We start from the raw sequence: 52,751 nt of genomic DNA, 5'->3' as shown, positions 1-52,751 counted from the left end.
GATTTTAAATGCTCTGGACACGCCCTTCTGCCAGGCAGGGGTTTGCATGGCTCTGCATAGTCTTCATAAGTAACAGATCTCTGCCTTGAGGTGTGATATCTTTTAAACAAATGCCATATGGGGTTGAAGTTGAGGAATGAAATATGAGATCGGTAGCATTGGAAATATGGAATATTGGTCTTGCACTGGAAATCTGTGAAGAATGAGGGTGTGTGAATTTGTGCTTAGAAGATCAGGAAAGTTTCTCCAATGGTCTATGAAAAGGGCACCAAGCTAGAAGATGAAGGAAAGCATCAGCAGAGCTAAGGATGTGAGCATATCATTCATCACAAATTTGAGATATGAGGAGATGCACATGCTCTGTCAGCTAAAACCAAATTGTTGATGTGACTTCCTATCTGTCCTGTGTAACCTGACACAGGTAATGACCTCATAAAACATTCATGGACACAATCAGGCTTTATGGTACAAACTTGAGGAAGCATCACACCTATTAAAACTCCTTTGGTGCTGTGTTTTTCCATGGATCCTGTGTATGCCCCAAAACATAAGAGCAGATTGGGGAGTAGCAGGGAATCAGAAAGGAGGGATATCCTTCCTGGTGGTCTGCCTTCAGAACATCAGGATATGCTCCTTACATCCTGCCCAAACTTCCTGATGCAGTATTTAGAGCCCCAAAAACTTCTACTTGGAGAAGATTCCTTTCTGCTTTTAATGTTACACTCTTTTAGTCTGAGATATTCAGAGCAGACCTATAATGCTGCATCACACAGAGCAGTGTTCTGGATGCTTTATCTCAAAAAGCAACATCATGCTCTTTACCAACCATGATTTATTTTTCTGATCTTTTCCTCTCTGTGTTTGTGTGTGTCTCTGCCACAATTCAATCATTGTCCTTTGGACTACATTAGAAACCTGCCTGAAGCTGAATGGTCATTAATTTTGTACTAGTGAATACACCAACTTGGGTTATGTAGTTGTGTGTGTCTTGTACAGATTACTGGATTGGAAAGAAGTTAATAGCTGAGGTCTTCTTCGGGCAAGTGGAAATAGCCTTGTTTGATCAAAGTGATTTGGAATAGTCAGCATGGATTTATGAAAGGGAAATTGTGCTTATCCAAATTTGTGACCTTCTACAATGAGAAGAGTGGCTTGGTGGAGGAGTGGATGTTCTCTTTCTTGGCATTAGCCAGGGTTTCAAAACTGTCACCTGTAACATCCTCATAGACAAGCAGAGAAGTATGTGCATGACAAGTGGACAATGAGGTGGACTGACAACTGTGTGAATTGACAGGCTTAAAGGGTTGTGATCAGTGGCACAAAGTCCATCTGGAGGCCTGTTACTAGGAGTGTACCCAAAGGTGGATACTGAGACTGCTATTACTTAACATTTTCGTTAATAACTTTGGTGATGGGTCATGGGACAAACTCAGCAAGTTTGTTGATGGTTCCAAATTGTGATGAGTAGCTGATTCCATTCAGAGGGACTTGGACAGCCTGGGGAAAGGGGCAGAGAGGAATCTTATTGAGCTCACTAAAGAAAAATACAAAGTCCTACACCTGGGAAGGAATATCTCCATGCTCCTATTCAGACCAGGGGCCAACCAGCTGGAAAATAACATGGGAGAAAAAGGCCCTGAGTATGCTGGTGGACAAGCTGACCATGAGCCAGCAATTCTCCCTCATGGCAAAAAAGGCTAATAGTACCCTGGGCTGCATCAGGCAAAGTGTAGCCAGCATGCTGAGGGAAGTGACGCTTGCTCTCTGCTCAGCCCTGGCATGCTGTGCCAGTGCTGGGCTCTCCTGGATGAGACAGGTATGACCTCAATGGATTGGGTCTCATGAAGTATCTGAGAGTTGGTTAAGGGACAGAAGCAACTGTCACATGAGGAAAGGAAGAGAGAGCTGGGAATGTTTGGACTGGAGAAGAGAAAGCTCTCTTCTTTTTATTGAATATAAATACCTGATGGGACAATATGATGAAAGCAGAGCCTCTTCTCAGATACCAACAGGATAAGAGGCAATGGGCACATACTCAAGCACAGAAAATTCTACCTGAAATAAGAAAACTTATTTCTTGGGGATGGCCAAACACTGGCACAGGTTGCCGAGAGAGGCTGTGGAGTCTCCATCTGTGGAGATATTCAAAAGCCATGAGGACATGGTGTTGGGGGCAGTGTTCTAGCTGATCCTGCCTTAAGAAGGGTGGCGGGGCATGAACTAAATGATCTCTAGAGGTCCCTTCCAATCTCAACTGTTATGTGCTTCTGTTCCCTAATTTCCAAATTGCTATGCACTTGAACTGCACTTTCCTTTATCAGGAAAGCATCCTGCGTGCATTACAGGTAACAGGCAGTGATATTAGACCCCCTCCCTCCATGCATGAGAACCTCTCTCTCCTATTTCAGACACAAAGTGAGGATGTAGCTTTTAGATGTTTTAGAAAAAGTTGGACGTGAAGATAGTGTATATAAAAAAAACATTTGCTATATGAGACTCAAATGCTGCTTGACTTACACAAGGTTGAATCATAAATTTCTGAGGCTTTGCTATTGCCTGTAGCTGTGGTGCTTGACCAGCCTCCTCATCTGTGAAGGGCTCCTTTGGTCCTGGATAGTACATGATATGTCATCAAGTAGTGCTGGATAACATTCCTCTAGTTCTGTAGAGAGTCAGGTGACAAAACCAAGAAAATATTTGGGTACATGAAATTTAAGATGTCAGTATGTCTAATTTATAGATATAACCTGGTTTTGACAATCAAAGTTGGTGGGAGGCACGTAAGCTATATCTGTATTAGTAAATAAAATAGTCAGGGGGGCTGATTCACCTGCCAGCTTTAATTATGTCCATGTGCTGACTTTGGCTAGGGTAATTTTCTTTTCAGTGGCTGGTAGGGAGCTATGTTTTGGATCTGTGCTGAACAGGGGTTGATAATACAGAGATGTTTTTGTTATTGCTGAGCAGGGCTTACACAGAGCCAAGGCCTTTTCTGCTGTTTTCACTGCCACGCTGGCGAGGAGGCCGGGGGTGCATGGGGGGCTGGGAGGAGACACAGGTGACCCAAACTGACCAAAGGGGTATTCCAGACCATATGGCATCATGCTCACTATATAAAGTGGGGGGAAGAAAAAGGATGAGGGGGCATTTGGAGTGATGGCATCTGTTTTCCCAAGTCACTGTCACATGTGATGGGGCCCTGCTTTCCTGAAGATGGCTGACCACCTGCCATGGGTAGCAGTGAATTAATATAATAATAATTCCTTGTTTTGTTTTGCTTGCATGTGTGGCTTTTGCTTTTTCCATTAAACTGTCTTTATCCCAACCCACAGATTTTCTAGCTTCTACTTTTCTAACTCTCTCCCTGATCCCACTATTGAGGTAGTGAGAGAGCAGCTGTGTGGGGCTTGGCTGCTGGCTTGGGGTTAGACCACAATATCACAGAGCTAAATTCTACTTGCCTCTGAGCAGTGTGGCTTTATGCTGCCTGTGTGACTCGTGGGCCATGCCTGCAGGGTGCAGGGGAGCTTGAGCTAGGACCATGCAGGGAATAAGATAACCATATATTTTTGTACAAATATGTGACCAGACAGATCGTTTATGCTTTCCTTAGACTATATCTGAGCCCCAGATATTTTCTGCCTAATGGGTAGGGTTAGGTATCCATTCCATGATTCCAAGTAACAAGTAATTCTATCAAAGTCTCCAGTTAATATTAACAGGCTGTTAGAACAGTGTTGCCCAAGATGTGGCCTGTACCCATTATTCAGGTTATAAGACATCACTGGGAAAGTAGTCAGGGCATGAGAAAGAGCAACTAGAGGTAGTTTAATACATTACTTAAGTAGTTAGGGAGATGATGTGAATCACTTGCCTTCACCTAGAACAGGAACATGGAGCAGAACAGCTCAAAATGCTGCTGCATAGCAAAGTCAGCAGGAAACAACAGGGCTTTCTTTACATTCTGCATAGTCAAGGCTGCTAGACAGATATCCCTGTGAGAGGCCTCAGTCATCTCAGGAGAGGCACCTGCCTGTTTTGTGTGAGTGCTGAGAGGGCAGAACAGGCTTCACCCTGCTGCCAAGGAACACAAGTAACAGGGCTGCAGCTGGTCTGGCTGTCTCCTGTGCAATGCTATTGTGTTTGGAGGGCCCACCCAAAAAGCTGAAGACTTTAATTCAGTTGCATGCTCAGGTGCTAACTGAGCTCAGCCATCCCCATGGAGGAGCCCCAAGGCATGACAAGGCTCCCACTGGAGCAGGGAAAGTGCAGGCTGGTGACTGGGAGTTTACCTGCTAGGGGGCTTCTTCTAAGTTGCTGATTCTCTTCTCTACTCTACTCTACTCTACTCTACTCTACTCTACTCTACTCTACTCTACTCTACTCGTGACTGCTTGAATTCCAATCCAGCTTCCAACGCCTGCCTGATAGGCTGAGGTCTGTCCTGTCTACTATGCCTCCTTCCCAATTAACACTGAATTTTGTAAGAACATAATTTAATCAGATCAGAAAGCTAATGTTCTCTCCCTGGCAGATGTAGATGCTTAGGGAAAGAACACAAGGAGCAGCTGGTACAAAATGATCTTTCCCTGACTTATTTACCCTATTCCAGCATCCCATCGTTTTGGATTTCCGTGGCAATGGTAACCAGAACACTGAATATTAAGCCAGATAATAACAATAATAGCAATGACAATGATTCCATTATCTATGTACTAGCCACATCTTTTCCATTAATTTGGCTGATCATTTGGAAAACCCTTCTATATTTTCACCTCTTGCAGTGATCAGTTCCACAATTTACTTAGATGATTCAATCATGTTTATCCCCCAGACACCTATTTTTAGGAGAACAATTTGTAAATTATTTTGTCTGCATCATTATGAAAGACCTTCTATTTTTCTGAAAATTCCCCTTTGGCCTTGGCCATCTCTTGGTCTGTTTTATGTGTTTTGAGATTAGGCAGGGAGAACACTCACCACGCAATGTATATTACACAGAGGTTTACAAATATGCACTCTTTTGTTCTCTGTGGTAGCAAAGTCCAATAAAAAGACTGGAGAATTTCCATCCTTTCCTTTCTCTCCACCAGAGACTCTTTAAAAACTATGTTAAGGAATTGGTTTCAGTACTCTGTGTGGAGATTGTGAATATGCAAACCCTCAGAGGCAGCAGCATATCTCTGTTGGGTCTGACTGAGGCAGAGTTCACTTGTTCCTCACTGTGCTGTGCTTGGCATCGGTAGCTGGAAGGGTGTTGATAGCACAACAGTGTTTTGGCTACTGCTGAGCAGCACTGTCCTTGTAACATTCCTTCCCCTCCACCAAGAGGCTTCACCTGGAACCTGTGGCACAGGACCTTGGGAGAAACCCGAGGCCAACCATGAGGGTTTTGGAGTTTTGGAGCCGGAGTTATTGATGATCAGAGGCCCACTATACTCCAGCTGAAAGAGAAATGTTAGCAGCCTATAAGGGGGTTTGAGCTGCCTCAGAAGTTGTTGGGACAGAAGCTTGTCACCTCTTGGCACCTTGATTGCCTGTCTTACGCTGGATGTTTAAAGGAAACATCCCCCAACACATCACACAACCAGTGCTACATGGAGTAAGTGGGTAGCATTGATTACACAACAAGCTCAAATGGGAAAACCCTATTTCCCAGGAATCCTAGAAGAGTTTGGAACTGGCCAGAAGCCAGAGATTTTGGAGCATTGCCTGAGAAAGTGACTCATGCCCAAGAAGCACTGCCATATAACTTCCACTTTCTGAGAAGTGCCCTAACCACAAGGGTCTCATAATAACTTTGAAGCTAAGCCCTTCTTGAAAAACAGAAAGTGACCACTAATGCACTTGGTGGATAGCCTGTTTCTTTCATTCCAGACTGAGTCCCTCAGTCTGGAATGGGACTGGAGCATTGTAGATTTGGTCAGTGACTGGACCTGTACAGGTCTCTTGGTGCTCTCCTCTGTTTGGAGAGGTGTGTGCTGAGATGCCTGGGAAACTTGAGAGGTCAAAAGTGGGAGGAGTCTGGAGGTCAGACCCTTGTAGAGGACAATAAATGAGCAAGTGTCTGATGCCTCAATCCATCTTGGAAAAAAATGTCACCATAAATGGACTTTTATCACTCCCGATTTACACAAAACATGGCTGTAAGTCTGCAAAAACCTAAGTTCATCTTAGGATCAGTGGCACAAGCCACTGTGCCACTTACCAAAAGCTTCACCTGCTGTCCCATGGCTGACAGCCATCAGCACAGTGAGCATTTGTCATGTTGGACCCACCTGCTTTCCAGCCTCACCCTCTCTTCAGCACCAAGTCCTAACGTTTTGACTGAGGCCATTCCTGTTTTACCTCAGTGATGCTTCAGTCTTTTTTGGTTTCTATCTGCCACATAGAAAGAAGTAGGAGGATGGAACCTCCAGCTTTTCTTGGGAAGAAGGAATTGCTCAGCTTTCTTAGCCTAGAAAAGGGCTGCCAGCTGCATGTCCAAAACTGGTTCCACGGGAGCCAGACACAGAGCAGTTCCTGCCTGCCTTGCTGTCTGACAAAGCTAATGAGGTAAGAATATTAAAGCATTCCTTGGCAATCACTTGATGGAAGGAGAGGCTCAAAATTAGAGAAGTTTTTTTAATTGTTTTTTTTTTAAAGATAAAATTCTGCAAACACAAAAAGGCCTTCCATCCCAAATTACATGCCAGATTTATCTTGCCTGGACCATCAGGTTTTACAGACACTACTAAATTCTCCCTGCTATCTAAATCTCTGACTTTTTCCTGTTCTGCCCAATCTTAGGTTGCCTCCTGACTATCACTTCACTTTATTAGGTGGGTTATTCTCAGCTTCTCACCACTCCTGTATGTCCTGCTGGTCTCCATTTCAGCTGTCTATTCTCCTGTCTCTGAATAAATGCAGATTTTCCTTTGCCTGTCTCCTTGCAGACAATTTACAACTCGCTCTTTACACCAGACCTGTCTTCTTCTGCCCTGTCTTCTGAAATCTGAGCTGCTGGATAAACTGAACTTGGACAAACTGGAGCTCCTTAGCACCTCCCTCTTTTCCTTTTTTAAATTTTTTTTCCTTTTTTTTTTTTTTTCGGTTAACCAGAGACAAAAAAAAGCCACCCACAAGCTTGTAACTTGTGCACTCTGTCCTCAAGTCTAGGCTGCATAAGCCTTGCAGTCTTCCTTCATGATGTTAAGTAATGAGGCATTTTAAAAGGACTATTGTGTGGCTCATGCCCATGGCTTCCCAGGTTTTTTGTGTCTCTTCCACCGCCTGGGTAGTGGAAGCAGGCACAGTCTCCCATTTTGCATCTCATGGTTGTGGGGCTGCTGACATGGAGCTGCAGAGGGGCAGGCAGGTTAAATCGGGAGGCAGAGCTTACTCAGAAACAAAAGAAGCAGTCAGTCAGACAAGAGACTCAACCAGGGAGATGTGCTATCTGGGGAGAGGAGGGTGCAGGAAGGGTGTGGTCCTGAAGGAGAAGGTAAGGGGGGCAGAGAGGGAATGATGAAGCTAGCCTTTTCCCCTGGAAAACATCATTTGCAGTTTCTCTTGACTAGGTTTAGCTTTGCTTCTTGGAGCAGGCAGAGCTCCTGGGAACACTTGGACAGAGAAGCTGGGATATGCTGGGTATTTATGATTCAGATTTTTTTCCTTCCTATCCCCACAGAAAACATCAGGCAAATTCAAAACTGGGAACTTGGTGTTACGTCAGTGCTTCCTGGCCCATTGAAAGAGTTTTTGAAAGTAGCTGCTAAATCACCAGTTCCTGTTGTAGGGTCTGTCATAGCTGCTGATCTCCAGCTGGAGGTATGCCATGAAGACACAGCACTAGTGTTCAGTGATTTCTGAAGTGTCCATAACGCCCTCTTGGAGGCACATGCCACCTGTGGTGTCCCAGGACACAGCCCAGAGGTATTTTTTCATGACAGGTATTGGAGAATCTCCAATCTGGCTGATTTTGAGCCAGTGGGCTCCACCAGTAAAAGTTGTTTACAAGGAAGTAGCTAAGACAAACCAAGTTTATACACGCTCTGTATTTGTTGATGATAAAATATAGGAAATGGGTGGGCAAGGCTGTCACTATGTCATCTCTCTCAAACTCTTGGCACAGCCAAGGAAAAGTTGTAAAGACAGTGCAGTTTGATGATAAAATTTATCATAATGCTTTACACATTAATTGCAATTAGAACATCACACTCACCACCTCTCATCATTCTGTGGGCACTCCTAGACCCACGCTTGTGCCTTTGGTTGCCATATGTCAGCTGTCAGGTGTTGTAGCATGGCATTGCAACAGTAAATGCGCTTGGCACCAAAGTTTTGACACACTACAAAACTCTGTTGGCTGCATCAGGACAAAAGGAGATAACCCCCCCTTTGAGGATGGAAGCAGAGATGGAAACAGTTAACCATTTGGTGATGTCCTGACAGCTGGTGTGCCTAACAGATGATCCCCTCTGGACAGTGTGGTCCTAGAGGAAGTCTTCCTCTTCCCAGAGAGCAGCTTGCTGTGGAGTAATCTTGAAAACTAATACAGAGCTTTGTACAAACAAATGAGTACAGAAGGCACTCAGTGAGAAACACAACAGCCTGCTGGGATTTTCCCTGGATACTCTTGTAGCACAGTTGTAATCGTCGAAATTTCCTTTCTGTTCTGTGAATTCTGATTCTCTGAGGCAGGATGAGAAATGTTTTGTCCTAGCACTGTGTTGGGGCTCAGGGCAAGCATCACACTTTATCAGTGCAGCCCAATTGGCACACCTCCCACAGCTTCTTGTGGGGGAGGGATGCAGCTGTTTTCAGAGATGCATATGAAAAGCAGAGCTCCAGAAGGGAGTGCCCACAAGGCCAAACATGCCATGTTTCTGGAAGCCAGAGTCACAGCTGGAGGGACTGAAGTGGGAAGCCTGGCTACCTTCTCCCTTCCTAACCATGCCACCTCTTAGAGTCCCTGTGGCCTGAGTGGGAATGGCCACATACTGGTGACACCCCATGTGCTGTGATGTGTGGGAAGTGGAAAGCCAGAATGAATTTCCAGGAATATGTGTGCACTCCCTTCTGAAGCTCTGCTTTTCATATGCATCTCTAAAAACGGCTGCATCCCTCTCCCACAAGAAACTGTGGGATGTGTGCCAATTGGGCTGCACTGGAAGTAAAGGGAAAAAGACAAAAATCTGAAATATGTTGTTTTATGCCATTCTCTAAGGAGTCCTGGACAGATTTTTTTTAAAGAGCAAGTGAAGTTTGTTGTCTAGAAATGATTATTTTAAGAGCAAGAGCAAACTGCATTTAAAAAGGGAATTCACCTCTTCACCTCAGTTGTTCAGGATGTGTCATGTCCGGAAGCACTGGAATGTTACATGTTTTTATTTGGACCATGGCAGTTTTGCTCCTAGCAATTGTGTGGCTAAACCAAACGTTGGAAAGGGACACGCAGGTCGCAGGTCGGGATTGCTCTTTAAACACACACAGAGGTCTGCCCTGCTTATAGAGCATCTGCAAAGCACATCTGCCTGGAGGGCTCCCAGCTGGGGTGTCCCCAGGCAGCCCCACCACAGACTTCATCTGCCATTTGCCCCTTCCCAGAGGGAATGCAGCAGGGATGGAGAGGAATAACCACTGGTCTGCTGTGCAACTCCACCAAGAAGAGTTCATGGGTTAACCCGTGAGAAGCAACTTGGGCATAAATCCACAGAGGATTTGGACCTGGAATTCCGCTGTGGCTCTGGCTTCTTTTCCCCTTTATTTGGCTGAGAACAGCTGCTTTCTCTCCCAGCTCACTGCAGTGCCTCTTACCTTAGGAGGACACCTAGGGCTGGCTCTGGCCTTAGCAATGAGTTTTGTTCAGCCTCTTCGCCGTGGCTTGAGCACACCCCAGTGAGGACCCTGCCTGGTGTCTGCTCTCTGTGCCAAGGTTATTTCATTTTGCTGGCAGTGGTCACGCTGCCAAAGCCCAGGGATCTCATCAGAGTTTATATTGCATTGCTCTGGTTCACCCTGCCAGGATGAGAAGTTACAGGCAGAAGTGGTTTGTGTTCAGTGGTCCAGTTTGTGTCTGAGACAGAGTACAACAGCCCCATCTCCTGCTCTCCACAGTCTGGGGGGTCTGGAGAGCTGGCTGCCAGCTTGGCCTGCCTCCACTAACATCCCATGCCATCCTCTGTCCTACTGCTCTTTAGAATCAGATGCCTGTAGCTGATGCCAGTGGGATGAATAACACACAGAAACACTGCAGAGTGGGATGAAAGGTAGGAAATGTGAGTGATGCCAAGTCTTGCTTCCCCTCAGCAGAGAGGTATTTTTTTTGCTGGAAGGCTTTCCTGTTTTTCATTAGGCAGCTGTGTGACGGTCTCTGGGCAAGGAGTCCCAGTCCCTTGCGGTGCCAAGAAAAACACTCCAAGTTCTTGGCCTCTGAATGCCCATGTGGTGAGTAAGCTGGCAAGGATTAGATGTCCAGCTCTGCCTGTGCATGCACAGATGGGAACAGACGGGAAGGAATATAGTCCAAGCTAGAAAATGGTTGAAGGGAAAGAAGAAACGTAACTGAAAAATGCTGGAGAACTTGAGGTCGTCTTGGCACAGATACTTCCCCGGCACAAATCAAAGAGTAGAGAGAAAAATGGAACCTCTCAGGATGGTAATAGGCTTCTCCCCTTCATTCTTTCCTCTTCCCCGCCCCCAGCCACCTCTTCTGAACATGACCTGCCAGAGCAACACACAGCAAGCAACTCCTCACTGCCACACAGACTGGCTGTAGTTAAGGCACTGACAGTAAGGCACTCTTTAAGATCTTTCATTAAAATCTGTACCATTACCTTGTACCATCAGAAAAAAATCTGCTTACTTTTGATCTAATTGCATTTAATAGGAGCTTGGACTTTCTCCAGAGTAAGAACAATTGTTGTTACTTAAATATTTTATAAACTAGCATTTTTCTGGCCAGAACACAAACTCTTAGAAGTCAATGAAGAGGAGCCATCATGTACCAACACTTTTTTTTTTGTGCACAATGTGGCTCTGGGTATTATTTTAACTTTCCTTCACTGGGAAGTGAAGGAAAATTTACTTTTTACTTTCTCACAGCAAGATTTTAGTTTTCTCTTTGTGTCACGTCACAGGGGTGTAACTTTGGAGTAACTTTGCGATACATAACTAAATTCAATGGCTAAATTAACATTGTTTTCAAAATCTGAGAGAAGAATTTACAGCCATTTCTTGCTTATCATAAGCCATAGTATTTTGCCCAGTTGTTCAATTCATAAACCAGCATTTACAGTTACACTTTTCTTCAGGAAAGACATTGCTTTGTTCAAAGGGAGACACAGTGCTGTTACACAAGCTGCAGAAACTTGCATTTACTGCTCCCACTGCTGTACAGAGGAAATCCTCATACTTGAGAGGGAATGGGCAGAAAGTGTTGTAGCCTGCAAAGCCCTCCTGACTTTACCTGTCTAGGAGAACCTTACCAGGAGATTCCCATTTCTAAGGGAATCTTATTCCAGGGAACACTGTATTTGGTTTGCATGGTCCCGTTTTGGTATCGTGCAGGCTACAGCTTCTGTGAGAAGCTGCTGGAAGCTTCCCCCATGTGCAACAGTCAATGACAGAGGGCTCCAAGATGGACCTGCTGCTGGCCCAGGCTGAGCCCATCATCACCAGTGGTGGTACTTCTGGAATAGTATTTTTAAGAAAAAGGGAAAAACCTGCACATCAGCACTCAATTGGAGTGAGAATATGTGTGAGAAACAGCTCTGCAGACACCAAGGTCAGAGAAGGAGGAGGGGAAGGTGGTGCTCCAGGTGGCAGAGCTGAGATTCCCTGCAGACCATGGTGAGGAAGCTATGTCCCTGCAGCCCATGAAGGTCTATGGTGATGCAGAGATCCACCTGCAGCTCCTAGAAAAACCCCCAGCAAAGCAGATGAATGCCCAAAGAAGGCTGTGATTTTGTGGGAAATCCGCAATGGCATGGAGTCCTGGCAGGACCTGCAGCCCATGGACGGAGGAACCCAGGCTGGAGCAGGCTTGCACCACTGTGAGAAAGGCAAGCTGCTTGCAGAGCTTTGTGCACACACAAAAGGAGACACTTTAAGGATGTAGGCTATGACAAAAGCATGGCTATAATAATCCAGAAACAAAGACACTTGAACACAAATAGTCTGATGCAAGAGAAAACTGGAATCGGATTTCATAGCATCCAGACCTCTGGAGATCACAATGGCATCTCCTAGCTGAAAACAGAGTGGATGGCATGAAGTGTGTTACTAGGGCTGAACTGAGGCCAGCACAATGATCACTGAAAGTGCCACGACTGATGCACAGTTAGTCTTTGGGGAAGGAATCAAGCACAATTCACCTCAGGTGCCTGATACTTCTTTGTCTCCCTTTGCTCACATGATTGATGGAAAGGTCATTATTTCCATGAAAGCATTTCATGACTGCAGAACCAAAAGTCCTGTATGCATAGCCCAAAGAAGTTTCTCATGCTCTCTGCAAAAGGCCAGCTAGGGCTTGAGGCTTGGACTAGGATTTACTTCTCTATCTCAGAGTGGGCACAGATAGAACAGAGCCACCTCTAAGTTGTATTCAAAGATAGTGGCAAAGCACGCCCCCTGTCCCTGCAGCAACTCTGGTTTGTGCTGACAGCCTTCAGCACACTATAGAGAACAGGCTGGATCACATACCTGAACTCTTCATCTAGTGAATGTACAATGCTTAGACACTGCAACCATGCATGTCTCAAAAAACAGAAGCAGCTCTGTTTGATCTCACTCATCCCTTCTGGAAACACGCACACAAGAAATCAGGAGGGAAACTTCCAGCCACAACTTTTAAGGCATCATGACAAAATGTTCTCTATCTTACAGGACACATAGCTGGCCAGAAGGGTGATTCAATGTCAACTAAAAGGGAATAAGGACATGTATTGAAGCAGTACCAGCAGAAAAGCATTCCAACTATTTTTAAGGGTTTTCCAAGCATAGTGGCTCAGGCTGTGCAACCAGACAGATGCTACTACTTTAACAACAGCAAGGACTTTGCTGTAGGAGTGTCAGACCATTTGTCTGAGTCCTGAGAAGCTCCACTGTGAACAAAGTCTGGGTGAGTTGTACCTGCCAGGTATGCAACTCCTGCTTTTTTCAATCTAAAAGCGTGGGTTCAAGTCATGCAAGTGACCAACACATACTGCAAATTTTATTTTTATTTCCTTGTTACAGAAACTAAATTAGCATATGCCTACATCTTAATTAAAACAAATTTCACCACTGCAGAGAAAGAGTATTCTTTTTATTCTCTAAAGCACACCTGTGAACACAGAATGAAGTGTAATTCAGTACATAAAAGCTTCTCGGTGCACCTCTCACTGCAGTTTCTCCATTAGTTCTTTTAAAAAAATCATTAGATCTTAGGGATTTTAATATGCTTCCATAAGCTTTGCATCTTCTACCCCTAATGCAATTCACTTTTAGAAATCAGTTAAGAAGCTAAATCAAAAAGGCCCCTTAAGTTTGCTTTATTTACAGATGCAATGGCTGAATTGAAATAGATTACAGTCACTCCCAGCACCAGCTTCCAATTCAAAGGATTAGTGCATTCCAAAATTTCTCTTTAAACTGTTTTCTAGAAGGGATTAAATTTTCCATAACTACAGCTATGTAGGTAATCCCAGCCACCTACATAAATTACCTTATAAAAAATAAACATGCTGACAAAAATAGGTATAATTAACAAAATGACAAAATGAGAAACTAAACCTTCAGCAAGAATGGACAGAAGTTTGGTTTTGTGCTGCAGTCACTGTTGACTATGGGAACAGCAGCAGGGTGGGAGAAGAGCAGTCAAGCAGGCTGAAGTCCAGAGCAGGTGCCTCTGGTTCCTTTGTGAGGAGAGCTGTATGTCTAGCTCTCATTTCCTCCTCCCTTTTGACACATCTCCCGTTACTACTTTTTTATGAAATCATCGGGCAGATTTTCTGAACTGAGACAGCATGCAGCTTATTTCAGAGGGAAAGAAAATAACTGCGTCTGCAGGCAGGCTGACTTGCATTATCTGAATAAAACCAGATCTGTTCCTCTGAGTTTTAGAGTTTACAAGTGGATGAAGGTCTTGTGGCAACTGAGAAACTATTGTGAGATTAACAGCTCGGATGCACATATATTTGTCTGTTCTTACATACTTTCAAAACCCAATAGAAGGAAGAAGTATCTGTGATTCAGGTAGATCCAGAAGGATTTTTTTTTCTTACACAATAAGGTAAATTACTTAGCACATTCCAGGATAAAAAAAATTACAGTAAACATTCAGTAACTGGAATGCATATAATATACAAGTACCATTACATTTACAAAGCTGTTCATGACAATTTTTCTTTCTATATTAAGCATAAAAAAGTTACAAGCTAATTCACAATAACCTTAGTTACAATGGTATTAAAATACATTGATGTTAATCATAAAAATATTTTACTATTTACATGTATATTGTATAAACCTTAACAATAAGAATATGCCTATTTTAGGATGCCTTAAATGAATATTTAGGCAGATTGGCCCATTTTATAGTGCAGTATCCCTGTTTTGGTCTTCACACCATGAAACTGTACCAGATTCACAGTATCTTTGCTAGTGCTTTGCTAAAAGGCTTAATCTTTTTATTATTTAAGAAGCATTCATTCATTCATTACAAAGAGTCAGTTTTATTTCCACTTTGTTTCTTATTAAATCCTACCCCCAGTAGTTCAGGACACTCTGCCTGGCCTTGAGCGATTTGGTTGCATCTCCACATAAGGCTGTAATTCATTTCATCAGTTATCACACTGTCTTGCTTGTAGTCCGGATGCTGTGCGATGAACTCCCTCATCCATCGAGCAACTGTCATTAATTCTCCTGCGGGCAAGAGGAAATTAAATTTCACAGTTTATACATCTAATTTAGCAGTAGAACACCTAGAGTTCTGTGCACTATATACGCAATTAATGAGTAGCCCACATTTTCATGAGAAACACATTCCTGTACTTTTTGGTTTTCAAATATGGCTAAACTGCAGCCACAATTAAGCTGACTTTTCCCTGATGGTCTAAAAGCCACTCATCTGGTGCAATTTTCCAACTTTCAGATGTTCCAATGACACAATGCAGAGAGAAGCAGCAACTATAACAGGTGCTACCAACAGATTGTACAGCAAAAGGTATTTAACACTTCATTTAAAAAAGAATCTGGCTGAGATGAATCAGACACCTCTGCACTACTACATTTATATAAAATAAGTTTGTAGTTGATCCATCCAACTGAGCTGCTAGTTTTGATCAGTCAGCCTGGGCTTATTATTCTTCCTCTGGCAGCTACTCTAGCAAAAAATAGGCTGGTTCCCAATTATGGCAACTTCTGGTTTGTACACAGCACCTCTGCTTCACTGCACAGTTCTTGGGGTGGTCAGCAGGTACCTAAGGGTCCCCAGCATGTCTGTTAGAGGTCATTGAATGACACACACCACTTGCAGGAGACTGGTATCCCCATGAAGCTGCAGCTGGGGGCTGGCTGGACACCAGTGTCCAGGCTGCTGAATCTTGTTCCTGAATGCAGCACATGCAAGCAAACCTTAACTGCTACAAGTTTAAGGTAATTCTGACTGTTAAGACATTAAGATGGGCTGATGGGATGCTCAAAGAGCCTAGAAAAACTTTCATTTTCCAGACCAGAACATCAGCTTCACTGTGAGAGTGGAAAGAGTAAAGGCCTTCCACTACAAAAGTCTTTGGTTTAAGAATATTATAAAAAGCAAGAGGAATCAAGTTAGAGAAAGCATGAAGGAATACACAAATAAAAAGTAAAAAGAATCCAACACTATTCAAAAAAATCCTAGCAGTGGTTTTGAACAGATGTACATGAAGACAAATCAGAAAAATTGCAGAAAGTACTGGAAAGAAAAGCAGAATGAGAAAGGTTACTAGAAATCAATATGTGCCAGAAGTAATGAGGCCAGAGTTTACACTTCTACCTAAGAGGGCAGGAAAAAAATTACCCAAGAGGCTTTATTTGTTGAAGGCACTAAAAACTCAAGATGAAAACTTTCTGACACCATCGAAAAGCAGGGGGCCTGCAAGAAAGTCCGTGGAGGCAGGAGCTGAGCGGAGCGCAGCTCAGGAATAGACGCGTTGGGGCGCAAGCCGCGCAGGCCCGGTGCTGCAGGAGCAGGCAGTGTCCAGCACAGCAACACAGACACCTAGTGGCCAGGCAGCCCAGCGCTCCCCATCCTGGCCCTGCTGTACCCTGCACACCTTCACCGGGAGCACAGCCTGCAGCCCTCAGAAGCACTTATGGGAGTATGGCACCACTGACTGCCAAAAGGTGTGAGACACCTTCCAGGCAAGGAGGGGCAAAGGGAATTGTAAGTTCAGGAGCAACAATATACTGGAGAGGTCCACACAATTATTGATGCTGATGACAAGTGAGTAGATAAACATGATCCTACAACACAGGACCTAGAAGGTATTTCATGGAATAACTGTGAAGAGCATTTAAACAAGAAAAACTAGAGAATTAATTTTTTCAAAAAACATATAATAGAATGGTGTAATTTTATTGACTTATTATTGACTCATATTATATGACTTTAGGGGGAGTAAAAGTGTAACTGCTTCAAGAAAGGTAAGGCAAAGATCATGGAAATCACATCTGTGAAGGCTCTGTGGCACTGCAGGCAGCCAGGAGAGCAGACCAGGACAAGGACCACTTGATACTGCTACCTCAGTACTGCCTGCATTAATAACTGGTGGTGGTCAGCAGCTGCTGCCTGCCTAGCACATCTGTAGTCTCACTGAGTGGTGGCAGTCACACACCAGCTATACAGAGATCAGGAGGGTAATACCTTGCTGTGCTGCAGGAGAGGAGGTGACTGAACCTCAGATGAATTATGCCAGGGCAAGGTTACAGCCACAGCAGCTAAGGTGTCGGTTGTCTTAATTCATGAGTGCTGCGTTCACCATTTGAGAAATCTGAAAAATGGCCACTCTTTGTGGGTATGACTCACACTAAACAGGCTGTGGATAAGGAACATTTGATTTAAGATCAAGAGTAAACTGGAATAATCCAAAGCTCACAGCTGAGAAACATTGTGGCACAATAATACAATACCTAATGCTTTTTTATTCTGTGAATTCTAGTTCTTAAGAAGCTTCATTTAAAAGTCAATTCAGTTTGTAAGACCTGAACTATAAACCCTACACTCTTATCTACCTCACTCTCACAGCTTTTAGGTCTGTGTAAATACAGGAGCTGACTTTTGCAATGACTGCAACTTTGCACCAGGTAGCAAAGTTTTTCTTTGGTGGGGAACACCTGCAGCTCGTCACTAGGCCTTAGGAAATGCCTGCTACAGTTACGGATTCCTTGTTTTCTTAGGACCACTTCTCTGAAGGTAAAAAACCCCAAACAACAGACAAGGGAATGTTTAAAAACATGTTACCATTCTGAAGAACTGCTAAAGCAGTGAATTACCAGATAAGACAAAATCCTGATTTCCACTTCAGCTTTGGAAAGGTCTTTACCTAGAAGCTTCTAGCAATTTCCAGGAATTAAAAAGGAATGCAGCACTTTAGTTTAAAACTTGGGACTGGGGGGAGAGAGGTAAGAAGAAAAAAACATTCTTGACTTATGAGGCTAAAATTAACCATCTAGCTAAATTTCCATCAATGCAGTTATACAGGGGATATACACAGAAAAAGTTAAAAAGTTGGCGCCAACTGAACTAAGCACACAGTTCGGAATTAAGTTTAGCCTGCATCTTTTACTCATTATACTGCATCATTTAAAGAAGAAACATAAAACAGTGATTATAAACTGGTCTTGAAAACACTGCAACATGGGAAAGACTGTGAAAGACCCTGCTCTGCTCTGCCTTGAAGGAGTTCTACTACTTACAGGAGGACTTTCTTATCAGTGAGCTAAAGTCTAGGTCCAATGGTCTAGCAGACCTGAGTTTACACTTATGAATGCTTTGGAGTCACACCAGTAATATAAGGCAAGCTATCAGACCCAGCCTCAAATACTCTTACAACACTCAAGTGACAGGGCAAAGTGGACTAGTGTACGTTTAAACTACTACAAAGTGGACAGACAATACAGTGGCAAAAGCAGCAGTAAATGGTGTTGAAAAGTAAAATCGAGGACTGGGTATATACTACCCTCTGAACCATGATTGTTACTCCATCGGTTACTCTGAATTTAAGTTCTAAAATGGATCACTAAACATTAAAGATTAAAAATAGATAGGACAAGATTTAGGCCAGAGAACACACTCCAGTCCTTTGCTCTAACAATTCAGCAGCTAATGAGACATCCACTGGTCCCATCAGTCTTATCCAATTGAAAGTAGAAATATGCCAAGAAAGTCAATGTCCAAAAATATCAAACATACCAGAGGCTCTCTTTTTTATTAGCTTCAGATAGTTTAGGATGGTGCATCTTGTATCCACATCCACCTCCATGTTTTCAAGATAGGAATTCAAAACTGGGATCAAACCAGGAAAGATTCCTTCCTGTGCAAGAGAAAAGAATTAGCAGAAAACACACTCAGTCTGGTTTCTGGGAGGGTAGAACAGAAATGTGTTCCAGGTAGAAGAGGCTACTACCTTCCCATTGATAATTGTGTCAATGCTCATTAAGGTGTACTCTTCTGCGTCGGCGCCTGTCCCATTCTGTGCAGAGCCACATCCATCCAAAACAGCATTTCCACCTTCACGTGTGACAAAGGGAAAGGGAAAAAATGGTTAAAGGGCAAGGCATGTGCTAAGCATCCACAACAATGTTAGTCAGATTACTTGATGTGATACCTTTGCATATATCTTTTCTGAAGTAAAACATTCCCTGTCGTACAGCATCTCTTTTCTGGGCCACCTTCATATTTTCATCCACCTGGCAAAAAAAATATTGCAGGGATCTGTGACATTTTAGAAAAGTAAGATTCTACTAAACCGTCACATTTGTGTTTCGTAAGTTGAAATATATACTATATTTCTTACTATTTCATCACACAAGGTCAAGCTGTGAAGCTAAGTTTTATTTCATTCTTCAGTATCCATGACAAACCCACCAACAGATGACATTTTATGAAACTGGGTCTCCAGCAGAATAGGTAACAGTATCATGTTAGATAATTTCATGCTAATTTCACTTTGGATGAAAACACAGGAACAGTTACAATTAACAGGTTATATCCCTTCTGGCAGACTTCTTTGCATATTTAGATGCAATTTAAATATGTATGGAAGAATAAAATTTCAATTTCCCTAGCCATAATTTGCTGCTTTTACTAACAAAATCATCACTATCTTTAGAAGAATAGACACTGTATTAAACAAACCTTCAAAAACAGCATTCAAGTAAGTTTTTATGGGAATTGTATCTATTCCATCCCAAATATGTTAGATATTTAAACTTAGATTGCTAGAAAAAAGAGTTCTAAATTTCAGGCTTCTCAAAAGCCCCCAAACTGCAACGTTTGCTCTGCAAATGACATAAGCATTGCTCTGTCTTTCTGGATGGAAGATTTTGTCCAAGTTCTTTGGCTGGTGTGTTCTCAAGGAATTAATTAACATCATACAGCTTTTGGACATTAGCTTTACCATATTCTCCTCAGAAAAAGAGATACATTTTGCTGAATTCTTTGTCTGATATTTAACTAAAGGCTATGCAAAACCTTCACTTTCTACTTACCTTCCAAACCTTTGTTTTCAATTCACTTTATATTATGAAATCTATTTACACAACAGGTTGTTTTGGAAGTTTGAAAGCTCCAGTCCCAGCTGACAGCATTCAAACACATTCAATCAGACAGCCAAGATTAGTGTGAGATTAGCCCCATAACCCCCTATTATTTTACTTGAAAGAGGCAGGCTTACCAATGGTTGTGCAATTCTGTGTTGCATTACCTGCCAAATTGCTTGACAAGCTCAAGCAATTTTAAGCCCCCCAGCCCTGCAATTCTGTTCAGGTTCTTTCAGCACCTGATCTCTTATTCACTCTTAACTGGTAGTTTAAATTTTTGTGCTTTTGAGACACTCAAAAAACAATGTAATTATGTAATCTAACTGCTAAATTGCTGCATTATTCATGGAGTCTGAACTCCCTGACATCTCTTTTTAGAAGTCATACCAAATCATACCATGTATGTATGGTATGATTACTGTAAATCTATGAACTCAATATTTTTCTCCATTTTAATTAAAAAAAAACTCTATGAAAAGCCACAAGATACTATGGCTATGCTGGATTTCCCAGCATAGTGTCAAAAGCCTTCTGCCCTACAAGATCTTTTTTGAAGCTACCTGTAACATCACAGGAATATCCATTTAAATACATTTTTTGTTCAAGTGCCTCAGAAAAAGGACATGCAAGGACAGTTTCACACAAAACAGTTCAGCAATTGTGAGGGCAAGATTAAGGAAAAAGTACATTTTGCATGGCTTGTCTGTCTCAAGACAAGCCACAGTTATGACCAGAATCAGCAGTGATTGTCTCAAATACTGTGTAGCACTAAGAACTCCTCCTTTCCCTCCCCACGAGATACAAACAAAACACAGAATAAGAGCACGAGACACAGGCAACATTCATGTTAAGAAAAGTCTAAAGTTTTTATTCTGAGTTCCACATGTTTCTCCCCTCCATGTAAAATGGGGGAAACATACCCTTTCCCAGTCTCAAAACAGCCTTGTGACAATGGTATTTCTCAACATTTCTGCAGCAGTTCAATGCTAGGCATCACAGAAATTCCTACAGGATTTGTCTATGCTTAATTCCATGAGATAGCAGTAAAATATTTGTTTAATATTGTAGAGTTTAAATTAATTCAAAGTACTGGTAAAAATGAAAACTGACTGGAAGATAAAAATGACTGTTCTGTAAATGGACAAATATTATTTCCTAGCTTGCAGGGGATAAAAATCAGACTTGATGCATTACATTTAACTCTCAGATCTGATCTTTCACACCTACCTTGGACAAAGGAATGAGAAAATCCAGTTTATATGACAGAATCACTCTGGTTAGCAATACCACAAACACAACATAAGCAGAGTTTTCAAAGTCTGTTAACTGGACCTAGACATGAAAGGAGGAGAGATTCAATTACTTTGGTGGGAACACACTCATGCAAGGCCAGTCTGGAGCAGTTTGACTCAGACATTCATGCTGGCGCTTGTGCTCACACACGCTGTACTGGCCGAGGGCTGATCCACACGCGCAGTAACCAGCACTGACTTCCAGTGCACAAAGCACGCACAGGCTGCAACAAACTCAACCCTGCAATTCCATGCAAAGCACACTTGTGTATCAAAACACTAATAACCTGCACCTTCAGGCTCTCTAATTACAGAAGTATAGTAGCATTTAAATTTCCACTCTAAAAGGATTAAATTCAGAGAACTTAGAAACAGACAACTACAGAATAAAAGCACTTTGTGAAAAAAACAAAACTGTGACAGTGGAATTGTTCAGTACCAGGAAATGTACTAGAGAAATACAGTCTCTAGAAGCTAAATGGGGCTTTGTTTGCTGCTGCTTTAATACAAGCCTAATTCCTTTCCCCATCACCCCAAATCCATTAGCATGCGTTGATGTACTGCAGTGGATTCTCCTGTCAGTTACATTCCCACAGTCCATGTCTGATTAAATACTGCTGTCCACTTCACTTGCATCCAGCAAATCAAAGGGGAGAAAACACAGCACAAGTAATAGGAGTTTGATACTGGATGGCAGAATGCCTGGTACTTTTCCACTTAAAAGGAAATTTGCTCTTGTACATACTGATGTCTTCCTTACCTCCATAGGTCTGAATTCCACTCTCCATCCAATATCTGAATTTGGAGGTGGTGGCTTAAACCTCATTGTCTGCCAGTTTGTAGACTGAATATTCTGCAAAGCACATAAAATAATCTGTCACAATCAAGATGCACATCATTCTATAATATAATTGAAGAAAAATAGGCAAATAACTAGAGTCCTAGTGTTTTCCATGGAACAGAGCAGCAGGTTAGAGAAGTAGTTCCAAAGTAAGTGCTGTAATTTCCTAAAGCCCACAGTATAACTACCCAACCTAGGAGCAAATATGCTGTACTTTCTCATGCTGTTTTGGTTGAGTATTATGCACAAGACACTAAGGGACTGGCATGCAACAGACTTTATTTTTTCATGAGGGGCTGACACATCCTGAACTAAAAAGGCCTAATATTACCACAGCTATTACCTCATAAAGCTGTAAAAGAAAGATTTCTACATAAAGGAAATACAAACCAGGTTTCAGAAAGCCTTAAAAATTGACAGTTCCCCTTAACATTTATATACATAGCTATAATTTAGGCTCTTCATATTTTATTTAAAGTATAAGCCATCACCTTCTAAATAAAAGATAAAATGAATAAATGAATGTGCTTATAACTGCAAAGTCATATACTAAAAAACTACCTGAAGGGAAAAATTAATGAAAAAATTCTTAGCTAATACAGCCATCCTCCAATTCAGTATTATGAAGATAAGCAATTATATATATATTTTTTTTATCAAATTCCTCTAAATTAGACGTAACCTCAAAATGGTCGGATTCATTTGCATCATCTAGATGTATTTTCTCCTCAAACAAAGTCAATGGGTCTCGAATGAACAAGTGTGCAATATGCTGTGCCAAAAGGTGGTCAATACCTACAAAATGAAAATTCAAACAAACAATTCATACATATCAAAACAGGCTCTAGGAATTTTTTTTTTACAAGACTGAAAACATCTAACACTGCAGTGCTACCTCAGCCCACCACATCCTGTTAAAGTGATGACTTCAGGAAGGAAGGAAATGATTAAAAAGAGCAAAAACCCCCAAATCAAACAGGTTCTTGTTTGGAAATGGCAGCTGAGTATTGGTGTGGCTGCCATTCTTCCTGTTTTCTGATGCATTCTGTGTCATGTTTCCTAAAGCAGTTCGGCTCTCTCCATAAAAATAAACCATTAATTCCAGCTTGAGTAACTCAGTTTAATGCATTAGGGACAGCTTCTATTACAAATTAATCCTTTTAAAAAAACTCTCAAGACCACCCTGCACAGATACTTCCTGAGTAGGAATCACTCTGAGGGCTGCACAACGTTTGTAACAAACAACATAAACCATAAAATATCCCCACACACTGCAAACATAATTCTTAACCTGCTCATAATGAAGCAAACACTTACCTTCCTTTATTAGGTGCTCGTAGATATCTTTGTCTATTGTCAAATCAATGTCATTGTATTTCTCACCACATTCAGATAGATAACTGTCTATGGAATCATATCTGGATTTACTGATTCTATAATGGTTGTTCTTCAGTGGCTATATAATTTAAGAATACAATATTTTAACAGCTTGTTAACAATGTTACCTAAGTTTTGCTCACTAATGACACTTATGTTGAGAATTATTATCCTATTTAAAAACCCCTACAACCTCAATTAAAATTATTAAAAGCACGAGTCTTAAAGAGGCTCAATATAAAGTGATTCTGGAATTAGGACTACTTTGTTTGCAGACATATCTATCTGAGCAAAAAATCAGTCATCACACATTTACTAGAATTCTCTAAATGTAGAAATGTTTTCCTGATGTAATACACCATTACCCCAAGCACCTGGAAAGCATTAAACACATACCAACTCTTTCACTATGTGCACACTGTTAGAGATGCCCTTAAAATAGGTAGTTCAAGAAATATTTCAAGTACATTTAAAAAATTATTTATTTTATGTAATTTTGTAAGTGCCTTGAATAGAAATTCCTGCTTAGAGAAACTCTACAAGTTCTGATACCTGGCTCTCTTGATTTAGTTCTGATTTATACTACTCAGCAGCACCCACTATTTAATCTGGTGCAATTTTTGCCTTTTGGGCTCAAGCATAAATTAGAAAGTTTCATCACTGTGGCCCTTTTCACCCAGCTGTGGAAGACTGGGATTCCATACCTAATTAAAAACATGTATTTGTTAACACAAACTGACCAACCAAGGCGAGTGTTTACACCATCTTTCCTGTATTTACCACAAAGACTTAACACAAACTGACCAACTAAGGCGAGTGTTTACACCATCTCTCCTGTATTTACCACAAAGACCATCACATTTCCTCATTAGGGCTTCTGATGAGCACAAGGAGCATTTGATACTAAAGGAGATTGAACATTTTGCCTGAAAACCCCAGACACGTACGAGGTACCATGACTTACCTCCAGCCCTCGCTCCTCGCGCGTTCGATCATCCACGGAGGCAGAGATCACTCCCCAGCGACAGTCAATGTCAGACACGTAGCCTCTGTAGAATGGAGACGCAGCACTCAACGCCATCTAAAATGGAACAGCTGGCATCAAAACAAAGGACAGGCCAAGGAACCAAAAGCAAAATACAACCCCACTGGAAAGGGATCCAGAAGGAGCTGAAGTACATATATTTCAGTTTAACATCCAGCCAAAGCCTGAATAACCAGAAATATCTCAACTGCTACCTCCAAAAAACACCTGGGTCAAAGGTTAGCATTCCTTTAGTGGCTTCTGACACTCTCCAAATATTTCACCTCTACAGATCAGCATTTAAGTACGCAAAAATGACACTGGCAGAAGCACTTCTGAGACAAATCAGCAAGTATTCTGCTTGCTCACTTCCAAAGTTCACCTGGCAATAATTTTATTTTGTTTATTTTTGTTTGGCCAAGCACCTTAGTAACACAGCTGGAACAGACCCCACTTCAGGCAGGATCTACTCATCATTAAGATCAGACAGATACTTTAGTTTTGTAACTCCTGTTATAAACAGCTGTTTATGACAACATGCTTATGAAAGGGACAGACTTAACTTAAGCTGAAATCCTCTGCAGCATCAGATGGTTTTCAACACCAGTTGAAAATTTAAAAATTGTTTCAAGGAGCAAACTTGCCTTGCTTCCATGAAATCTGCCCAAATGTATTTCTAAAACTATTCAACAAGAGTCTCACGCATGTGGAAATGAGAGCAGAGGGGAAGAAACAGACACAAGGGCCAAGAAGGAACAGATATTACCTGTTTTGTGGCGTCATTAACACGACTCACGTGGCAACCTAGAAAGAGTCTTCTCCCAGAGTACTCAATTTGGGAGCTTGCAACTTGGGTATTATTTTTTTAATATATAGTGGTTTCTGCTGCTAAGGAAGAGTTCATCTGACAGATGTCCATTACTTACCACAATGGGACAAATCGTAGCTAGCTGATCATAGAGGTACCTTGCTTCAGAAATGCTGCAAGCCTGAAATGTTACCTGTTGGAAGATGTACAGTTGCTATCAAATTTCTATCATCATACAACAAGCACAGTCTTTCTAGATTTAAAATCAAGTCTATAATAAAATTATTCATATACTAAACATTTGAGGGTTTTTGTTTGGCTTTGTGTGGGTTTTCCCCTAAGTCTTGGGCACATTTCTGTCTCACCTATCAGTAGCATTTATATTACAATCTTCTTTCCATGCCATTTCCATGTTTCCATGAACATGGAAATGGCATGGAGATGCCATTTCAGACCATAATGCACCTATGGTGAGGCTGAATATACAAACACCAGAATCAAAAGAAAACTGAGTTAACATCTAGAATACACATGGGAGAGTAATGCACCTTCAGGAAGTAAGCCAGGAACCTATTTACTTAGAACAACAGTCAGACTCTATTGTAGATTTAACATTGGTTTTGTGTGACGCTAATCCTGTTTTAAAGAACATTTCAAGATGCCTTTGATCCTGAAAAACTGTGGGGAAAAAAAGAGTATCTGTGCGTCTACTGTAACTTTCATTAAAAAAACCCAAAAAAAAAAAAAAAAAAACCAAAAAAAAAACCACACCAACAAAAAAAACTCCACCAAAAAAGTCCAGCTTTTTCTGTATTAGAGGCTAGAACCCAGAAAAAAAAAAAGACAAGAAATATTTGCAGAAGGCATTAATGCTTTGGAAGCCCTAACACAGATAGGCCACTGGAATAGGTAACTCCTTTGTAATATTTTTGTGAAATTTACTCAGAGCAGCATCAAACAGAAGACACATTTCTAGTGGCAGACCTTACCCTTACACTTTATGAATTTAAAAAATGCAGAGAGCGGTCAGTCTCAAAACTCCCTTTGTCTTAGCAGTTTATGTACTCATAGATCAGAAGAAAACTTAGATGGGAATGTACGCCTGTACCACCATCATAACATTATACAAGAGGCTTCAGCTCTAAACCAACACCTCTGCTTGCTGTCCTGAAGAATTCCAGTTGTACACAGGCTTTCCTCTTGCAAGGACAGTAACTAGAAAGACCCACAAAACATAAATTTTCTTCTCAGCTTACCACTAAACCAAACTGCACCTCAAGTAAGACTAAGACTAAAAAATAACCCAACCAACAAATCCCTCCAAAACTCCTGAGTTCACTGGTGCCTTGGTGATGGATTTTTTGGGGGGTGTTGATGATGGTGGTATAGGGGAAATATGGGATTTTTTTGTGTGTTTGTCTTTTTAAATCTTCATCCAATATTCATTAAAACATTCCAAATTAAAAAAACAGCTGTGCTGTGGAGAAAATATTCCTTCTGTGTCTATCCTCCAACTGGCTTGTTTTGTTTTTTCAGAAAAAAAACCAAGCAGACAAACAAAACCCCAGGTGGTTAAAAGAAAAGATTAAGTAATTATCTTATAAAAGAGCAGCTAAGTATTATTTCTCATCATTAATTTTGGACATTCAGCACTAGGGAGCCATCCTTGAAGCTGGGGTGGGTTGACAGGACACTTTACACTCTTTCCCCAGACAATGATATTTGCCTCCCCTTTCCTTTTATGTTTATTCCAAACCACATTAAATCTGAGATTCAACACGGTTTCTAGGCAAATGTCCCTTTAGGGAGTAAAAAGGTATGGCTGTCTTCTCCAGAAGGGCTACATGCTCTGCCAGTGCAGGCCATCCCAGCCCAAGCTCATCAGGACATGATTTTTACCTCTGGAAATGCATCAAACCAAACTGCAGCTTGGTGTGCAGTACAAAAAAAAAAGGAACAAAAACCAAACCAACAAGACCACCCCCCAAACATGAAAGGAAGTATATATACTACAAACTACTTTACAAAAATAGGTGGGCAATACATGTTTTCTTCTAGTCAGTAATCAGGAATTATCAGTTAATACAGAAGCAGCTGCCAGCCTTTTCATTTTCTCCCTTTGATAATAATAGGACTACCAAATTTGAATTTGGCCAGAATTATTACCAGAATGTAATAATAAAATGTAACAGTATGCAATAGTAAAATACAATAATGTTTTTAAAGCTCATACAATGACTGAATAAGGCTGGATTTCTTTTTCTGCTCTTAAATAAGAGATGGATACAAAACCATGGCAAACTAACACCTTGTAAAACCACACAGTATTATATACACTTTACTATCTCATCAGATTCAACCTAATTGCTCTAGCGACAAGAAACCATATGTAGCACCTGTCAAGAACTTTTATTTATACAGCTTTTGTAGTTTCTCAAAGGGAGTGCTTTTTATGAGGTTTTCTGTCCTTGCTATGAAACAAGAAGAGCCTAGAGAATTTCCTTTAATCCTACAGAGAGTTAACACTAGCCTCTTCCTAGCTCTGCTCCCAAGACTGTGGTGGCAACAGGCACATTTTATCTAGAGTCAAATACACCATGATTACCTTAAAGTGTTAGTGCCCAGCATCAGAGAAACATTTAAAGCAAACAGAAAAGGAAAATGATTAAAGCACTCTTAATATTCAGCACCTGGATTTAAGGGGAAGACACAGTAAGACAGGAATATCTCAGGCAAATTACTAAAAACCACAGAAAGCAGGCATGTTCAAATGAGAGAAAACAGAATCAAAAACATCTTCCAGCACAGTCAGAGAACACGGATTTGGTAGATTTGTGGTACAAGCAATGAGAAGACAACTCCTTAGCAGATAGCTAAAAATAATTAAGAATGAGAAACTTTATATAGGAGTTCATGATGTTCATAAATGTAATAAAATTATACAAAAGCAGAAAGCTACTTATTTTTAAAAATATTCCAACAACCTCTTGCCATTCCTTGCTTTTGCTGTTCTAAGGGTGCAGAAGAAGGAAAACACCCAAATGAGTAACTGAAAAACCTCTCCTGTTCCTACAAGACAGCTCAGTTTCCATCTCCACAGTGTTCTTTGGTCATGCCTAAAAGATGACCAGAGTGGAAGACGACCTTTCACACTTGGAAAGTGCTGGAGTTTCAGGAGCAGGTGCTTGATCAAATGAGGCTTGACCAGTTCAAGAAACTCTCTCAGCAAGTCATCCAATTATGTTTGAATATTAGCAGAAAAAAAACCTATAAAGCAAATGAATAAACCTGGTGTATTGGACTGACCCTGGCTGGATGCCAGATATTCACCAAAGCCATTTAAACACTCCCCTCTTTTGCTGGACAGGGAAGAGAAAACGTAACAGAAGGCTTAATGCCTGGGAGAGAAGACAGAATCAATTAGATTGGAAAAGACCTCTGAAATCACTGAGTCCAGCCTATGACTGAACACCACCTGGCCAACTAGACCACGGTACTGAATGCACAACCAGTATTTCCTTAAACACCTCCAGATACAGTGACTCCATCACCTCCCTGGGCAGCCCATTCCAATATCTAATTACCTTTTCTGGGAAGAATTTCTTCCTGATGTCCAACCTGAACTTCCCCTGGTACAGCCTGAGGCCATTTCCTCTTGTCCTGGCGCTGGTTGCCTGAGAGGAGAGGCCAACCCCAACCTGGCTACAATCTCCTTTCAGGCAGCTGCAGACAGTGATAAGGTCTCCCCTGAGCCTCCTCCTCTCCAGGCTAAACACCCCCAGCTCCCTCAGCTGCTCCTCACAGCACTTGGGCTCCAGACCCTTCACCAGCTCCACTGCCCTTCCCTGGACTGGCTCCAGCCCCTCAGTGTCTTTCTCACAGTGAGGGGCCCAGAACTGGACCCAGCCCTGGAGCTGTGGCCTCAGCAGTGCTGAGTGCAGGGGGACAATCCCTGCCTGCTCCTGCTGGCCACACTATTGCTGGTACAGGCCAGGATGCCACTGGCCTTCCTGGGCACACACTGGCTCATGTTCAGCTGGATGTCAACCAGCACCCCCAGGTCCTCTTCCATCAGGAAGTTTTCCAGCCACTCTGTCCATAGCTTGCAGCGCTGCATGGGCTTGTGGTGGCCAAAGTGCAGGACCCAGCACTTAGTCTTACTGAACCACCTACAACTGGCCTTGGCTGATTGATCCAGCCTGTCCAGGCTCCTCTGCAGAGCCTTCCCACCCTCCAGCAGACCAACACTGACCCAGCTTGGTGCGGTGGAGATCACTCACCAGTTACTGTCACAGGAAAAACAGGCCTAACTTGGGGAAATTAACTGAATTTATAACAAGTCAAATCAGAGTAGAACAATCAGAAATATAAACTAAATCTTAAAATTCACTTCACTTCCAAATTCTCTTTCTCCCCTCCCAGCAGTGCAAGAGAATGAGGAATGAGGGCTGTGATCAGTTCACCACACATGGTCTCTGCTGTTCCTTCCCCCTCAGGGGGAGGACTCCTCACACTCTTGCTTCAGAGTGGGATCCTTTCCCTGGGACAGTCCTCCAATGAACATGTTCGCTGCTCCAACATGAGTCTTTGTCCTGGCATCAGCTGGGATAATTACTTTTGTTCCTAGTGGCTGGGTACAGTTCTGTGTTTTAGATTCAGTATGGGAATAATGGTGATAACACAGTGATGTTTTAGTTCTTGCTGAGCAGGGCTTATTCCAAATTAAGGACTTCTGTTTCCCATGCTCTGCCAGTGAGCAGCTGCACAAGAAGCCAAGAGGGAGCACAGCTGGGACCTGCATTGACCAAAGGGATATCCCATACCATATGGCATCGTGCTCAATACATAAACTGGGGGAGTTGGCTGGGAGGGGCCAATTGCTGCTTGGGGACAGGCTGAGCATTTGTCAGCAGGTTGTGAGCAACTGTTCTGCTGAGCATCACTTTCTTCTCAAGTTTTATTTCCCCCCCCTCTGACTTGTATTACCATTGTTATTATTTTTTATTTTATTTCAATTGTTAAGCTGTTTTTATCTCAAACCACAAGTCTCATTTTCCGATTTGCCCCTTCATCCCACCAGGGCAAGGGGGTATATGTGCGTACGGAGGGAGCAATGGCATGGTACTTATTTGCTGTCTGTGTTTAAACCACAACCCTTCTCATGGGCTACACTTAATTAACTGCTCCAGCATGGGTCCCTTCCACAGGGTTCAGTCTTTCAGGAACTGATTGCTCCAGCACACGTACTCCATGGGGTGACAGGTCCTGCCTCCTTCATGCATCCACCTGTTTTGGTGTGGGGTCCTCCAGGTGGATCTCTGCTCCAACACCAACCTCCTGCCTTACCATAATCTTCACTGCAGGCTCCAGGGGAATCTCAACTCTGTCATCTTGTACATCTCCTCCCTCTGCTTCTTCACTGACCTTAGTGCCTGCAGACCTGTTCCTCTTACATATTCTCATTCCTATCTTCACCTGCAGTGTCATTGCACAGTTTTTTCCCTCCTTGTTGCTGTAAGTACCTCAGAGGTGCTACCGCTGTCACTGGTGGGCTCAGCCTTGGCCAATGCTGGGTCTTGTTTTGGAGCCAGCTGGCATTGGCTCTGTTGGATATGGGAGAAGCTTCCTTCTCATGGGAGAAGCACCTTCTCACAACAGCCACCCCTGCAGCCCCTCTGCTAGCAAAACCTAGCTACAAAACTCCAACATATTTCGATTTTAAGACTAGAATACTAGACAAACCACTTGTTCTTTTATCTCCCTTTTTGCCACACTGATGTCCAAAGCATCAGTTGAATAAAGTGAAAGTAGACATAAGACAAGTCTTCAAAAGGGAAGTGTTGAGAGAAGACAATGTGTAGCAACATCCTGAAAGCAATGCACTTTACCTGGAGGCAGCAGTTTCCCATTCCAAAACCCATAGCATCCATATATATGTAGTCTGGCTTAGCTGCATTTGCTGCTTCTCCATCATCATTAGGAAATGTTTCAATGAAAGGTGATGGCGTGTTCTTATCTTTAAATACTGTGTGGAAAATACAGGCACTCAGTAACTCAGAGCATGAGACTAAACAATTACTTTGAAAAAGAACAAAGATAAGGCTGAATGTACTCACTTGGTACATTTATCACAACCTTCTCTCCTCTTCGGTGTCGAATGTTTCTGGTCAGTGTGCTACAACAAAAGAAAAAGTTTTTTGAATGATATGAAATTTTCTCTTTATGCAAATATTTTTGCAGCTACTTTCTAAACAATTTTTAGCGTTTCAGAATGTCAACTTTCTATTTATTTTGAGCACTCTCCCTCAGGACGCTTCTTTTTCTAGTTTTAAGACTGTAAAAGGTACAACACTGAATTTGTCTTCAGTAAAGTCATTCTTACTTTGATAGACTTCATAGTACTATACTAGCAAAACAGTAAAAGGCTACAGACCTGAAGAATACAAGGCCAAGTTAAAAGGTATGCTTAGTTTTAAAACAAAATGCTTTTCATTGGCCAAAGTCTCACTTTACAGTGAAAAGTACACTTCAGAATAACTAGGGCAAGCTACTGGCTTCAGAGATGTCAGTGTGACATACCTAAGGGAGAGCTGGATTAACCATAATGGAAGCATTTAGGCACAGGACTTCAAACTGGAAACAATTTTGCAGTAACAAAATCAACACTTTTTGCCCCCTAAACAGTGTGAACTATTATATAAAAGTTCCTTTAACAATTAATTTTCTTAAGACACTTTGAAAAGAAAATACATGTCATCACAATCGCTTCTGTCCAAGTCCTTCTGATATTTGCAGCAACCAGCTACAGTGCTCTCTATTCCAGTAATGTAAAGAATTTGCAGATATGTCTATTATATTTAGGTAGAGACAAAATATTTGATTTCTCAAATTTTCCAAATATTCTTACCTAAATCTAGGATGTTTATTGATGGCTTCATCTGGAAAAAAGAGTGATTTTGAAGCTCCTTCTTCTACTGGTGTTGGCATATAATCCGGCAGTGTAAACCCAGGACAGCCTAACCTATGTAACACAACAAGATCCAAACTGTAATGAAAACAGACTGGGATTTTAGAACCATCAGATGATCAGAGATTAGGATTCTTGTAGACAGCCAGCCAACAACCACCTTCCACAGTAGCTCCACAGCCTTTGTTTTAAAGAAACCCCACTAGTCTATCATTAGACAGCAAAAAAAAGGACATTTTCAGTGGCTGAAGCAGGAAACTTCAGTACTATGTGGGGTACACACACATGTTAATGTGTTAGTGCTTGTTATTAATACTGACATGCAACTGCATTCCATGCTTCAAAGTTTAACTTGAGGATACAGGTTGACTGCCAAAGAAAGTTATCCAGCCCTACTCCTAACCATCTACCCCTTTTAAAAGATATGCTTAACCAACTCTGTGAAAATTAGAGGTCGTTTCAAGTGGTACACATATCGTAAGTCTTACAGCACTTCTAGAACTCTGAAAAACCCTATGAGATACAAGTCATAAACAAAGAAAAATTGCAGCTATTAGGTGTAAAATGCTGAGAGATATGCAAGCTAATCAGAATACACCCCTCCCCTTTGGGAAAATCCATTTTAAGTTTCAGAGTCACCTGAAACAAGAATAAGCTCTCAGTACAGCTGAGACGAAGAAACATTTGACAAGGTTGAGGTAAAGTAGCAGATTAGTTTCTCCATGCCGCACAGTAAAAGGGGCAAAGATTGTGTTGAAAGGCTCTAGTATTTGGATAGTTAAAAAAAGTTAGCTGATAAAATTACAAACAAACTACTCAAAATATCAGGAAACACACTTCTGAGAATATTATTTGTGTTCATTATTGTTTCTTCCTGGTTTCAGTTAGTTGTCCTACAACTTGTAAAGCCAGCCTCATCACCTACCTAAGTGCTACATAGTAAACTGCATCCCTCCAGTCCTCAAGAAAGAAAACAACTCTCTGGCCCAGCAGTGAAGGCTCACAAATTTAGGAACTACGGACACTTATTTAGTATTTAAGCTATAATTTTTTTATATTTAAGCATTTTCAAATAGTTCACTTTTAACTGAATTATTTTGATTTGAATAAGCTTACTTCTTTACCTTTCTTCTGTCAGCACTCTAACAAGTCTTCTTGTCTTTTCGAATGCAAGGATTTTAATATATACATGTGTACATGTCCAGATGTACATAGATATATGTGCATGTTATTGTAGAGATGATGTGGCAAAAAACTACAACCCTATGAAACCTCAGAAATATATGTTAGCAAGACTCTGGTCAAACCAACAAGGACATAAATGGGAAGATAGCAAAAGGCAGAAATAATAAACTGAATTAGGCTAGTCTAGGGAGAGTAATCTCTGAGGGATGAAAGTATGTTTGGAATGACCCGTAAGTCATAAACAAACTGCATTTTTTTACTTACTGCCTTTCACTGAAGTCCAATGTACGGCTGCTCCAGTGATATAAAAAGTATTTATCTGTATCTACAAAGGGATTAACAACTCCTCTCCCTTTATACCCCACAAGACTGGGTTCAAAATATTTGTATGTAAAACTTATTAAATGACATAATGTACCTGTAAGGCTGCAGGGGAAGAAAACACAGTTCTCTAATACATTGACAACTACTTAACCACTGGACTTTAAATAAACCCTTATTACATCTAGTATAACTCAAATGAAGTCAATTTTGTCAAAGAGTGTTCTTAAAGCAGCATTTATGGGGCATTATGCAGATATTTTGGCACCACTGCTGCAAAGGCATATTTTGTATTGTTCCTCCTCTCAGCAAGAATTTTGGGCCATTGCATTCTGTATTACACAAGAAACTAGCCAGTAAGGCCAGCTGCTTCTCTCCTACTGCAGAGCAACTTTTATACCATTATAAGCATAAGTATCTTCATTCACCTCACTGACCAGGCTAGTTAGAATGAATGTAATAAATCTCTGCCTAGAATTATATTTCAAAGGAACATCACAAAATACAGTTTCTCCTACATAATGAAGTTCATTCTAAATTTAATTTCTTCAATAACTCCTTTACAACAATAAAAGGGATGAAATCTATTCTTTGTAAAGGTATTATTAACCCAGGAGAGATGCTCTCCTTTCTAGATTCAGTAAGTAGAGTATTGTACAATACTAAGTCCAGGTGCCCTAAACTACCAGAAGCTTGCATGTACTGTAGTGAAAAAGTAGTATTAAAAATAGATCACACTGGCCATGTTTTGCAAAACTGCTACACAAAAAGAACACAGTTTGCAAAATAGGCAAAGAGAAACCTTTTCTATATAATTTTCTGTATCAACTCAAGGTGGTAGACTACTCTTTACTTAGAGTTAACACTTTATGTTGCAAATATTCAGCATTCTCTCCTAATACAAAATAATCACAGGTTAGAAGCAACCTAAAAACGTGAAAGATGCTTATTTGCTTGTCTCATTGCAATAAAAATTTTAGGAAACATGACTGGAACATAAAAGCTAAAGTACTTTAATCAAATAATATTTTTCTCTATTCATAGCATGGTTTAGCTATATGCAATAAGGAGAAAAAGTGTGTAAGGAGAACAGGAAACATGGCATTACACTTTAACAACCATCTCACCTTGGAAATGATGTCACTGTGCAAACAGCCTCATTTTCTTTGAGTACAGAAGCAGCCTCCTGCCGTCTTTTCCTCATGTTGTCTTGCACAGTGTTGAATTCAGACATGGTTCCCCCATATGGCTGTCCAGGTGTTCCTTCAATCATGTAACTTCCATATTCTGGTCTCCAGAGTGTTGGGTGACTATAATCAGAGAAGAGCCACTGATGAATTATTTGTGAGAATTTAAGAAATTAATATCACTTGCAAGAAAAATCTCCTAGCATTTGACAGAGGAACACAACGTACCTTCCAAGGGACCTCACCATCAGGAAGTGGTGAAAAGAAATCAAGGTGCAGTTTGGCAGTAACAGTGCTGCTGTGTAGTACAATAAGCAGGATTTGCCTACACCAAATTGTAGTCACCCTTAGCATCTGTCTCAAGCTTTGTTTCTTGGGGTTTTTAACCAGAACCAGAAAATACAGATCACTGCTGCTTTTCTACAGCAGAGGATAGGGAAAAATTTCCCTGCCATTCTTACATCTACACTTTTAGTTCTTCCAGAAATGGGAGAGTGGTCCTACAGACAACAGGCTTCCACTATACAGCCCTCACTTGCTCCCGTAGTCAAGAGATACAGGAGCAAGTACACATGCACATGTACTTTATGGGACATAGATTACTGCATACACACAGACACAAAATCAGAGCAAGACAAAACAAGCACCCAAACTGCAACTTCTGTGGGCTCACCATTACATCCTCCTTTATCTCAAAGCATAATAATTTAAAAGCAAAAAGTGCATGGACAGCCTGCAAGTGTGCGCAGAATCTTTCACTTCCTGAACCCTAGATTTATCTGAAAATATCAGTGTCTGTGGTTTACAGTTTTACCAATAGCAGACTTGAATGTGAAGCCAGGTTAACAAAATTTTGCACAGCATCATAACAGGAGGATAAAAAAAAAAAAAAAGAAACTGGAAACAGCTACTCACTTGGGGTTTACTTTCTCCCCCTTGTCTTGCAGTGTTTGAAGAACTTCTTCACCACAGAGTAACAAACGTACTTTCTTATTTTCATGGTCAAATTTTACCAACATATATTCCACCTTGTAAATAATAAAAACAAAACAAACGATTAAAAGGAAGGGTTTTTTCAGGCACAAACACACTGGCATGCAATTTTAAGCATCAAGTGAAAAAAAAAAAAGATATGTCACACTGAACTTTATAAGGTTCAAAACCATTACTAACTACAAATGCAGTAAGCAGTACTGGCAAAGATGGCTGCAGGCTTATTTAATCTTGAATAAAGACTTGAAATTCCTTGAAATTTGTTTCCCTCCATTTCTAACTGGAGACACTTCACCAAAAACATCCTGAATTTGTACTTGCCTCTGCATTATTTCTAGACAGAATTAAATTCTAGAATTATTTCAGAATATTCAGAACTATTTCTAGAAGGAATTAAAACTCCATGCAAGCTACATGCAATCCACAAACATTTCACTGTCATCCCATCAGTTACAGTCTCTGCTGCTGACAAAAAAAACCCCAAACAAACAAAAAAACCCGAAGTTATTCTACAAGATATCTATTTATACCCATCACTTGTTGGAGCTATTAAAGACTAGCACTGTGTCTCATTTGCACCACAGAAAGCCCACAGCTGTGGTGACAGCATCAGTCCTGTCATTATGACACTCCAGCTCTTGGCACAGCACAGTGGTTTTCACTCGGGCTTGATTCAGCTTTGCTGCCACATTTTCTTCTCCTCCTACCCAGCTGTGTACCTTGCCCCCAGAGCTGTCCCTGCTTCAAGCTGCAACCCACACTAGATCCAATAAGCCACTCATGACAGCACTGATGCATCCCAGCACTAGAGAATATGTTCCCCTAACAGACGTTATCTGAAAGCAGCCAAACCTGGAACACCCCCATCTCAAACTTCTGATCTCCAAGCACACTTGCTGTCAAAGCTCCTGTAAAGACTTTTAGAATGCTACCCAACTCAGCAACCTAACAGCTGCTTGTACCTTGGAGCCCTTCAATACTTACGGATATGCTCTATTGGCTAGTTCCTCTGGGTCAGAGGATGCTTAGCAAGGTTCTGGGAAGTGTAAAAGACAAACCAGCCCCCAGCTTCGATGCGTTGCCTACCATGTAGCAACAGAAGTCAACACATGGAAATGCATTACCAGGGTACTGGCAATGCTTTCAGGGCTTTCAAACCCTAGCTGGACCAGTGGTGACAGGCAGTGCCTTTTGTTGAAGATCTCGAACCACTGCCTCCAAGACTTATCATCTAATTCAAACATCAACTTAGAGTTAAAAATTCAGATTGCAATTTCACAGCTAGGTGTGCACTGTCATTTTCCAACACTGTCTAGAGCCACGTCCCTGTGTATTTAACAAACGTGACAACTCCAGTCCCAGGAGCTCAGATTCATGTAAGATGCTCATGTTAAAGTTGCAGCAACCAACTCATGGCAATTTCTATTTTGTACAGAAGTCCGATGAAAATAGGAGAGCAGCTTGCCAAAAGACAGGGAACTTGTGCCATGTTTTACAGCACACTGTAAGCAGATTTGTGGTCTTCATGTCCTTTGGTTGGAAGAGTTATTGCTTACTACTGTGACAAAAAATATAATCCTTTGGCTGGGATTTGTAATTAAATCACAAGGAGTATTATCCAAGAGTGTTTGTAATTCTACAGAATCTGATCAGAGGCAAAATCTAGAGGGACTCATCCAGCAATTATACACATTTGCTGTATGCTTCCCAAGATCAAATTTTAATCTCCTAGAGGTAAAAAAATAATGATTTCTGGTTTCTGTGCAGATCGCACTTTCTTGCATGGTATATTTTGTCAATTGTGTGTATTATGCCACAATAATCTACTTGAGATAACTACAGACTACAGTCAACCAGAACACAGTTGAGCACTGATTTAATTATTGCCCAGCACCAGTCTCTCCACTGTCACTTGACCTTGAATACTGGAAAGAAATAGGGACTTCCAGTTTCCTACCACATTCAGCATCATCTCCTGCTTTGTAAAAGTATCATTCTCACTAGGAGCTGGCCTGATCTAGAAGGGGTATCCAAGACCACAGGTCTGAGTCATTCAGATGGACACAGAATGAGCATCAAGTCTGCCACATCCCTGGCCTCCCCCCACATTGCTTGTGGGAGTGAGTAGCAGAAGGGAGAGCACAGGAACTGCAGCTGCTGTCAAGAGACCCAAAGTTGAACATTTGTCCACCTTTATATGAGTATGCTACTGTGATTAGCCTCCTGTCCAAGAAATCCCTCTCCAAATGTAGCTGTAATGAGCTGGTGGGAAGAACACTGTGTTTCTCTATAAACCAAATTGCAAGTTATAAAAAAACCCAAAAAGTAAAAAATGTAAAGAAACACTAAGTCAAGAAGGCAAACCCCAAAAAATCAAAGTGTTTCATATTTCAAGTACAGTAGTGCATATATTGCATTTATGCATCTAGCTGTAGAAACAACTATTACTTTGCCTCCAGAAACATTGACTAAATCTTCAAAGCTGTCTTAACACACAGATGATCTACCATAAGAATGTAATTTAAGCTCATCAAAAGATTTAGCCTACAGCTACAAAGAAATAAACAAATTCAGAGTTCACACATTTTTACATTCAATTTCAGGTCATCATTCACAGACTTCTCACATGTTTTTTAGCCACAATGAAGTTCAGAGAAATGCAGCCAAGCTGAGAGAATCAGCACACCTGGCAGAGATTCCAGTCCAAAGGCCAAATATGAGGGGCTTCACCCAACATCCATAATCCATTATTTTGCTGAGCTCTTAAGAGTTCACTTTTCTCTACAATTTCAACTAGGCTCCTTAGCAAGAATCAAAATACACATCAGATCAAACTACTGATGCAGATGGCTGACCAGCAGCCTTGCTTAGAGGACAATGCACCCTGTCATGGCCACTTTGGACCCAAGTTTCCAGTCAGTGCTCTCATCATGCAGCAAACCCTACACACCTCTGTGTTCTGGCTGGCACATGCTGCAAGGCTGCTGAGGAGAAGATGTGGCATCCCAGCTCCTCCCTGCAGGCAGACAGACAATGCTCTGTGCAACCTCAGTGGATGAATCCCTCTGACCACCCCTCCAGCTACAGTTGCTATAAAAGTGAAGAAAAAACCTGAGGTGATGAAAATAAATCTTCAGCTGGGACAAATCATCACAGCCCTACTGAACTGACAAGAGCTACACTGGTTTAAACAAGCAAAGATTTTTTGGCCTGTCGTTCATTCACTACACCCAATAAACCGTGCCGGAGGCCAGTGAAGTAACATGGTTTATCCCAATCTCCTCTGCCAGGCTCACAGAAGTTCTGTCCTACCTTACCAGGCAAAGGAACAACAGTATAGCCAGCAAGGTTGCAAGGTTGAAAGCTGAAAGTCCAACCCCCAACCCTGCTCTGACACAGAGCAAGTCTAAACCAAATTATTGTCCACAGTTAAATGCATAAAAAAGCAAATTCAATCTTAGTTAAAGCAAATACTCAGAGTATCAGAACTACTTATGAGCCAATACAAGGAAAAACTGGTCTTTAGAGGCTTCCTTCCTCTTAATTACTGGCTTGCAATATAACTGCATCTAAAGAGAACTTCCACACCAGCTCTGCTCTACTCCATTGCTGAATCTTCTCAAGAAACGCTATGCTCCATTAGCTTGCCAGCATCCAGAATACTGCTACTTCACTCACTACGACCTCTTCTCACAGTTTCAAAATTTCAGATTTTGAAAATTCTTTGATATCGCCTCTGTAAATACAAGAGAGACCTTGAAGCCTTTCAACTGCAGAGAACCACAACCACTCTCCATTCATTAAGTCAAACAATTGTGCTGGACTTGTCTGGAGGCAAAATGAAAGACTACAGCTCTCTGGAAATGGGTAAGCATGTCTGAAATTGTTTGAATGCCTGAGTTGTTTGACCATAATTACACATATTATTTCTGCACAAACAATGCTTCTTAAAAGTGAAGGTGTATAAAAAACAGCAGTAAAACACATAGGTGGTAATTCTAAGGAACACGGAGGAACCAAGGTGTCACCTGTGCCACAGCATTGTCCCAAATATGGGTTTGCTGCCCTGTGTGCACAGCCAATGTACACACCAAGACAAGGTATCTCTATTTAATCACAGAATCTTCAACATTAGAAGAGACCTTAAGGATCAGCAAGTCCAATTGTCAACCCAACACTGTCACTGTAGGCCCTAAATCACCAAACCATACCACCAAGCAAGACCTAGATGCCTCTTTAATAACTTCAGGGATGGTGACTTCATCACCTCCCTGCGTAACCTATGCCAATGCCTGACCACCCTAATGGTGAAATTTTTTTTCTAATGTCTAATCTGAAGCACCCACATTTCAACTTAAGGCTGAACATTTCTTTATTTCTTTCTAATTTGTGCAAAGCAAGGAGCTAGGTGATAACCCACAGAAGGTTGCTAGCTCCCCCATCATCAAAGCTTTATACCATTTATACATTTTAGCAAAGAAATCACAGTTCACTGACTACCAGTTACATAGTTCTCTAATTAATTCTACCTTCTGTTGGTTAAATTATTCTCTTCTTTCTCACGCTAATTAGTCTGTATGCTCAGTACTTCTCTTGAGTTGGCGGCTTTCTTAAGTCAGTGGACCACGGAGGTGAGAATCTCTCCCTGTTGGAATTACCTTCTACCCAGTTTGAACTGATCTCCACACAGTTGCTGAGTTGGCTTTGTTAGTTTATTACTTATCTTGGGAGTTTTGCCAAATGTCCTTGTGGCCTGTAAAATCTGTGTCCTTTGCGCCCACTATCAGTAGTACATCCTTCTCCCCAAGCTTTGCTAACCTCTCTCCCTAGACCTAAGACCACTGAAGCATGTTAAGCCCTAAACCTTAACACAGCAATTCTTCCGATAAGTAATTTATCTTTCTAATGCAGGGATAGCAACATATCATGGTCCAAATACTTGCCTTGGCAGTGCTCTGCTTCCCAATATAAAAACCCGCCCTTGCACACTCAATTTAACACCATCATGCTAACTACACAGGGAACAAAACCTATCTAATAGATGGGAGCAAAGCCTCTGCTGTAGCATTAAATGTTAAAATACTTTTAACTTTCAAGGTATGTGCCATGAGGTACTTCTGCCTATGAAAACACTGGTAAGCACAGAGTCTGGACCTCAGTAAGGTCAGAAGTAAGGTGCCAAGATTATATAATAGAATAAAACAGTTTAGAAGAATGATTTGAAGAGAAGCTTTTTTAAAAAGAAAAGCAATGAAAAAAGCATTGCTTCATGCTTTCTGTGTGTGAAAAACAGTACCTGCATTAGCCTTGCACCACACTCCTGACCATCCATCTCAGATGTGGATGTCCCATCCCTGGAAGTAATCAAGGCCAGTTTGGATGGAGCTTTGAGCAACCTGGTGTAATGGAAGATGTCCTTGCCGAGGGCATGGAGTCTGCCAAAATGATCTCCAAAGGTGCCTTACAACACAAACCACTCTGTAATTCTAAATAAACCTGATCATAGGTGACTCATGGACCACTCTGCTTCTCAAGGACAATCTTAATGACAGCTTCTTTCTCCCTCCACTGGGCAGCTATTGCCACACATACCTGGAACAATTGTTAGCAGTCTCCTCATATGAACCTTCCTGCAGGCCTGGAGCTTTAAGGGAAATTGAAAATTTTTCTTGAACAACCAATGAAGTCTCATGGGTATTGTTTACTGTTAACAAAACAACATTTAAGTACTTTTGTGCAGTTTGCCTCATATATGCCTATGCCTATTGTCTTATATATGCTGTAGAAAATACCCTTTTCACTAGTTATCAAGCTCATTCATGGAAAAAAAAGTTCTTCCATATCTTTATTCATCGGTTAATGCATCATTAAAATACCCTTATCATTAAATGAGAGTCTAAAGTCTAAAGGAGAACAAAGTTTTTAGTAATCTGACTGTTCATTAAAGAACCTCTGTCACAAGTTTCCAGTGTTGGATGGAAAAAACAGATTATTTTCTATAGGTACAAATACTTCTGATGGATGTAGAACATAATACCCAAGATGGGATTTTTGATGTACTTATCTTCTCACCACTGATGTGATAAAGCATGGAGCCACAGAAATAAACAGCTGGTAATGTACCCATAATGAAAGCTTTACTATCTTACAATAAGTCCAATGCCCTCAGGAGCAAATTTCAGAGGAAAACAAGTTTGGAAGTACCACAGAGGCTGGTTACCCTGTTTTTAGCCAGCAAGCCCCACACTGCACACTGGCATGAGGCAAGCATTTCTACACTCATGAGATTACCATGGATGTTCTCTGCCACAGAAATAATTTCAAAAATCTGCAACAGGAGAACCTAGATTGAAATGTTAATTCCCAAAATGCTTAATTTTGATCAAGCAGATTGGAAGTGGCAATCCAATTTAAAAAGCACCAGCTTTTTTCTTTTTGCCAGCTCTAAACAAAACCAATTCACAGAAAGCATGTCCAAGAAACAAAACACCACTCACGTTTTACAGTACATTGACAATAATGAAAAAGTTATGAACCGCTATGCCCCATTATACATTATCATAGACAAAACAAAGAGGATGCAGAGGCTTTCAATCTCAGTCAACACAGCCAGCCACAGCTAAGCACTCTTGCATGTTTCCCCCCCACGCGACAACATCATGGCTGCAGATTTTTTTGTGCATGACACAACGTGACTAGAGAACCTTCTGCACACACCACAAATCAGGAAGTGGGTTATTGAAAATTAAAATTGAGAAGTTATAACCTTTTGCATGATTCTAAAGAAATAAGATGTGGTGCATTTCAGAAAGAAGTGTCATCTTTGACTTCTGTACTATGTAACACTGGAGGCTAATATTATTAAAAAGATTAGGATCATGTTAACATTAGATTTCTGCAGCAAAGATGACGTTATTTATTCACCTGTGAAACAAAATGCTGCAAGTTTCTAATTCACCTTTTCCATCAGAAAGAAAAATAAAAAACCTGAACAACCAAACATGCAACATCAACAATAAAATCTTTCTTGTACTAATCCTTCTGACTCACCCTTTGTCATACCGTTAACTAAAATAAGGCATCTGCACAGCAAGAAGAGGTCCCAAGGGAAAATAGGAATTATAACAAAAAATGTCCCCTGATAAAACCACAGCAATCCACTTGATAGCCACAGAAGGAAACACACTGTGAACAGAGTATTTTGTTATCAGAAATATACCAAGAGTAGGTAATTTAAACTCCTCTTATTAAATCCTGAGATTGGGAAGGAGGAAATCAATGTTTACTATGGGGGCAGGTCAATATTTATGACCAACAGCAACTTGCTTTGGGAAAAACATTACTAAAAAAACTCCTAAAAAACAGCCCTAAAAACCCCCAACCAACCAACCAACCAACCAACCAACCAACCAACCAACCAACCAACCCCTCAAACCTTCCAAACTTGTTTCCATTGATTACAAATTTAGATTTTCAAAGAGCATATCAGTATAAACTACAATGAGTCTTGCACTGTCACATACACAGGGCATCTGGGAGTACAGCCCTCCGGTAGGTCACTGGTTCTGCACTACAACCTTACATAAAACACATATACATCTTATCACCCAGCCACTGGAAAAGCCAAGCAGAGGGAGATGAAGCAAAATTATCAGCCATCATGGGGTTAGCACGCTGTGCATGTTTTGAGAGCTAGAGGGTTTAGTTTAGGTTTTCCCTGATGCCAGGATTAAAACCAAGCAGAAAAAGTAGTTTCATGGCAGTCAGTCAAATATCCAGGGAAGGAATAAACATGAAGACTCTTCAAGGGCACCTATTTTGCTCAAGTCAAGATTTGAAGAGTTACATTTCTATGCATTAGTGTATTCCTTTTAGAGGTTGCATACATACATGCTCGTGGCTGTCAAGCAGCATAAGCTGATGCACTAACCTCATACCTTTAGACCCAGCCCCAGAAAACATCACTATTTGAAACAGCAGGTATCCATACAAGAGATATAAAGGAAGCACTAAGTCTGTCTGTAAATAAATCATTCCAGTGTCCCTTTATTTAGAAAATAAAGCTCTGAGAGAAAGGGTAAATCAGCAGACATGTGACAAGTAATGAAAACATTCACCAGGGCTGTTTCCCCCCAAGCTGCCAGCGGGCAAGCACATCGATTAAGACAGCTCCATTGAGATGCATCTGCACATGTCACATTTTGCAGAGGTCATCATGAGAAAGTTCTGCATTAAAAATCAAAAATGCATTCTGTTTTGAGAATTTCACTGGGGCACGGGGAGACTAAAAGCATTTGTCTTAAAATGACAAGAATGCAAAAAAAGACTTCAGGCTGCCGTTAGCTTTAATATAGACACAAGATTACCAAGAAAAGCTTTTAAAAACGCAATTTCTGCACAATGGTACACTGCAGCAGTTTGTACAAAGTGTGAGAATGTGAGACCATCATAGTACTGAGGATGAATCTGTATAATGACTTGGATTAATATTTTTAAAAGACCATATATTGGCAACATTCTGGAAAATGCAACAACTATTTTTTCTGATTCCGTTTTATTTATAACATATAAAACAAAAAGCCAATTAGAAAGTTTCAGATAAACATTAAAGAACCCCACAACTTGCTATACAATTATCTAAGTGGTTTGGATAGATGGACAAACATCTTGCATCATGTAAAATTTAAAGAAACTGTAATAAACTGTCTATTCTTGTTGTCCATGTAAGTTAGTGTCTATCTCAGCTTCATACCTATCATGTGGTATCTTGTTCCACAGGGCATCTATCTTTGTAAAATAAGTAATTATACTAAAAGTACATCTGCTCTTCTGGCCCATTAGGTTAGCCAAGTTTCTTGTAAAATGAGAAATGAACACTACCTTTCTGTACACCATGATGCTCTCTCAACATACTCATTCATCAGCCCTGGTTCTTTCTTATCTCTTTGAACATATTTATGCATGTATATCTGTCTCTCATTAAGCCTCACTGGTTGTCTTTTTAGCAAAGAGATAATGAAAACTTCCTCTGTGTACATCAGGGATAGTACCTGTACTTATTTTATGCAACTGGTGAGCTAGATTCACCATTGCTAAAAAATGCCCTAGATTTTGTTCCTGGTTTTAAAAGTGTGACAGGCAAACTGGAGCCTCAAATCTGAACCCAAACTGTGCATCTGAACCCAAATTCATTTCCTTAATATGCAGCAATAATTTTACCAGTCTGAAGTTCCACAGACTGTAATGTAACATCTCCAATCATACCGTTTACAGGTTGCTACTGCCCTGGAAACACCCCAAAACATCGCAGGCTAGAAACTGTAACAAGACACTACTGCAACAGCTAGTTCCCTGGAAAGAATCACTCAAGGGGAAATACAGCTCTTTTCACAGCGTAACCTTTCATTAAGAAAAAAGAAAGCTTTCAAGAGAGTCATGCATCATCTAATCAGAAGCAACACCTTTGGGACATTCTGGTAAGAAACCTCTGGCCTCTCATAGCTCCTGAGAAGGGCTGCTTTGCTTCTTGCATGAGGAAGTGCTGATTAGCACATGTTCATTTTAGTTCTCATTTAACTTATTTACAAGATATAATTCAAAAACTAAAAGATAAGGAAAGGAATTAATTGAGTGTACAGAATAAAGATCAAAAGAAGCTTAAAAAGGACTAAGAAAGAGGTAAAAGGATGGAAAGAAAACAAAGAACCAAAACCAAACTAGAATTAACTCAGTAAAGCTTCAACTTGCAAGCAGTGCAGTGGTACATTTTTCATGCTGCCTCATACACAGTATTATCAAATCTTTATTTAAAGGCTTCAAAATTTCACTTCAAGTTTCCATTAAGAAAACAGCTTTTAAAAAGCTGGAGATGCTTTTTGCGTGCTAGGTACCTACACTGATGGGAACAAGACTCATACACAATGAAAGTGTCATTATGTCCAATTTCACTAAACAAGGCTGAGCAAGTCAGATGCCTACTTCATTCACACGTACTTTAAAATAAATCTGTCATGCTTTGCCCATGCTTGCTTTCTAAATCCCTTCCTTCTGAGATCTCCTTCTGGCACACCTTTCTCAAAATGTTCTTATGCTGAAACAGCTCCTCATCAGTCTCTACAGACTGTGGAAGACAAGTATTACAGGCACATAGGAATACACATGTGTATGTAGTGTGGTGTGAAATGCTGTGACTCTACACTGGTGTGCACACTCAGCACAAAAGAGCAGCACTGAGCCCTGCCAAGGCCAGCCATTCCACTTGCCTGATCCGAGTGTCCGCATTAAGCTCCAAAGGGAAATTTAAGCAACATCCGTCAGTTAGAGGAATGCAATCAGCAGACAAGAGGTGCTGAACAGCACAGGCAACTAATAATACACTGGCACAGAAGGGGGCTTTTTGGGATAAAAGCTGGGAAGCAGCAGAATAAGCTAGCATCTGCCAAGCTGCACAGACTAATTGTTTCAGATAGTATCTGCTAACTGTACTGGAATTCTGAAGCAGTACTGAAAAGGTTTTTGATTCTGCTGCACAAAAATAAAAAAAATAAACAATGATCACAACTCTGCAACCCCGAAGTCAAGCATACATTATTGGATGGAAGAGGAAGGTAACACACGGAGATTGTACTTGTTAGCATGACAGGGTCTCACCAGCAGATGTAATTGTTGCCCAAACTTTGTGAGCATTAAGGCAATGATAGTAAGGCGGGGTTTGCTGAGGGATAATGAGACAGTTCACTGTTTTGTACTCTCCACATTCAGGAGAAGTCAAGCATAAACAGAAGGGTCAACTGTCAGTTTTGAATGAGGTAGAAGGATGATTAAGAGGCAGGAGGATGATTAAGAGGCAGAAGACCTTTACCTGCAAATGCAAATTTAAGGAGACCTTTAGAAAGCTCTTTTTAGAGAAAGTCTTACTCTGTTACATATTTGGTAGGCTTTTGTTTTTTACCATTGCAAAGGCTTCATGGTTGTGGAAAATGGAGTAAAAAAGAACTTACCGCAAAACAGACAACAGCTCTTAGTTCTATTCACACTGCAAGCAATAAAAGAGCTGACTTTTCCAAAGGTAGCAGAACCAGTGTTTTGACCTTTACAGCTCTTTACTCAGGAGAGGATGGGAGCACTAGGGAATGCTACCCTGCAATGTAAGCTGTGATGCTGTCTCACTCTCTTCAAAACAGATGCCACCATCATGCTCTGTTAGCACTTAGCCTTAACACTTCTGTCTGGCACCCAAGAAACAGCACATGATAATTCCCCACAGTTTCATTCCCTCAGCACCCCAGTGAATGGTGTCCTTACGAGGTTACAAGAACCCCAAGGGACCCCCACAGCTCTGTAATGAGTCTTACAACACAAACTGAGAAGTGGGAGTCCTTATGAAAACAAAACCAAACCAAAGCAAAGCTACACTCACGAGCAAACACCGTATTTCCTTTTCACAATGGCATCACCTAGATAGGGAACAACCTTTCAGGTATTCACACATACACCCTGAAAGACAAACTCAGTATGTGCTACAGAAGTTGAGTTTTTTTCTCATAAACATTCCTTAAAAAAATTTACAAGATACATTTTTACATTACTAAATATGGTCACAGAAACACAAAAGTAATTTTGTTTATTCTGATTTTATCTCTACCACTACATAAGGGCTGTCATTTTCATTCTTGATTTCTATCTTCAAGAAGTTTTTAAAACAATTAAACACCTTCAGGCTATGACTTTATACATAAAGGTCAAAGTGCAAACAAGACTTTTTATTAAAACTGTCCAATTAGTCAGTTGATTAATCTAAGCTGCATATAAATGTGGCGCCACTTTCTAATAACTAGGTACCTGAGAGGAAAACTGGAAAACAAATGTACTGCCCTCCATATTAGTCTATCTACAGCACAGCTCAAGTAAGCTAGGACCAAGGTATGGTTTTGTGTTTGCACAAGAGCAGACTGGCTACAAGTACTTGGTCCATTAACACACTCCTAAGTGCTATGTTACATAAAAAAATATATAACTGCATAACGCAGCAGAATAAAGTTGCCACACCTGAGTTTATTAGCATTTGCTAAAATGAAGAGGTAAAGAGTGAACCAGGATACCCGACCTTCATGGAATGTCCACAGACATTTCTAATACAGCTCTCAGCTCCTTATCAAAATTATGTCTGCAATGATACTGCTCTTAAAATCCTGCCTCTTGCCACACTAGGGCATGGTAGAAGAGAACTGTGAATCTCCTTTGACATTACGCTCCACTATTTATTGAGCATAAACACTTTGTTCAGTGGGGTCCCCAGGCCAAAGGAAGAATGAGGTTCCCAGGGTCCAGTCTCACCATACATCTAAGATTACCAAGTGATCAGCTGTAGGTGCTGCAAGGGCCAGTTGTACCCAACCCCTTCCTCCACACACTCCTGGTACTTTCCTCACATTAAGCAGAGCTTGTTGGGCCTACCTGTGAAAGAGCTCTGCTGAGAAAACCAACCACCCTAAAAAATGGAATGGAAGAAGAGTTTTCTCCGGGGTCAAATTTTTGAACTCAGCTGGCCAGTAACAACACAAGGCAGGCAGCAGAAATAGGAGCCTGGAATACAGGGAGGGAAGCTGAACCAGCTTGCTAGTAGATCAGCCTTAGCTATCTTGTGAAATTTCACTCTGAGAAAGCAAGGACAACTAAAATCTAACACCCATTGAAAAATGAGTACCACCTCTTAAAGATTAATGAGAAAACCCTCGAGCTAAGTTTCAGAGCAACAGGAAGACAGTCTATATTTCTGGACTCAAGACTGTGAGGCTCTTTTGTCAATGTAACTTTGGATATGTGGGAACATGTCCAAAGTTACGCTGACAAAAGAGCCTCACAGACATGTGGGAACACAAACGTCAGACAAGGATAGATATAAGTATATTTAAACTTCCTGAGTCCACACCACTCTAGCTGCAAAACTTTGTGGTGTAGACTAGACATACTTTCATTAAACAGATTTTAGAAGCCAAGCCCCCACTCACTCATGGAAGCAGCTTCTGTGTACTGACGCTTGCCTTGCTGTTATGTGAATTATAAAAGGGGTTCGTTTAAAGAAGAACTGACTTTAAGACAGAAGTTCTCCCAGAGTGACCATGCTGAACAGCATTTTCCTCTGGCAAAGAGCATCTGTGAACAGCTGCTATTACCTGAATGAAGTTTTCTCACAAATGCCTTTGCTGTTCAGAAAGCAAACTGTACATGAGACAGAGGTGCAATGGCCAAGTCCCCACATTGCTTGTATCCTACTCTGCTCTTCCAACTTCCCTGCAGCTGCATCTAGAACACCTTCAAGTGACCAATGCTGGACTTCACCAACACCACAGACAAGGACAGCTTCTAGTACAGCATGTGTGAAGCTGCTCCCTGTCTCCTGGGGAACTGACGAATAGAGGAGGCAGCCTTTGCTCTTTGCAGAGTGCCGTCAGGCTGTGGCACAGATGAGAGCAGGTTTACAAGGCAACACACCCAAAACCTGTGACTGAAGTTACGGTCCTCGGGCACAAAGCACCTGTAACAAAGTTCGAGTCACGACCCGAGCGATCATCTTAAACCTCGTTCAGAAGGCAGGTTGACGCGTACCAAACGCCCAGGAAACTCCGGGATAAAGCAGGGCTCGGCAGGTCCGTTTCACGCAGGGATACAGGAGGAACGCGGTGCGCGATGAGAGGGCTGCCACTGCAGAGCCGCCCGCCCACCCTCGCTCCAGCTTCCTTCACTTTCCTCCCAAAAACTAAGTCCGAACAGGCACTGCCTTGGACTCGAGGCATAGACATGCTTTACTCAGACTCATCGAGAGAGCATAAACAAACTCCGGAGAAGGAGCGAGTGCTGTCGAGCATCACCGTCCCGGGAATACACCTCCCGAGGGGCTGCCCGGGCAACCGAGTGGTGCCAGGCGGAAACACCGAAAGTTGTTCTAGCGTTTCAGAACCGCGGGTAACAGCGGGGCAGCCGTGCTGCGCAACGAACTGCGGCGAGCGCATGTGTGTGCGCGAGGTAAACAAAGCCCCACCGGGCAGCCCGCAACGTCCCCTCCCGCCGAGCGGCCGCGGCCGGGCCCGCTCCGGGCAGCACGGCCCGACCCGCGCCGCACCGCAACGGCACCTGCGCCCGCGACAGGGGGCGGCGGAGGCCGCGGCGGAGGCCGCGCTCGCAGGGGTCTCACCCACCTCGTCGCCCCACTTGAGCACGTCCTTGTGGCGGTCGCGCAGGGCGCGGTAGATGTGGAGGAACTGGAGGATGCCGTGCCGCCGCACGTGCTCCGCGTACCGCCGCGTCTCCTCCCAGCTCAGCGGTGAGCCCTGCGACAACAGCCCCATGCCGGCTGGAAGGGAGAGAGGGAGAGAGGCCGAGGAAGCGAGCGGAGCGGAGCGAGTGCGCCCGTGCGCCGTACGCTCGGTGCCGCGGGTGCGCTCGGCGCCGCGGCGGCGGGACCGAGCCCGGCGCCGCACGTGACGGCGGCCGCGCGTCAGGGCCGTGACTCAGCACTTTCCGCCGGCAGGCGCCGCCTTCGCCGTGCCGAGCGCGGGGCTGAGCGCGGCCTGGCGGCCCGGGGCGCTCTCGCCGTGGAGCCGCCGGGCAGCGAGCGAGGGAGCGGGTCCGGGGAGGCACACCCGGTCGCCGGCAGCAACCGTGAGCGGCGCTGCTCCGAAGGCCCGGCCCTCGCCCCGGACACAGGGGAGGAGGCGCCGCTCGCCTGCGCGAAGCGACATGGCGGCAGGAGGGTGTCCCCCGGCAGGACGGGGCACGTCTGGCCGGGCTGGTGGTCCTGGGGGAAAGGAACCCTTGTGGGCCTGAGAGTGCCAAAATAAAGGTCCTGATTGAAAGGCCCCAAAGCGCGGACAGTGTGCGAACACTCCTGTGTATTTTACAGATCAGAGCTCAGGGGGAAAACGGATGCTCGGAGTGGGTGGAGTGAAGTCTAGAGGGGTCGCTCCGCATTCCCCATGGATTCTCCTCGGCATCTCTCCGGCTGCGGCACCCACATGTTGTGCTGTCAAGCAGTAAGCACAGCTCGTGAAGATGTTGAAAATGAGTTTGTTACTTGGGGGTTGTTCTGGAGGGAATTGCAAGAGCATTGTATCCGGAAAGAGGATGCGGGGGCGTGTCAAAGCGTGTATTTTACAGTCCATAAAAAGCAGAAGGAAGGCCTATTAGTGTTAAGTCTTAACTAAATGAAGAGATCAAAGGCTGAACGTTAACATGAAGGGAAAGTTTCTCACTGCTGAGTAGCAGAAATTCCTAACTCCTGGACCCTCATTGTTAAATTCACAAAGCTCGTCATGGGTCGCAGGGCTGGTATATAATAAACCAATTCTTTGAGAATTAGTATGGTATTTAAATTGCAATATAGCCCACTAATGGATGACCTGTATTATTAGATATTTCATTGACTGAATAACTACACTTACAAGAACTGTTTGTCTTATTCTAGGATATGAGGTGCCTAAAGGATAGAATAAGCTCTCAAGATAATTGAATAGCAAAACTGAAACACATTGGTGGAAGATACCAAATACTAAAGTAAAATGATTCAAAAGTATTTTAATGGCATAAGTTTCTACACAAAAGGCAGCATTTACAGAACAAGGAGTAATAGTTAAAATTACAAACAATTTATAATGAGCTGGTTTTTAGGAGCTCATGATTTTAAAAAAAACAAACTCATGGTTTTGGCAGAAATTGTACGGGCTGGCCTGATTGAAAGCAGTGCTGTTGTTGGTACTGTTGTTGGAGATGGCTGGTTGACTTAGTTTGGTGGACAAAAAAAACAATCTTCTAGCTAAAAAATCCCATAATTTTTTATTTTTGAAACATCAAGAAGCCAAGTCTCATGCTTGGCAATGGTAGTCTGATGAGGCATATCCCTCATGTGAAAGCCTAATTGTACTTTATTTCAGAACTAAGGGGACAAAGCCTTGAGTGTTTGAGGGCAATTGCGCCAAAATACCAAGATACCATATTTGTGCCATCATGCTGCCATCCAGCCTCAGCTTTTCCACAGCTTTGAGTTAGAGCTGAAGAACCTCAGGAGTCCTGGCAGTGACAAGGAGCACCTGATAGCCAGCAGCTCTGCCAGCCCCTTTCTAGCTCTTGGGACTGTGAGCCTGGATCTGGAGCTGGAGCAAACCTTGTTGTATCAAATCAAAGTTAACATTGTCATCTTATGAATCTGAGCCAAGGTTGTCTGTATTGTTTAGGGTCCACACTCTCAGTTCACTTGGCTGACAGCAAGAGCCCTGTGTTACTGAGAAACTTTTCTGGAAGAATTGGGTATTTGGTATAATCCCAGCTGCTTTGAGTGTGCTGGTGTATAAGGCAATGTAAACATTTCCAGCAACATACAAAAATTTTGAAATTAAGATCAATTTTATTATATTACAGGCTGCTATTACGCAGTCTGTACTCTTCAGCTGACCACTAATGCTACTCTTTGACCTGCAATTCAAGAGCACATTTTCAGTGTCCTGTCTTTCTCAGTATTTAAACTCAGCTCATTTTTGTGTTCTTTTAGTGTCAATATCTGCTCTATTTCCAGTCCTGTATGCTTAGTCTCGTCAACTATTGAGCTAATACATTGTTTGTAACAGAAAATCAAGGTATTTTCCTTTTGCACCGGTAAAACTGATAAAGATGTAAACTCTTTTCTCACACTGCAATCTCTAGTGTGACAAGTCAGCTCTGTTTATGAAGTGTTCACCACCTTCAGCTGAAGCCTTTCCCCCTCCAGTTCTAATGTATGTGTTCTGGCACTGTGGGGTGATCCATAGTGGAGGACTAAGCCATTCTAAAGTTGACAGCATCACATGCAGAAATGTTCATTTGCACATCACCTAAAATATGACTTCAAGACAAACCACGATTGTATAATATCTGCCCACATGCTTAATGTTGTATAATTATTTCCAGTACCCTGAGTATCATGTATAATTACTTCAAGTACACTTAAGATGAAGAAAAGCT

The 52,751-nt window shown here is 41.8% G+C and overlaps 1 protein-coding gene across 2 annotated transcripts; it reads right to left on the bottom strand.

Moving 5' to 3' along the window:
- Positions 1 to 13,184: 13,184 nt before the first annotated feature.
- Positions 13,185 to 50,240, bottom strand: GCLC (glutamate-cysteine ligase catalytic subunit). 2 transcript variants are annotated; one of them, XM_059842733.1, is made up of 16 exons: positions 49,958 to 50,240; positions 35,682 to 35,794; positions 34,707 to 34,889; positions 32,014 to 32,127; positions 31,223 to 31,281; positions 30,995 to 31,131; positions 25,225 to 25,299; positions 24,239 to 24,355; positions 23,215 to 23,353; positions 22,580 to 22,692; positions 21,817 to 21,909; positions 20,992 to 21,096; positions 18,831 to 18,912; positions 18,630 to 18,733; positions 18,416 to 18,536; positions 13,185 to 14,886 (listed from the first exon to the last, which is right to left on the bottom strand). In XM_059842733.1, exons 1-16 carry the CDS (start codon positions 50,105 to 50,107, stop codon positions 14,681 to 14,683), a joined length of 1,911 nt encoding a protein of 636 aa, XP_059698716.1. In that variant the 5' UTR covers positions 50,108 to 50,240; the 3' UTR covers positions 13,185 to 14,680. The 2 variants fall into 2 exon arrangements, with proteins under 2 accessions (XP_059698716.1, XP_059698717.1); XM_059842734.1 differs by lacking the exons at positions 22,580 to 22,692; positions 23,215 to 23,353.
- Between the last annotated feature and the right edge of the window lie 2,511 nt (positions 50,241 to 52,751).

Source organism: Haemorhous mexicanus, chromosome 3, assembly GCF_027477595.1.
Source record: "Haemorhous mexicanus isolate bHaeMex1 chromosome 3, bHaeMex1.pri, whole genome shotgun sequence".
NCBI lineage: Eukaryota > Metazoa > Chordata > Aves > Passeriformes > Fringillidae > Haemorhous > Haemorhous mexicanus.
The sequence above is the reverse complement of the archived record's forward strand: the minus strand, read 5'-3'. Positions and strand labels throughout refer to the sequence as shown.

Coding starts and splice junctions, on each gene's coding strand:
- GCLC (XM_059842733.1), bottom strand. CDS start 50,107: ATGGGGCTGTTGTCGCAGGGCTCACCGCTGAGCTGGGAGGAGACGCGG. Junction 18,913..20,991: donor TTCTCATTCCTTTGTCCAAG/GTAGGTGTGAAA, acceptor TTTTTTTGCCAG/GTGGATGAAAATATGAAGGT. Junction 14,887..18,415: donor AATAAAAAAGAGAGCCTCTG/GTATGTTTGATA, acceptor TCTTGCCCGCAG/GAGAATTAATGACAGTTGCT.